We start from the raw sequence: 72,089 nt of genomic DNA, 5'->3' as shown, positions 1-72,089 counted from the left end.
TTTTCAGTGTAGTATTCAGTGAATATCATTGAAACATTTGTTCAATCCTTTTCCCTCAATTTCTGTGCCTCTTCTCACTCTCCCAATGAGGGACAAACCAACCAACAAGACAAAAAGAAAAGAAAAACAGCAGCAAAGAAACTTTTTTTCAGTTTCCTGGAACTCATTTTGATAAATTTTATTATTTATGATCAGATGCACATAGCTATTGAGACTTTGTGACCTTCTCCTAAGAATATTATCCATTTGTCTCACTCTGTGAGTGTGTGTGTGTGTGTGTGTGTGTGCGTGTGAATGCTTAGTTGCCTATACAATTTATCCTGTCTCAATTTTAACTATCCAGTGAGTTTATTTGTAGATATATAGGCACATTCTAGTTACCATAAATGACGGAAACCATGCAATCTTTCTTTGGGTCTGGCTCATATTGCTAAATATAACTTTTTCCACATCTTTCCATTTCATTACAAATGGCACAATAAGCACATATACTAATGACAATTCAATGACCCTAAAATCTAATTTGGTTATTTAAATTATTATGTATTTTTAATGTTTTTGGTAAAGCTATGAAAATTTCTGTGAAAATTTTATGAGAATACCATCCATCTAAATAGTCAATTCAAACCTGATTTTGATGTTTTCATGTATATATTTTACTTGAAAATAAGGGAAAACAACTTGGGTCCTGCTTGGATAAATCTGGAGAGGTCTGAAAATACCTTTTAGATAAGTCTTTACTATCCCTTTTGGAAGAGTATTAGTAGTTCCTTATTCAATGTAGATTTCTTAAGTAGCTGACATTTATTTTATTTCCTACCACCTGATCTTGGTGTCTTAAAAATCTGTTTTTCATTTGTTTTACATTTATTCATGTTCTAATGGCTTCCATAGATTTTTTGTAGTTAGAAATTTCTTAAGGAGTAAGGCTTAAATATCTTTATACCTATACTTTATTTCCAGTAAGAATTTTCTAAAGGAGTGAGGTTTTAAGATCTTTATTCCAATACATTAACTATAGGTGGTAATAATATTGGTTTTATGCTTAAAAGCTACTGTCTTTATGTATTATTTTATTTATATATTTTTTTTCAATGTCAGAGGTGAAAGCCAGGGCCCTAGGCATGTTTATATAAGCAGCTGACAGTTATTAGCTTTTAACCATTGCATTAAACTCTTATATTTCACTTCAATAGATTATGAAATACATTTAATTGTATTCATATTACATCTGTTTTGAAATCATTATAAAATAATATAGGAAAAATTCAGAGCAACTCTCACTTAACCACATCAATTCTAAAACACAGAATGTCTTAACTCTATCACAGAAATATGTTCAAAAGCAAGATTTTCTGTTGGAGTAATAAAACCTACTACAATGGCCAAGTTCTTTTGGTTGTAGCTGTAGTTGATCCACAAAGGGCTCATATTTGTTTAATTCTCATATTTACCAAATCATTATTGTAGTTATCCAATCAGATTACTCAGCACCATTTCACCCACACAAATTTGAAATGAGATTTTAACAAATCAGGTGTAAAGGCAATTGAGTTTGAAAGTAAAAGGTATGAACTTACCCACAACTATCTTCCATGCTACATATGCCATAAAACATAACTGACTCTGTCATTTTGACATAGAACATTTCTTTTCTCCCATCACCTTTGAATTAATTGGATTGTGTGAGAGATGTAAGGGATGGAGAAATGGAAGTTGAAATTCCCAGCGGGCCCCACGGCTGTTTCTATTACTGGCACATTTTGAAGTCAGGTAGATGTTAACCCAATAAGAGGAGCCCCACTGGCTTTCTGTCTCTTCCAGACAATAAATGGCATAATTGTGTCTGTGTCTCTCTTTTCAATTGTTCTTTTACAACACAGTCTGGGAACCAACTACAGATTCTAATTAACTTTCATTAGACTAATGAGAAAGATAAGTCCTGCAACATCAAGAGTAAGAAATTAATCCTAATTTTAAGTCACAGGGATATTGAGGACAAAGCAAATAAAGGCCAAAGGACAAATTGGTCCACTGCTTCCTATGTATTGAAAACAGGACTTATCAATCCACGACTAGTCCTTAGGAAGGAACATTCCTATTTCAACCAAGAACAGTTTGGACTTAAAACGGAGCAGCCCAAGTTTCAAAATGGCATTCAACCAGCTCTTACCCTTCTGTTTAATGTGTCTTTAGAGAGGGAAAGGGTGAAGGTAAAATAAATAGGGAAAACCTTTATTTAAGTTTATTTGAACTGTCCTCAAGAAAAAGTATTTCAATTTTTACCATTTGTTGAAGTATAGGACTTTTAGAAAGAGTAAGTATTTGTGGCATATTATTTAAGAGATGATGTAAATGCCATGTGACAAGAACTTTTGTTCTACTTTTGTCATGTAAGGAAATTTTTAATAAAAATATGCATTAGTGAAATGACTCATGAAAATCTATTTTCTCATAGTTAGGTATTCATATAAAGTTGTTACAATGAGTTCTTGACTTTTACACTAGTTCTAACATTCACTATTTTCTTGAGTGTTCACCTCCATAGTATTAAATTAAACTGTAGAGAAAAGGTAATCTTTAATGTTATTAAATTTTCTTACAACAGTCTTGTCATTAAAATCCTTATTGGATGGAAAATTAGGTGTAAAGATTTTTGTATGTATAATCCTTGTGTCCGTATTAAGTAATTAGGTTAACAAATAAATTAGATGTCATAAAATAATAAAATATAGAGAAATTCAACTAAGATGTAAAGATTCAAAAGACAAAAAAACCCCACTAAAATGAAAGCTAAATGTCAAGTTTAGGACTTCCTGAAAGCTGTTGTAGAAAGGCAAACAGATTATTATTAAATAAGATGGAACACATTCCTTTTTTTAAAAAAAAGCAATACATTCTTTTTAAATATTTTTATTTTATTGTCGGGATAATGTATAGAGGGATTAGAGTTACATTCGCCAGGTAGTAGGTGAATTACTTGTCATACATTGATAACCCTTCTCATGTTTTTGTCCACATTTCCCTTCCCTAGCCCACTTCCAATCATGTTGTTTTTCCTCTTTCCCTTCCCTATTTAAATAAACAAATAAATACATAAACAATATACCAGGCAACAAATTCTGATACAGTAACAACATGATATTAATCATAAGGGCAAATAAAAAGATAGAAGAGGAGTAACATAGTACATGCAATACTTTCAAGAATTAAATTCTTTAAAGTGGAACTCATTGTGGAACACAAAATCATTCTACTAGATTCCTAAAGCATTCACTGCTGACACTTAAATTGCTCATCTAGAATGTGTGTGTGTGTGTGTGTGTGTGTGTGTGTGTGTGTGTGTGTGTGTGTGTTTGTTTGTATATGTGTTTGGCAAAATGGTGGCTTACGCATTTTTTCCTACTCAAAACTGCTAGCCTTTTGAATTCCACCTCAACATTTTTCCTCTCTCCACACTGGAGACTGCTGTAATATATAAGTACTCTCTCCAACATGTCTTCAAGAATATTACCTGAAATGACGTTTCAGGTAATGATCCAGTATGATATGCTCCAGTATATCAGATTCTTTACTACACAAGAGCAATAACATTCAAATAACCTCTGAAACTTCAGCTGTGCATCTTTCTGGTACTTATAAGCATCTGACAGAACGGTTTCCCTGAAGGCTGAATGACAATAGCCTTAAGAAAGTATCTGGTAGTCACAGAGGAAGTTGATTTGCCTATGCCATGGGTGTTCAGGAATACTGGAACTGAGATACAGCTTTCTCAGGTCCTCCCCTCATCTGTCTTATCTTTCAAAGAACAAAAGTACTTGAACACATCTTTGTTCCATTCCAGTGGAGATAGTGAAATCGGGAGTCATTGTCATTTGAAGTCACTGCAGTCAACATCTCTACTTTTCAGTTATGGAACACTAAAATTCTTTTTTTAATCCCATGGGGGCTGTATTTCAAATTAAGAATACAACTGAGGAGTACATTTTTTGACCAATATATTCATAATTTATTTAGTTAATTCACCATCACAGCTAAACAGAGTTCATTTTTCCACCCAAACTTATTGTGCTGTCTATGCTGAAATAATTCAAAAATTATAGGAAAAGTTATTGTATAGCTAATAAGATAGTCTCCCAATTTCTGTGTGTTTTATTTATCTTGCTAGCTTTGCCATTTGCCACACAGGAAGCTCTGCATTTTATGTGATCCCATTTGCCCTGTCTTTCTTTGTTTTTTTGTGTTTCTGGATCTTTATTAAGAAAGTTTCACCATCTGTCAAGGAGTCCTAGTGTTTCTCCTATTCCTTCCCGTAAAGTTTTCAGACTATCTGCTTTTACCTCAAGGTCTTTGAACCATTTGGAATTGATTCTGGTTCAGGGAGATATTTAAGGATTCAACTTTAGTTTTCTGCAGGTGCTTATTCAATTCTACCAGCCCCACTTGTTGAAGAGGCTCTCTTTCTTCCATCCTTTGTTTTTGGCTCCCTTATTGACAATAAGTTCTGCAGGTTCATTTCTTGGTCTTCAGTTCCATTCTCTTGGACGTCAAGCCTGTTCATGTGCCTGTCCCAAGCTGTTTTTATTACTATAGCTATGTTATAGTCTAAAGTTTGGTATTGGTATTATTCCAACCTGGTTCTTTTTGCTAAAGATTGGTTTTGCTATTTGGGGTATTTTATTATTACATAGGAATTTTGGGATTGCTTCCTCTATTTCCTTAAAGAATTATGTTGGGATATTGATGTGTTTAACATTGAATTCGTAGATCGCTCTTGGTAGTATTACCATTTTCCTCATATTAATCCTCCTAATCCAGGAGCATGGGAGACTTTTTAACTTCCCTAATTCTGCTTTAATTTCTTTTCTCAGGTCTTAAAGAGGCCATACAACAGGCAAGGGCCTCAAATCTAAACTATACTTAGAACTCAAAAATTAAATCCCCCAAATCAAATCCTCAAAGAAACAATCACCCCATTATAATGTGGGCTAATGACTTAAAGAGAGACTTCTCTGGAGAAATAAGAATGGCCAATGGACACATGAAAAAATGCTCCACAACTCTGGCCACAGAAAAAATACAAATCCAACAACATTGAGATTCTACCTCACCCCAGTTAGACTGGCCTTTATCAAGAAATTTAGTAAGAATAGATGCTGGCTTGGATGGGGGCAAAAGGAAACACTACTATACTGTTAGTAATAGTATAAGCTTTTTCAATCACTCTGGAAAGTAATATGGTGGATCCTCAAAAAACTAAACATACACCTCCCCTGTGACCCAGCTATCCTACTTTTGGGCATGTAACCAAATAATTATAAACAAGGCCAAACTAAAGTTATCAGCACAACCATGTTTGTTGCAGCATTGTTTATCATAGCGAAGATATGAAACCAACCCAGATGCATCTCATTAGATGAATGGATCAAAAAGATGTGGTATTTATACTCATGGAATTCTATGATTCCATCAGAAAGAATGACATTGCCACATTTGTAAAGAATTGGGAAGACTTTGAAAAAATCATATTAAGTGAAGTAAGACAGGACCAAAGAAACATAGGCTCCATGGTTTCCCTCATTTGTAATAGTATATGGCTAGGACACTTCTAGTAGAGGATCACAGTAGCTCAATAGCTATGTACATATGATCATATAAAATGATGGTAAATGAAATAAAGTCTAAATTATGGAGACAAGAGGGTTTTTATATGATTGTTGCTTTTAATGTATTATGTGAAGTTATTTCTTTTTTAGTTCTTTTTTTCCCATATGTTTTTTCCCCTGTGGTCACTGTTATTTTATTTGGGGACCCTGTGCATTACATATAAATTTGTATGAATAAGGAAAAGGGAGGGGAACAACAAAATGATGAACGGACAAACTGCAAAACAATGCAATAGAGATACTCACAAGACAGTATATTGGAGATAAACTTTACAACTTGGAGAAGTATTGAAGGAGTGGGGAAGTAGGAGAAAAGTAAAGGAGGGAGTAAAAATGTTAGACAAAATACATACTTACTATGTTGTGTAACATCTCTGTACATCATCTTGACAATAAAATTAAATTTAGAAAAATAAGCTGTCATAATCTGTTCATGACAAGACTTGAGGATTTTCCATGGGGTCTGCACAAACTTTCTTCCCCAAATATTTGCTATTAAATTTCTCCTTCCGTTAATATGTACAATGTACTCACTTTATTTAAATTTATAGGTTTATGATTTGTACCTCATTATGAATTGTTTTATGTATCAATTTATTTTTGCCTTATTTATTTTTATACAATGAAATGTTTTAAATGAGAATACAATAGTGGCTGATATCATCTTTATAAAAGAAGGAGGAGGAGGAGGAGAAGAAGGCGACAGAGATGATTGTAGGTGGGGGAGAAAATAAGGGCAATGCCAAATGTCACCCTGGTAAATTGTAATGTTCAGAAAAGCTAGGGTTTGAACTAAGGGCCTCACATTCACTCCACTTGCTTGCTTGGCTGGCTCTCTACCACTGGAGTTGTGCTTTCAGGTCAGCTTTTTGCTAGTTGGTTTTTTTTTAAGATAAACTCAGATTCTTTTTCTGCATAGGTGTATTTAAAATATAATAACACAAGTGGTACTTTGTTTGGTATTGACTTAGTGTTTCTAAAAATGTTACTATTTAAGCTCCCCATACTGCCCAATATAATTCTAGCTTGTAGACCCCTTGTAGCATGGATATGTATACATTTATATGGATATTTTATCTACACTAGTGGGAGAAACTACCCAACCTTTGTTTCTCTGGGTCTGGATAACTTCACTTAACATGTTTTTGGTAAGGATTCCAATTTCCATACAAATATTAAAATATGATTCTTTCTATTGGATGAATGAAATTCCATTGTGTATATACATACCACATTCTCTCAATCTATTTCTTTATTGAGGGGCATTTGGGCTGATTCCATATTTTGGCTATGGGGAACAGTGCTGTAATGGATATGGCAGTTTTACTATAGCCTTCTTGTGTTCTGTTGGATAAATGCCCTGGAGTGACATTGCTGGATTATAGAGTAGTTCCATGCTTAATTTCTTGAGAAACCACCATAGTGTTTTCCAGACTGATTGAATACACTTACATTCCCATCAATGGTGTATTAAAGCTCCCTTTTGCCTACATCTTTGCCAGAGTTTTCTTTCTTTCTCTTTCTTTCTTTCTTCTTTCCTTTCTTTCTTTCTTTCTTTCTTTCTTCCTTTCTTTCTTCCTTCCTTCCTTCCTTCCTTCCTTCCTTCCTTCCTTCTTTCCTTCCTTCCTTCCTTCCTTCCTTCCTTTCTTTCTGTCCTTTCTTTTTCTCTTTCTCTCTTTCTTTCTTTCTCTTTTTTTTTTGTGAGACATGGGGCTTGAACTCAGACTGGGCATTGTCCCTGAGCTCTTCAACTCAAGGCTACCTCCCTACCCTTGAGCCAAGTCCCAACTTCCTGTTTTCTAGAGGTTAATTGGGGATAAGAGTATCAGGTCCTTTTGCGCACCAGCTGGCTTTGAACGTTGATCCTCAGATCTCAACCTCCTGAGTAGCAAGGAGTACAGGTGTGAGCCACCACACACTGCTTCAGAATTTCAGATTTTCTTATTGTTTGTTTTTAAAGCCCAGTAAAATAAGCACCAGGAAAAGGTTCTTACAGGGTGGGTGAAGAGAGGGGTACACAATTTAGGGAAAAATAAAGGAGAATGCAGCCAAAAATTCATTTTCCACAAAATTAACAAAAGTAAGAGAAGGGATAGGTTGAAGGGGGATGAATCTGTTGAAGGGGGAGACACAAAACAAAATGCATTGTATTTATAAACTGCTTTGTGCAACTAGCTGCAGGTAAAAAATATTGCAAAGCTAAAATTTAGTGAATTGGCAGCTGATCAGATTTTAAAGATATTATAGAGTAATGCAACAAGACAAGCTTCTAAAAAATTATTCCTATCCTTTGTGATTGTCCCCAAAGTATTTGCATTTCATCTAGCACACAAATATTAAATATAAAGTTATTATTAAAATAACAAATAAAATATAAAGATCCAGAGTGAAGTTAATTAAAAACATGAATGATGCATCAGTGCCTGCCATAGGTGGTATTCTTAATCATGAAGTTTTTAACTGAACAAACTTTTTAAGTGATTTTTTTGTTGCTGTGATTGCTAATGCATTTTGTTGCATTTCCAGAAAATTTGAAGTCATTTGTGTTGTTTTGTGGACTTGTTACACTTCTAATCATGCAATAAAAGGATCCAAAACATTCTATTTTGTTGTATAAAGTATGATTTTAAATTCTGTAAGGACTCTATTAAAAATAAGCACTGAGATACAAAACTTAACTGTCAAAGCAGCACTATTTTCATTTAGTAAAACTGGAGTGGTAACCTATGCTTCAAAAATGCAAAATATTCATCACATAATAGGCCTATTTTGAAATAAAATGGAAACTTTTGTCCATTTATTATATACTTTAGATTTAGAAAATTGGTATCTTTCAGTTAAAAATCATACTTATTTTGGGCAGATGATTAAGTAAAGGTTATCTCAATTATAAGGCATTTCTTTTCCACCCCCAATGTCATCTTCAAGATAAAAAATTAATTCTCACAGAACTAGCCTTGTATCATGGAAATAGCAATACATTTGAGTAACAGAGGATTAGCTTCTGGCCGTTGTGTTCCAGTTACTTGCTGATTTTGGTTCCTATAAGTGCATTAAGCCTGGACTGAAACATTTCCAGAGGTGACTATACAAGATTCTCCATGTTTATGGAAATACTAAACAGGGATGTTGTAGGTAAGGATCTTTCACATTTTACTTTTCTAAAGTACACTAACTTCTTCACATGTCAAATTGGACAACATCTCCTCTGAGCATCCTACCCAGACAGACACCCTCTTTGCCATTTAACACACCCTTCCCTGTCACAGCATTGACTATACGTACTATTGCTGAATCCCATGCTTCTTCCATAAGACCATAGTATGTAGAGAATAATATATGTTATTCATCTTTCTAATAAAATAATTTGTGTGAGCATAAAGGATAATGACTAGATGAGGTTCAATTGAAGATAAATTTGTCTTCTACCAATGGATCTATCTAGGATCATAAATAGATAATAGATCTATTATAGATAGATAGAGACAGACAGACAGATCTGTCTCTTGTGTAAGCTTACTATGAAGATTAGAACCAGTGATATTTGATGAGTTAAAGCATTTTTTTTAACTTCATTATCACATAAAGTTTCTCTGAGCATGCACAGCTTCATTAAATAGCTAAGGATTAGCATTAAACTAAAACCAAAGTATCATGGATTTGGACCACCATTTGTAGATTCTAAATGCCCACCTTGTGCAGACACAATTTAAAGTTTCTTGCATCAATTCATTTCAGCAATTCATCTTCCTTGGGCATGGTCCTTGCTAATGTTAATAAGGCATGCGACTGTCTCAGATTTCCACAACACAAGGAGACCTGACAGGAAACTACAGGGAAACTGTTGGCTGCCTTGTGCTTCCTGAGATTTGAGTCAAACAAGGCAGACGTGTCACTGGGTTCTTTGGAGGTGAAACGAAGCAATATACGAACGCTGTGTACAGGAGGCGCCAGGTCCTGACAGGCTAAGGTGTGACCTGCTGAATCCTAACCAGCCCAGACATCTTTAGAACAAGGGAGCTGGGTGATGGCTTCGAGGCTGTAGGGAAGGAGGTATGTGTAAAACCCACAGAGAGTAGAAAAAGAAAGGGCAAGTGAGATTACTGGTCATCTGGTGCCTTAGATCCCATGCAAAGCAAACGCCAAGCACAACAGCAAACACAACCTTTGAGCATTATTTCTCACAGAGTATTTACCAAGCGCTGTGAGGCTTGATCTCTCCCAGATTTAGTTCAGTATGCATTTGTTAAGGTTGTGTTTCTGACATTCTTTTCTTTCCTCTTTGATTATTGTTGTCATTATTTCTACCTCAGACAAATCCCTTTAATACCTCACACTTGCTTTGAGACTACAACTGGCTCTAAGGAAAAGAGAGAAATAAGGCTAAGGAGAGAAGAGATAATTCCAAAGTGCATTCACAAAAGAAGCCTTTTCAATAAAAAATGTAACTGGGCATTGATACCATTAGATATATTATTATGCATGTCAGGCTATTAAATACAACATATAATTACTTAAATGTACTATTAAATATCATATATATGTAATTATAACTCTTATTTTATACTTTAAAGCACTACTCTTTAGAAAGGAATAAGTAATTCACTTGACATATGTCATTTTATAAGTCTTAGTCACATTTTCTTAAAATGATAAACTATGAGTAGTAGCATAAAAATGCAAGCATGCAAACATATCAAAACATTTGAATTCATTCTTGTGTTTAGATATAATAAGGGTATCTACAAACAGGGGCAAATGTACTAGGTGAAAGTTTGTATCTGCTGTACTGTGGTATGTTCTTTACTCTTTTTTTTTAAATTGCTAGTAATAGAGCTTGAACTCAGGGTCTGAGCACTATTCTTGGACTTTTCTCAAGGCTAGAAGCTCTACCCTTGAGCCACAGCACCACTTCCAGCATTTTTCTATGTATGTGGTACCAAGGAATCAAACCCCAGTCTTTGTGCATGCTAGACAAGCACTCTACCACTAGGCCAAACTCCTGGCCTTTTCTTTACTCTTTATCTCAGTTTTTTTGTTGTTGTTGTTGTTTGTTTAGAAGAGTTTTGTTCCAATTGCAATGGATTCTGAACTTTGCTCTTCCTTAAATAATCATGCCGTAGCTAATGTTTGGGGCAAAACAGTTTCTAAACAAAAATCTGGGAAATTCAAGGAGAATTATATCAAGGTCATCTGCATATGACACTGTAGGAACTAGATTATTAAAATACTACTAATAATTGTGTGTGGGGGGAAGAGAGACAGAGTGTGAGAGTGTGTGTCTGAGTGTGTATGTGTCTATATGTGTAATGGGGCTTGAACTCAGGGCCTCAAATAATAGAGCTATTGTTTGATCCATATTTTCAGCTTTCTGCTAGTTAATTGGAGATGACAGTCTCCCAAATGTGTCTGCCTGGGCTGGCTTTGAACTCTGATCCTCAGATCTCTGCTTATGGAGCAGCCAGGATTGCACACATGCAACAGATGTTATTTTTCTTATGTGGAAACTAGTCATAAAAATATATAAATACCCTGAAAGGAAGATATTGAAAACAACTGAGCTTTATTTTAGAGAACACTATCTGATGGATGGCAAAGTTGAGCTTTTAAAGTACCAAAGTTTTGTGGTCTCTCTTTGTCTGCACACTCACTATGGAGCTATGATGTTAGTATTGATTAAGCCTCTTGTTTCATCATTATCATCCATGGTCCCTAGTCTAGAGCTCACACTTGATGTTGTATATTCTATGGCTTTGAACAAAGAAATAATAACTTTCATCCACTAGTATATTATAATACATAACCTCTTCTCTACTATAAAATCTTTTCTCCTCTGACTGTTCTGAGACCACTGTCTCCATCATTTGGCCTTTCCTGGAATTTCACATTGTTGGAGTCATTCTGCAAATGACTAGCTTCTTTGACTGAGCAGTATGCATTTAAGCTAGTCATAGTTTTTATTTAATGGCTTAATAGCATTTCCTTTTAGAACTGAATTATATGCTATTATCTGAATTTCTATTCATCTACAAAATTCATCTATTAAAGGACATCTTGGTTTCTTTCAAGTGTGGACAATTAGGAATGAGTCAGCTGTAAATGTTCAAGGATGGGTTTTTGTGGGGGCATGTTTTCAACTCTTTGGGGGTAGACAGCTTTGAGTATACTTTGGAGCAAATGGTAAGAGTATATTTAGTTGGTTTTTTTTTGATATTGAGATTCCTTTTATTGGAAAGCAACATAAAATAGTTGTGGAAATTAGAAGATAATATTTTTACATTATTGTTTTTGTTATATTTTTAGGCTTTGTATCAGAATGTACCTCTTATGACCACTGGATTTCTACATTATTGAATATCAGTGCTTAAGAGGAGCTGCAAATCCTACTAATCTAAGAAATATGATAACTCCCTTGCTTAAAATGTTAAGCCCCCGTTGTGGCTGTGCTTACTTATGTACTATGTGGAATCAGATGCAGCTCTCTTCCACTCAGCCCACAGTTCTTTCTGGACCTCTTCTGGTAGTTCATAGAAAACTTGAGGATCAACTTCAGATGGAAAAGTGACTCTTTCTGAAGCAGAATCTTGCTTTCCTTTTTCTTTAAGTCCTTCTTGATGAGAAACTGTTGCTGCTTGCTTATGGCTTGTCTGTACTTCGATTTTTAGAGAAGAGTTGCTCACTCTGCAAATTTGGAAATGAATGGAAAACAGATGCAGTAGTGTTTATATTAGAAAAATGAAATCCTTGAGATTCTTTAGGTTCTTGACTCGATTGTCTATATAGTATGAGTAATTGTTTTGGCTAGATGAGTAACAGGAATTACTGTTACTTGAGCTTGATGTTCCTGGTTCACAAGGATATGTAGAGGATACTTGCTTGCTACTGGATAAATTATCTCTAGAAGATAATGGAATAGCTTTCATTTGTTTTGCAGAAAGGAAAGATAAAACTCCTCTGGAAGCAGATCGAGGACAACTCAAACTTCCTTTCTCTTGAAACTTTTCTCTAGCTTTTCCAGAAAGGATTTCTTCTTGAATATCTGCAGGAAGCTGTTTGAAGACTTCTTAGTCAATCTCCTCTGGAAGTGAAGAGAGTGGGAATTCACTCACATCTTTTTCTTTAGAAACATTTGTAGTGTCCAGTGGCAATTCCCCAGTTCTTATACTTTCAATTCTTCCGCTTGGTAGAAAATTCGAGCTTGTTTCTTTATCTTTGAAAAAACCTCTAGGTGTGTGTCTTTCATTTTAAAGCTGCGTTTGCCAGAGTGTGAAGTTGTTGATAATGAAGATGTTAGATAGTAATCAATAAGCCCTTTCTTAGTAGTATTTTGGGCTTTTAGGTTGCAAAAGCACACACTTAAAAGAGTAAGGTGAAATGGCATCTTCACATACACCATATTTCGAAAAAGTTTCATAAGTATATCAATCATTGGAGTCATCACATCATAATTTCCTGTCCCCAACTTCTGAACGACATGGGATGGAATAGGACACTGACGACTCTTACAACTGCAGTGCTTCTCTGATGAATACTGACAGATTACTAATCATATTGTATGGGGCCTCCTTCCATCTTGGCATACCCTGTTCAAAAGGCTAGCAAGAAGTTCTTCCATCTTTTTTTTTAGTTTCTACTTCTGATGAACATTTTTTAAATGAATCTTCTTCACTAAAAGACTGAGGTGGTCCTGAGGGCATGACAGGAGAGCTATCCTCCCCAAAACTGAGCTTCTGAATACCCTGAGCAACGGAAATTCCCAATTCCTTTTCTAATATTTTGGATGAAAAGGTTTGGAGCTCACGCACAGTACTGATTCCAAGAACCTCAAGACGTTTTGCAGTTTGTTTGTTTGTTTGTTTGTTTGTTTTGCCAGTCCTGGGCTTGAGCTTAGGGCCTGAGCACTGTCCTTGGACTTTCTCAAGGCTAGAGCTCTACCACTTGAGCCTCAGCACCACTTCCGGCCTTTTTCTATGTATGTGGTGCCGAGGAATCGAACCCAGGTCTTCATGCATGCTAGGCAAGCACTTTAACCACTAGGCCAAACTCCCGGCCCCCACGTTTTGCAGTTTTATAGCCAATACCAGGCATTTCCTTTATGTGGTTCAAACTATGAATGAGATCTTGACAACTTTCAGGTAGTAGGACTGTTGATTTGGTTTAAAGACACCAGAAACTAATTTTGCCAATAGTTTATTAGAAGCTACTCCTACACAGTCAGTGAGCCCCAGCTGATTATGCATGGCTTCCCGCATCTCTTCTGCCAACTGAGATCCAACAAGTAGTCTCAGATGCATGATATCATGGAGGTTCACAGGTTGATTATTGTATACATGACCAGACACTGTCACTGCAGAAAGTTCATTACTTAGAAGACGCTGAAGTCTCTTCTCAATCATTTCTGTTAGATCCACAAAATTCTCATCAAATCCAAGTCTCTCAACAATGGGACTAAATTCTTCCAACAATTCTGTAACTTTGTATGACATTTCTCTTTACCGGGTTAAGTCTTCTCCATTGACTAATATCAGCTGGGGGCACTTCTCTTTTTCATCCCTGACATTCATAAGTTTCTTAACTCCAAGTTCCCTAGCTTCATAGTTGCAAGTAACCACCACGTATTTCTGTTGAACTCCTAAAGGTTTCCCCTTCAATTCTGGATGTGAGATCATTTCTACTTGTGCATAAAAGCAATCCAGATCCACGTGTACTATGATCCTGGACGAGGAACTTCGTGTTGGCAGCAACTGATCGTGAACTACTTCTCATTTACACTCAGGGAGGCCGCCCAGTTCCCCTGGTGCAGACTCGGCCACCGCGGGAGAGGAGCCCACCACCTCCACGTAGGCCAGCTCCATGGCCGCCTCTTCTGCTTCCTCGTCACGGCCAGTATATTTACTTTTTTAAGAAATTAAAACATTCTATTTTGAAATATCTCTACTATTTTTCTGGAGTATTGGATTCCACTCATTGTTCTCTAATTCATTGCTGTTTTATTTTTTTTAATTATTTAAGGACATTAAAATGTCAAATATTTTTCCCTTTACTTTGCTAAGATGTCTGTTCTGGTCTTTTTGTCAAGATTGTCTTGCTGCATTTTATGAAGTTTTCGTATATTTGGAAAAATGTATTTTAAAAATTTCACCTTTTAGCATTGGTATGTTCGATTGTTGCAACACCATTTGTATAACAGATTCTATTACATTTTGCAGCTGTTATCTCAGCTAGGCAGAAGGCCAAGGCATGAGAACTATGTTTTGGAGCTAGCCCAGACCAAAGAAAAGAGATTCTTTATTCCCAAGTATCTAGCAAACAGCTGGAATTTCAATTTAAATCTTAGTGACATTTCCTTTTAGAAATAGATATGCCTAAATACCTATTTCTTTCCTAAGAAATTTCTATTGCTTTTCTAAATTCTTTTTCAAACAATTGCAGTCAAGTGCAGTGCTCTATACCTGTAATCTTAGCAAATCAGGATGCAGATATTGCTAGAAGATGGTTTGACACAGACTGGGTAACAAATTACCCACATGTCAATCAATAAGTCTTGAATCCCATGGCACATGCATGCCATCTCAGCTACACAGAAAGATTGTATTGGAAAACTGAAGTTCAGGGTGGCTCAAGGAAGCTGCATTTGAAAACTAACAAAAGCATCAAAGGACTGAAAGTGTGGCTGAAATGACAGACCAACTTCGTAGTAAGTGCAAGATCCTGAGTTCAAACTCCAGTATAAATAAAAATAAATTTTATTTTAAAAGAAAAGCAATTTCTTTCATGACAGTCAACACAAATAAAATTCCTCCCTCCTTTCTTTCACTCTCTATCTCTCTCTACCACCCATTCTCTTTCCTTTCTTCTATCTTCATCTACCTTCTTCCTTTTACTCTTCTCTTCCATCATTCCTTCCTCTTTCCCTTTCCCTTATCATGTGATGGCATTGAGATGCAGGCATTATTTGTATTTTTCCATGCAATTCTGTCTGGATCAGAAACTATGAGTGAAATGTATATGGAAAGAGATTTCTTGTGGTTGAGTGTGGGTAGTGATGAGAACAGCTGGGTTGCAGACTGAAGGAAATGGCAAGGTAGCTATAAATGGAATTCCTTAGCAAAAAATAAACCTTAGAATTTCTTATGTTAAAAGAGTACAGTTTAATTGAATATCTTCTTTCCTTACAGATATAAAATGCTCAGTCTTAAAACAATCGTCTTTCTTTCTGAAAGTTTGAAATTTGGATCTAGGTAAATCAAATGAAAATGTCTAAGATATTGTTGTGTTGCCAAGCAACACTGCTAATCTAAGAACTGAAAAATCAAGTGACATAAAAATGTTAGCCATAAGAAATGTGTCCAAAAAGCAAGTGAGTCAGCATCAGTTATTTCAAGAGGGCTGAAGGGATAAAGCTTCCTGTGAGGATATTTTTTTTTCCAGATTCTTCCTTTCTTTTACAATGCAAGATTTTATACCTGCACTCACTGGTCCCCAAGTCAAATACAGTGTAGGAGATAAGATGTATCCTGTTTCATTCTATGAAGGCACACATAATGAAATGAGAACTTCAGCTCAGCATGTAGACCAGGGGTGGATACCCTTATTCACAGTGCAGTAGTCCATGGCCAGAGCCAACAAACAGGGAAGCTGATGTCACATGTGGATCTTCCTATCAGACAGAACAGCAAGAAGATGAAGAGAAAATGTGCCTGTGCTCTTGTTCCTGGAAAAGTTCTATTAATTTTTCTTCTTTCTTTTTCAAATAGTTTCTCCTGGAGTGAAAAATCTGTTGTAATTATTTCTGGTTTGCCTACAAAGAACAACTTTGAAACAGACATTTTAGAAGATAGGAATTTTTTTCATTCTCTAGTTTTTAAGATATCCAGAGAGAACCTGGGAAATTGACAATGGACAATTGTATTTCTAACATTGGTTCATGCACACATATAAAAATATTGTACATGAAAGGATATATTGGGAACGCATATGTCTTTTCAATGAATATGTTGGCTTGGCAAGTGTTATTAGGAGTTAAATAAAGTAAAGATCTCTTGTCTACCACAAAAATGAAGTTAAATGAGATCTTACAGTCTTTTAGAAGGTAGGGTGATCTTATTACGGTACTGTATTACTCTTGTTAGAAAGTCCGTCATTACTTTCTATATGTAAACTATATTCACTGGGTTAGTTATAAATATTTTGTTGGAGAAATTTGATTAACCTGTGAATACTAGCTATTGTTTTATAAAATTATAAAAGTAGAAACAAATATTCTGATGATTTCTTATTAGGGTCATTAGGAAATATTTTAATTGTATTTTATTGATGGGGTAATGTATAGAGGGTTACAGTTATATTCACCAGGTAGTGGGTATATTACTTCTTGAATGTTGATCCCCCTTCTCATGTTTTGTCCCCTTTTCCCTCCTCCCACACCCTCCCATTAGGGAATATTTGATATAACTTTTTGTACTGTGGAGACAAAAATATTTCAGTAGATACTCTATGAATTTGTTTATGTTACTAAGAGATGAAACTTATTTAATACTGAACTGATGACTAAACATGAAAAGGCTAAGGTTTTCAGTTTATTTAGGAGACATGTTTTCTTGTACAAATTGTATTTTCTCTCAAATAAATAATTTTCTTTTTTGTAGTAGAATTCTGTAATAGTTTGCAGTGGTCTAAAAGTACTATCTATTGATTTCAGTAAATATACATTCAGTAGAAGTACTCAGAAAAAGAAAATTTCTTTTTTTATATCATTCAGAGGTAAATGTTTACCTTCTTTTCTGATATAACTTTAAAAATGTAAGTAGAAATGTCCTTCATTTTCATAATAATTTTGCTCCTATAGTTATTACAGATTCTAGCAAACTATAAAGTATTATATATGAAAAATTGTGTATAAATACTTTATACAAAAATTTGATGTATTTTAATACTACATATATTAAACATAAGTAATATACTAACGTTCATATTTAAGTAAAGGAAGTGGTGATTTAATTCATCCTATAGTTTCAATAATTTAATAACAGGTATGGGGTAATTCAGTAATGCACAAGCAATGAATTGTGAATCTGGTGTCCATTATGCAGTTTGTCCCATTAGGCATAAACTGAAAGAGAACTGAAAGGATATTTCTTAGCCATGTAGCAGTTGGTGAAATAGTAGTACTTAATTATAGTTGATAAGATTAGGCATTCATTTTTCTTTGGAAAACAAATTCTTGTTCTGGATAAATTCCAGGTCTTACCTTAATAAAATTTGGTTTCACTCATCCCTATTTTCTCTGAAATATGGAATTATTATTCTTTAAAAACCTCAGTAGCACAGTAATTTTTAATGTAATGTTTCAAAATATAATAATCTTTGGAAATCAATTAGTCACTCCTGGTTGGGTAGTTTGTTTTGGTAATGGCAGCAATATTACAATGCTAAACGAATGACAACAGATGCTGGAGGGGATGTGGCCAGGAGGGATCACTACTACACTGTTGGTGGGAGTGCAAACTCGTTCAACCACTATGGAAAGCAGTGTGGCAGTGCCTCAAAAGGCTAAACATAGAACTCCCCTATGACCCAGCAATTCCACTACTTGGCATTTACCCAATCACCCAGAAACAAGGACATACTAAACCCACTAGCACAACAATGTTCATTGCAGCACTATTCACCATAGCAAAGATATGGAACCAACCTAGATGTCCCTCAGTTGATGAGTGGATCAACAAGTTGTTGTATTTGTACGCAATGGAATTCTATACTGCTGTCAGAAAGAATGACATCACCCCATTTGTTAGGAAATGGAAAGACTTAGAAAAAATCGTATTAAGTGAAGTAAGCCAGACTCAAAGGAACTTAGGCTCAATGGTTTCCCTCATTCGTCATAATCAGTAGAAACCTTGGGCTCTACTAGCAGAGATTTGCAATAGAGCAAAATCTTGATACATAAGGCCATATAATGTGAAGCTAATTGAAAGGACCTCCAGGATATTGAAACAAAAGCCATATAACGAATGATTGTTGTCCTTAATGTACTATGTTGTCTCTCATCTCCTTTGCTGTCCCTTGGTTATCTCATATTGGTATAGTATCTCACTTTGTTATCTGATATATTGAATTTATTTGTATTTGGATATTTGAAATTTGATAGGGAAGGGGGGAAAACCAAGACTGGTGGGGATGTGATGGGGGGAGGGAAATGGGTACCAAGACATGTGAAAGGGTATCAATGTATGTGAATTAATGCACCTTCTATCTGGCAAATATCATGTAACCCTTTTACTAATTACAATAAAAAAATTTAAAAAAAATTAAAAAATAAAAAATCAATATTGGCTATGCTTTATTCTGTAAATCCTTTGCAATTTGGTCTTACTTAAATATTCAATGTTATCTAAGGAGAAATGATAATCTCTTGGACTTATGTGTTCTGACAAATGTATTCCCTAATGCATTTGGTACTATTCTCTGTTGCCTATTCTTATTTGGGTTGCTTAACAATGTACTTTTGGACCTGGATAGAGAAGTATATAAAGAAATCATGCCTATACTTAGCCTGTGATGAAATGCATATGCCATTACAGTGTTTAATCATTTACAAATGTTCAGTGAGACCTGTGTTTATACAATGGTTTTAAACACATATCTTGGAACAAACTGAGAGAACTCAGATTCTGCTTTTGTCATTCAGAAGGTGTGAAAGAACAGGGAAGTTAATAAGCCTACCTGTGATATAATTTCTTGTGTACAACATGTAATAATCCGAATATACTCTTGGAAGAATTAGTTAATAGAATTGTGAGGCTAATGTTATTGTCTTGTAGCATATTTAGTGCCTATCTATACAGTTAGGAGACTACAAAATGCTTTTGAAATAACTTTTAATGAAAGCTGAAAATATATAGGAGATAATAATGTCACATAAGACAATAATGAATACAAAAATACTAACATTCCAGTAGAAATCTTGGACTCTCCTAGCAGAGATTTACAACAGAACAAAACCTAAAAACATAAGGCCATATAGTATGACGCTAAATGAAAGGACTTCCAGGATATAGAAACAAAAGCCATATAATGAGTGATTGTTGTCCTTAATGTACTATGATATCTTTCATCACTTTTGCTGTCCCTTGATTATCTCATATTGTTACTGTATTTCACTTTGTTATCTGGTATATAGTATATATGCATTTTGGTTATTTGAAATAGGATAGGGAAGGGAGGAAAACAAGATGATGGGCAGGGTTGGGGGGAGGGAAATGGGGACCGAGACATGAGAAAGGTATCAATGTTTGTGAAGTAATGCATCATCTGGTGAATATAATATAACCCTTCTGTCAATTACAATGAAAAAAACATATGGAAAAATATTGTAAGTATCTAAAATAATACTAATATTCATCTAATACATACATATGTATATTATATATATTATGAATGTGTATATGGAATATGTATATTATATATCATATGTGATATATATATATATATGTTGTATCAAAGTCCAAACCTCCCTCTTTTTGTAGCCAAGCCTTACCAATCCCCTCTTTTTTTCTTGTTGGCTGTGGAGCTTGACCATGGGCCTGAGCACTGTCTCCAATCTCTTCAACTCAAGGCTATTGCTCTACCACTTGAGCCATTACACCACTTCCACTTTTTCTCTGTATCTGATACTGAGGAATGGAAGCCAGGGCGTCATGCATGCTTGGCAAGCATTCTACCACTGGGCCACATTCCAGCCCCCCTCTTGCCTCCTTTTATGAACAAGAACTAACTTTCTCTTCTTCTGTATGAAATCAATGCAATAAATATTCCACTCATTTACTATCCATTCACCAAAATCTTCCCAAAATGTAGACACATTGTATTCAATAGATGAAAAATCAAAGAGCAGTGGCCAGTTGCCTTCAATTCTCTACCCAAGGGAATGTGAGCAGCCAGACTGTCCTTCATTGTCTGTAACCAGAGTGCCTGCCAATCTGTTGATATGGAGCTTTGTGAACACTGGTTGTTTGCTTGTTCTTTTCTTCTTTGGATTTTATCTTATCTTCCCTGTATCTTGTTTATTTATTGATGTACTTCATTTTACTTAAGAGTTAAAGTCATTCACAACCCACTTCTAATACTCAAGAGCTCTAAGGAAGAGAAGAATCTTAATAACTGAAAACAAAGAGGAAAATTCTCTTAAACATTCACAAGCTAAACATTAATGTCTCATAACTACAACCCTAGCTACTCAGATGGGGAAACTCCAAAGAATCAATTTTACAAGCTGGCTGGTGAAGGATGCTTAGCTGAATTTCATGTCCAGAAAATAGGTACCAAGCCATGAGAGTGCAGTAAAGCAGCATGGGGAAAAGCTGAATTTTCAAGAACTGAAGTTGGGATATCACCCATGAAAGCTCCTGCAACAAGAAAGGTAACCAGAGAAATGTGGAACAGCTGCCCCAAGAAACTGGGAGCCCCCTGCATTTCTGAAAAAATGGTTTTCAGCTCACGTAAACATCTAGCTAACTGCTCAGCTCAGGTAGTTTAAACTTTTGGGTTATTATTCCTTATATCTTTACCACAGTGTCTGCCACAGGAAGTGTCTGGATTCATGTGTTAGGCACACTAGTATTTTATAGCATCCTCAGGGCTGGATATCAAACCCCCAATTCCAATAATGACACCAGCTGGGTAAAGGTATCAGCAGAACCCATAGTTAATGAAACTAATGAGTGAACACTACCAGAACCACGCTATTTTTTTTTGCTCTTTTTCTCTACTCATCTTCCTGTGTTTCTGCCAGTAATGGCTGTCCTTACCACAAGGGCATTTACGTTATTGTCTTTCTCATGAAAATATCCCTGCTAATGTCACTTTCATTCAGACTGCAGGATTAAATGGCTATACCCAGACAATAGGACACGCTACCATATCCTCAAATGTGGAGCACTGCCACATGCAATGTAAGTAGAACTCAGATAGTGAAATAATTGTTCCATCCTCTTGTCAGTCCATTTAATTTTCCCCCTGACAACTTTTGAAAACCGAGGCAGACTTATACTACAGTCCTGAGAGGGGAAGCACAGAAGCCGTGGGACCAAGGGTGACTCAATTCAGCAGTGATACTCACTAGACACTGTGTTGAAAATAAACTATACAATTTGAGGGGAGGGACTTTGGCAGGAGAAGGAAAACACTGGGAGAAGACAAGGGAAAAGGAGATACTGTTCATAAAGAAATGTACTTATTACCTGCCATATGAAACTGTAACCCCTCTGTAAATCACCTTTTCAATAATTTTTTATTTTATTTTATTTTTTATTATCGGGTTAATATATAGAGGTTACAGTTATATTTGCCAGGTCGTAGGTACACTACTTCTCACACACTGATACTCCTTCTCATGGATTTTTGTCCCCATTTCCTAGGCAATTTCTCATTATTCAATTGTGGTTCCCATGGACATCTTTTTTCATATATTTTTATTGTAATTAATAGAAGGGTTACATTATATTCACTAGATAGAAGGTGCATTACTTCACATACATTGATTCCCATTCTCATGTCTTGGTCCCCATTTCCCTCCCCCACCTCCGCCACTCATTTTGTTTTCCTCCCTTCCCTATCCGACTTCAAATAACTCAATATGCATATATACAATATATCAGATAACCAGGTGAAATACTGTAACAATATGAGATAACCAAGGGACAGCAAAAGAGATGAGAGATAACATAGTACATTGGGGCAGCAATCATTCGTTATCCCATGGACATCTTTATACAGAGATTACCAATTTACCCTTTGACCACTCTTGAAATAATTCTATTTATTGGGCAGAGAGAGCATTTTTCAGACCCAGTTCAAAACCTAATCTTTAGGAAATTTATGTGGGCCTTTTTAAAGCAAAATTTGAGAGACATATAATTGTATTCTTATTCAGAGCTTTCTTGCATGATCATCACACCAAAAATGATATGTCATTCATGATGACACTGGAACACAATGTAACTGACCATGTTATAGTTTTATTATTGCTAGGGTTACCAGAGCTAATGGGGATACACTGATCAAGATTTAGTAGTAGGTATAGGATTAGGCTATCTTGGTTTTTTAAATGATCATATCCTGTCATGTAGTTTATCATCCTTACATGAAGAGAAAGTATTTTCAATCTGACTTGTCCAGGAGGATCCTATCTTGCGTCCTGTATTTCCCACATTACATATTCAGTATGAACATGGTTTATACTTGCTTTCATTTTTTAAAATTTGCTCAAATGTAGAACTACAGCCTAGGAACCAGGCTGTGTGACCAGTCTGGGAAGGAATGTCTGAATTTTCCCTCCTAGGTACCCAACATCTTATTGGATACTTTTTTTTTCTGCTGTCTTGACTCTGCCACTACTAATTCCCTTGCTTCTCAAGTAGATTCTAACTTTAGAGAATGTATGTGTCAGTTTGTAACAAAACTTCTGTTGACTTGAGATACATTATAACAAGTGGTAAAATGACTGGGAACTAATGAAAAACAAAACATCTTCATGGTGCATTCTCTGATTGCCTCTACCAGTTAGCCCAACTAAATGATCTATGCAGGCATATTTAGTAGTTGGTTCTTAAAGAACTGCTAAACAAACACCATGAACTTAATTCTAAACATGGTCCCTTGGAATCAAGCTCCACCTATTATGGCTCATTTGCTAGGGGAATAATTATTCTTCAGAATAGTTTTATTCTTCAGAAAAATGCACATATTTCCCTGACTGAATAGATAACATGTTTTTCCCTCCCACAACAGATGGCCATTAAAAAATGAAAATAGAAGAGATTGAGTGGCATGAGGATTATGACTGGGTGTGGACGCTATGATTTGGTGGTACATGCATAGGAACACTGCTGTCAGTGGAAAACTACTTGACTGCTCTTTGCTAGCTTACATCTGCTTCACTGGGTTTAACTCAAAGTAACCAAAACAACAGGATTTTTGTGCACTTGAAATTACACAGTGATCCCGTCAAAAGACAAAATGTGTGCTATGCATCTCATTCCTGTTATGTTCAGTTATGTTGGTATCTACCTTGTGGGAACCAGTTTTTGTCCTGTAAAACAAAACAACCCCAAGATAACACACATACTCTCTCTCTTATCAGAAAGGAGGGTTTTTGTTGCTCACAGGGGTTTGTACCAGGGTCTCTCCTTAGCATCTCTTACCTTATTTATATGATGAAAATAAGTCTATTAGTTGGTTTCTGGATGAAACCAGCCTAACTTAGCCCTAACATTAGCTCTTTTGCCTAATTTTAATGAAAGCCCCCAAAGCACTGATCAATCTATTCCTAATGCTAAACTTAACTGTAAATCTAAACTTAATTCTGAAAGCTAAACCAAATCCTAAAACCTAACTTTAAACCTGCCCTAACAGTAACATGTCCTCTAGTACTTAATTTTAACATTAACTCCACACATAAAGACACAATAACCGTAAACCAGATTCTAATACTAACCTTGATCTCAACTAACCTTAACCCTATCTTTAATATCGAAATTCCTTAAACTTGCAAGGGCTGGCTTCTCTCCCCACCTCCTTTTGTTCTGTATTGCTAATGATAACCCTAAGACTAATTCTAATTTAACCCTAATTGTAATCCTAGGTTAGATTTGTTATTTTAACTAGGGTTGGGTTTAAGATTAAGTCTAGGGTTAAAGTTAGTGGTAGGGTTAGGGGTAGTATTAGGAAAAGGTTAATCAGTAGTATTGGATTAGTATTAGAGTAAGGCATTAGAGTTTGAGATGTGTTCAGATAAGTGCTATAGTTAAATTTAGAGTTTACATTCTGTTTAGAAATAGGTTCAGAATCAGAAATGGGGTCAGGTTTGGGAGTATCATGAAGAATTGGGATCATCAAGACATTAGGAGCAGAAGAGTAGATGTGTGATGTAGAAAAGCCAGCTCATCAGAAAAGTCCCTGAAACTACATTACATATCCAAGTTGCTATCAATGTTGTTTTTTAGAATAATATATATATATATATAGGAATTATATATATATAAGGTATATGTATAAGGTATAGAAGAAATTATACTGTAGGTCATGTAAGGCTAAGTCAGGTAAAGTTTCTCTCTGTGACTTTTTCTCTCTCTGGCCCTCCTCCTCTTGATTTTTGCATTTGTACTCGAGTCACAATGTTGTGAGAAGCCCAGATCACATGGAGAGACCACAAGTAAGTGTACCACTTGAGATCTGCAGCTCAAATTTAACACCAACCTATAAGTATGAGAAAGAAGACTTAAGATGGTTCTCATTGCCCAAGCTCTGGAATCTTCCAGCCGGAATCTCAAACACTCTAGAATGGCAGCTAGCTGTTCTCTTTGTAACTTCATCAACTTTTTGACAAACAAAAATAAGACAGATAACAAACTGCTGTTGTTATTCAAATCAACTGGGAAAAATGGAGCAATTTATTATGCAACTTGCAACTCAGACTTAAAACAGAATTTCTGCTTGCAAGTAGGAGATTCTAAGGGCAAGCCTTTGCTGGACAGAGTAGAAGACAGGAAGTGTTCCAGTGGGCTGATGAATAAATGGGAATTCAGACTGAAGTAGCAGTGGATTTATGTAATTTAATTATTGTGAATAATAAGAGGGTTTATTATCATTTTCTTAAATAGAGAATTAAAAATAAGGTACATCATCTTTTCTAATAAGTTGAATTATGTTGATATGTTGAAATAAAAAAGGAAATATTAATTCTGTTAAATGTATATCTGTGTTTGTGTGAGGTCCTGTGTGTTATGTATTTAAAAGGTCTCTTGAGAAGATGGAGAAATAGAAAGTATAACAACTACTGGCAGAAGTGACTTCTCACTAGTGAGGTCAAATTGCACTGGGTATATTTGTAGATAGGTAAACTGAGTATTCCCTGAAAGTTCTGTTTTCTAAGAAATTTTTGTAAGTGTATTTGCTTGCAAGAAGAGTTATAGAACACAATAAAATTGGTAACTGCTTAGAGAAAAGGGATAGGAAGCTTGTAACGGACATGTTAAAAAGATTAAAAACCTCGAATTTATAAAGTCTTTATTTTTCTTGAATCTCTGTTTTTCTGAGTGCTCTTCTCAAAGGAATTATAGGTCTGATGTTATCTCGTTCAAGTAATCACACAGAGGCTAATACTCTCACACCTTTGTCATAGTTTATTTAATTTATTTAATTAAGCTCTAAAATATTCTTTCAAAAACTCTTAAGATGGTAGTTGAAATTTAAACTTGTTTGAAATTCAATATAGCCTTTCCTAACTTAGCAGTTTACATTCATTCAGTAGTGAAGAGTATTCTTTTTCTGTTCAGGCTTGAGTTATTATAGCCTTAGGAGATCCTCAAATAAGATTAAACCAATTCTTCCAGAAAAAGGCACTGAATGATCTTTTAGATCTATTATTTATAAACCTGTGTGACTTGTGTTTCACGGATGGCAGAAGAATTTTGATGAGTCATTTGGCTTTCTACCCTATTTGCCAAGGTAAGCTTATGAAACTCCTCTTATCACTGAAACATCTCATGTTAATACAAAACCTCAATCTGTACACAGGATTACAATGTCTTCTTAACATGGACTCAATTTACAGTTTACTTCTAATCATAAATCCTATTATGTGTCACACCCGGCATCAACAACAGCAACCTCTAATTGATACTAATGAATTCATTCTTTTTCTAAAACCCATTTTCTTTCCTTACTTGTTAATATATTTGTAATCAGAGGCAAAAAAATCCCCTCAAATGACTTTTTTAAAGATTATGTATTTGGGAGATACTGTTGAAGACTGTTTGTAAATTTTCAAATTCTTCTCTGTGATGACAGTGAACACAGGCCAACAAATGCCAAACATTTTTTAATAAGTAAGGAATTTTATTTATGTAATCTCATAGCTTAATAACTTAATGTGACTTTGCAACTGGGACAGACCAGAAAAGGAATAAACAACAATGTTCTTTCTTGAAATTCTTTTACATATTCAGCCAAACTCACCAGCCAAGTAGCAGAGGACCAACAACAGAATAAATACAGACAGGCTTCATGAGGATAATTTCAACAGGCAAACCATCATCACTACTCATTTTATGAGGAAGTCAAGCTATTTCTGAATACCAAGGGATACTTTAAACTACTACAAGACATTGCCAAGCACTGGCATGGCTCTACAGCTAGGTCTTGGAATTCCCAGTTGAATGTACTTTTAGAGACAGACTAAACATTCGTAGAGAAAAGCAAAACAAAGAATCTGCTTTACTCAAGTCTTAATATCCAAAAATGAAATGTACTACAACATCCTCCCACCCAGCATACCCTCCCCCCCCCAAAAAAAACCCAGAAAACATGAGAAACCACCATCTTTTTATGCCTGATAGCTTTGGCTCTGCTCCACTGTTTTCTATTGCTCAAATTATTATTATATTATTTAATTATAATTGTCTATAATTCCACAGAACAATTGTGAGTCATGAGGCAGGATATCAGGTGAGGGACTGTTTTGGATGTTATCTTATTATGGTTTCATCTCTAAATTTCCCTAATTATTGGTGAGCATTGAGCATCGTTTCATATGTTTAGAGAACATTTATATATTTTACATGGGTGTGTCTATTCAACCATTCTGCTTATTTTTAATTGGTTTATTTAATTTTCACTATTTATTTGTAGGATTTCATGTTTGTTGATTTAAGGTTACATGCTCATTCTTTTCTATGGATTTTATCTTTTCTATGGATTTTAAGTTTGATATTGTACATTTTTTGTCTTTGTTTTTTTTTTTCTTTGTACTCTAGGCTTTCAGGATCATAGGAAAAAAACAATTGCCAGATCCAATCTCACAATTATCTACAATGAACTCAATAGTTTCATCTGTTTCATTTATGTTCATAGACTGTATTGGATTAATTTTTGTATATATTACGAAGTATGGGTCAACTGGGTTCACTTGCATGTAGGTATTTAGTTTTCTCAGAACAATTTGCTGCAAATACTGTTCTTTCCCAGTTTTGGTCTTGTCATCCTTGTGTAAAATCGTCTGGCTAAATATGTTGGAGAATATTTGGGGCTTATTTTGACTATTTTACTAATTCATATTTCTACTTTAAATCAATATTACAGTGATTTTCTCATTGATGTTTCTACTACATTTTGAAAACAGGAAGTGTTAAATCTACAGACATGTTCTTTTTCAAGACTTTTGTGTCTACTTGTGTCCTTGGAAATCAAATTTCACTGTAAATGTTTCCTTTTCTTCAAGTGTGAGCAATGGAACATTTCAGATCGGTTGTTGTTAATAATTAAATCACTTTGGATAATGTGGATTTGTTTTAATATTGTTAATATTAAATCTTATGATTCATTACCATGGACTGTCTTTGTTTTACAAGCATGAGCTCAATTTGGATCATGTTGAAATTAATTTTGAAACATTATATAGTTTTCAGCACACAAATCTTTCATTTTACTGAAAAGATTTACTCTTAAGTACCTCATTTCATTCTTTTGAATGCTATTGTAAATTAAGTTATATTTATATATTTTTGAGACTGTTCTTTTTAGTATATATTAACAAAAATGACTTTGCGTGTTGTTTTCAAAATTGCTTCTATTTTCATTAGCTTGTTCTCTTCATTCAGCATGGATCCTCCAAGTTAGCAAAGAGATAAATACTTGATTAATTTTGACAAGTATATGTATACACAGAAAGTACTATGGATGAACTTGGGTAGAGTTTTTATGATAACCCTTAGCATAAAATGGGCACAATGTGAATAAACTATTTGGCCTGAGTACTCTCTTTTTTTCTTTGTTCTTTTTATTTTGCCAGTCCTGGGGCTTGAACTTAAGGCCTGGGCACTGTCCTTGAGCTTTCTCAAGACTAGCTATCTACCACTTGAGCCACAGAACCACTTTTTGTTTTGTTTTCTTTTCTTTCCATGTGGTACCAAGGAATGGAACCAATGGCTTCATACATGTTAGACAAGTACTCTATCACTAGGTCATGCTCTGGGCCCTGCATATTCACTTTCTTTTCTTTTTTCTTATTTCCTTTTTTTGTTGCTGTTGGTGGTGGTCATGATGTTTGAACTTTGGGCCTGGTTGCACTATCTCTGAGCTCTTCAGCTCAAGGCTATCACTGTGCACTTGGCCCTGGGCGTTGTCCCATCACTTTCGGCTTAGTATAGATTATTTCTTGCATTTATATTCTTACGTAATTATAAGCATGTGGAATGCTGTAAACCCTAGATTTAGTTGAAAATGTATTCTGTTTGCCAAGTAGTAAGCCCATCTGTATTCAAATCTGGGAAATGTGAGGGACAAAAATGTATGTTGTCATCTTCTGTATGGTTCAGAATTTTCTTCTAAATCCATTTCTGGTTTCTTGGAAGACATGTTTTCCATAATGATATTTTCCAAAAGGTTTTTGAAAGAAGTTTAGATATTCACTTGTATAAAAGTAAGAAATTTGGAATCTGAGTAGAGCAAATTGTTTGTGGGAAAAGCAGAAGCATGATAGGAAAAAATGAAAGTAGAAGAACAGAAAGAGAATAAATGTCAGGTTGGTTAGTATAAGAAAATCCAACCATGGAGTCTTTCCAGTCCCTGGCAAAGAACTATTGCTCTCCCTTGTGGCAAGAGTGGTAAGCTGACATCCAGTCAAAGAAGGGCATTTCACCCTAGAATCACTTTAAGATGTTTGGATTACAATAACACAGTGCCATTCAGTGTGGGAAGTAAATACCATCTGTGGACCAGTCATCTGAGGATGACTCCCTCTCAGGTATGAGCCCATCTCACCAAGAAAAAGGGTAAATTGTGGTACATACTCACAAAATCTGAGTGGGATCAAATTTGCCTAATTTCTCAGTGAACACTTAAGAAAAACAAGTTTGTAAGGCAACAATTTTGGAAGAGAGAATATCATAAAGTAACCTAATTCTGTTCTTCATTAGTCTGAAAGATTATAGAAAAGAACCAGGAGACAATCAATTATAAGGCTGTATGTTCTATGTAATCCTGAATATCTGCAATGGGGAGCATATTCTAATGAAAGGGAATTCTAAAGAAAGGGAATCTTGAACTGGGAACTAAAAATTTGCTTCAGGTAAATGTGGAATTAACCAAAAAAACCTCAAATGGTAGGAAGTTAAAGAGTATTCTCCTTACTTCTATGTTTGTAGACTAAAGGCAAGAATGAGTAGTTCAGTCAGGCGCAGTGGCTTACAGCAGTAATTCTAGCTACTCAGGAGGCTGTTATCTCAGGATCGCAGTTCAAGGCCAGCCCGGACACTAAAGACCATGAGACATTTATCTCGAATTAATCACTAGAAAAGGGGAAATGGGGCTGTGTCTCCAGGGGTAGAGCAACAGCCTTGAACTGAAGAAATCAGGGACAATGCCCAGGCCCAAATTTCAAGCCCCATTACCAAGAAAAAAAAAAAGAGTAGTTCGGTCCTAAATATAAAATCTTCAGTTAGTGTGGTGTTTATCATATTTATTTAATAAATAAATGATTGTTTAATATATTAAAGTATGAAAATGGCATACACAAAAGAATTCCACAAAATTTAATCTGGAAAAGTGTAGGCAATAACTTTCCTTATATTTCGATGTTAAAGAAGAACAAAAAAAGAATAAACTTTTTCTATCAGTTAGTCATGGGGCTTGAACTCTGGGCCTGGGTACTGCCCTTGAGCTCTTCAGCTCAAAACTAGTTCTCACTTGAGCCATCACCACTCCCAGCTTTCTGGTGGTTGATTGGAGATGAATCTCATGGATTTCTGTGCCTGGGCTGTCTTTGAATGGTGATCCTCAGATCTCAGCCTCCTGAGTAGCTAGGATTACAGATGTGAGCCAACCGCACCTGGCTTGTATGAAATTTTTATGGCTTTCAATCCATCATCTCGTGTTCATTCTATATTCCTTATCTCATACACGCACATGTGCATGCACATGAACATACACATGCAGTGGTTACAAGATCCATAGAGGTAGAAAACTCTATTGCTTCTCTTCAGTGCTATATCCATAACACATAAACGAGATATTTGATAAATAATTTGAGGAATGTGAAAAAAGTCACTAATATAAAACAATTTATAAGGAAAAGCAGGAGTCTTGAAGCAAGAACAAATTTAAATTTTCAGGATTATAGAACTTCACCTTGGATTATGGAAAACAAAGAAAAAGAGGAACATTTGATGTCTTGAAGAATGAACCAGCTACACACCTTACCTCATTGAACATGCTGTAGATTTTAAAAGAGACTTCAAGTTTATGTGTATAGAAAGGTTATGCTAACTTTGATATAATGAGCTTTCTATTGGAAAGCATGCGTTGGCTATATGAGAGATTAAACTATTGGACCTAAAGAGTCTGAATGAAAAGACATTTAGGTATGTGATTAGAATTCAGAAGAAAAACTAGAGTTAAACATTTTGCTTTATGATAGAGATGAGAGCTGAGTTCCTGAGCTTAAGTAATATTTCTGTGGGATAAACTAAATGCATAGAGGAAGAAGGCAGAGAAACAATTTTTAGAGTTATTTAAGCCATCTTCAAAGTTGGCTAAAAATGCCTGTATAGTTCCTTTCTTCTGTTTCAAATCAGACTTTTTTTTGCCATTGTGATGCTTTTGTTCCTTATAAATTCTATATATTAACAAATGACACTTTCTATTTTTAATATTATCCTTAGATTTTGATCATGTCTATGTCTGACTTTGATGCTCCATTTATTTTATAGAATGTTTTCAACAGAAAAAAAAACAACTGAATAACATGCAAGTGTTTTTATGGTTTGTTGAGAAGATAACTTTAAAGTAAATAATGTCCTAGAAACATTTCTTAGCCAATGTCATCCACAGGAAAATAAATTCTTTGGGGCCAGGAGCATGGCCTATTGTTAGAGTGCTTTTCTAGCATGCACAAAGCCCTGGTTTCAATTCCCCAGAACCACATACACAGAAAAATTCAGAAATGGTGCCCTGGCTCAAGCGGTAGAGGACTAGCCTTGAAAAAAAACAAAGCACAGTGCCCATGCTCTGAGTTCAAGCCCTAGGACTGGGAAAAAATTATATGTATTGATTTTCTGTTTCATGTATGGTTTCCAGAAGTTTTCACTTACTGTTGATCCTATTTCCTTTACTGAATAGTTTTAATTTGATATCATTTCATTTGTGTATTTTTGCTTTTGTGACTGCACTGTGAGATCCTACTTGAAATGTAAGGAGCTAAACCAAAAAAAAAAAAAAGAGAGAGAGAGAGAGTACATTATAAACAACAACAGCTAAGAAAAACCTCTTTTTGAATTATTTTTAAAACATTATTGTCAGGGTGAAATATAGCCATTTTTATTACTTTTGTCAGTCATTGGACTTGAACTCTGGGCCTGGGCACTATCCCTGAGCTCTTTGGCTACTGCCCTATCACTGGAGCCACAGTGCCACTTCCTGTTTTCTAGTGGTTAATTGGAAGTAAGAGTCTGATAGTTTTTTCTGCCTGGGCTGGCTTTGAACTGTAATCCTCGGATCTTTTCTTCTTGAGTAGCTAGGATTGCAGGTGTGAGCCACAACGCCTGTCAAAATTTTTATTCTTTAAATACTTGTATAAGGGGTTAACTAACATTGAATCTGCTTCTCAGTACAATGTATCTTGATTGATACCATTCCATTTCTCATCTCTCCTATCTCTCTCAACCCCACAGACCCACTCATTTTTCATAATGTAATAGGCTATCCATTGGATTATGAGTTTCAAACATTATCTTATTCTGGTAAAGTATTTGCATGCTGTGTACTAGAGACATATATGCATGTATGTACAAATATACACTGTTCAAAGATACAATTATAACCAATCCTCTTCTATGGCTCTCAATCTGTGATTTTGTGATTCTAGAATGAGACAGGACTCCAGAGCACAAAGAGTTCAGAATGATCAACCCCACTGCTTAAGCAAGTCATGTTTACAGCTATGAAGAAGGATGGAAACTCTGAAAATGGAATTGAGTTTCAGAGTTTGCCTGATTGGATATGGAATATATTCAATCCAGCTCTTGTCTATCTTATCTGAATCTGATTTTAGAAATTGGTCATCATGATTGAGACTCAGCTATTCAACACAAGAATATACAAGAGTCTGTTTACATCTTGAGTTAGGTTAGAGTTCACTATGTCAAAAGAAGCCTTTTGGTTAAACTTATGTGCAAGCAACTATTAAGCCAAATTTAACCCACACATGCTAAAAGTATCTTATTAATAATGGCATATACTACGTATAATATCTTGAGATTACTTTTCCCTTCTATTTCATTTTTTTAAGAATTGATCATGGTCTACTAATAAGCTTAACCCACACCTTTGAAAATAGTGGAGTAAATAAAATGATCACATATGATTGTCTCTAAGTCCTCACTTCTTAGTGGACTAGATGTATCTCAGGACTTTGTATTGAACTGTAAAATAATAGCTCAGAAATGTGCACTTACTGATTATTGTTTTAAGTTTTAATGTACTTGGTAGTATCAACACTTGAAAATAAATATTGCAGTAGCTGGGCATGATACCATACATCTGTTATACCAGCACCAAGGTGGCTGGGGCTAGTGGATTGTGAGCTTGAAGTCAGCTTGGCCTACATCCATACCAAGACTTGATTTGAAAAGGAAAAAATAACCTAAACCATAGAGAATTTTGAAAATTCTCAGGCTTCTTTTAAAGCTATTGTTGCTAATTTTAGCTCTTGCTATATTTTTATACTCTACTTTGCTAATCTGCTAGATTTTAAAGTAATTAGGGAAGTGGAGTATTATGCAGAAGTTGACACCTGTGTGCCACATTTTCAGGAGCTGAAGTTCTAAGGCATGGGAGACTTATACTATGTTTGCATAATAGTCTTTAGAAAGTGGTTAGGGTAAGTTGAAATACTGGAGAATAAAAATAGCACTTTTATCCAAGGATAGAATTCAAGGATTCAAACTTTCCTAGCTTACTTGCTCATCTGACACTCTATCATTTGATCCATACCTCCATTGTGGTATTTAAAGATAGTGCTTCTTGGGTTGATGTCATGTATAGATTCTCCAGATCTCAGCTTCCTGTGTAGCTGGGATTACAGGCATGAGCCCTTAGTGCCTGGCTATATTTAGGCCTTCATATATGCAAAAAAATGTGAAAATAGTACATATGAATGTATGTAATACCACAGTGAAACCGCTTGGAGGAAACAACTGACAGAAAACAAAACACAAACAAGGACAGCAATGTGAAACAAGCACTAACTGGGATCAGGATGCTTAATGGGAGGAAAGAGGGTGAATGGAGGCAATGCATGAAAGTGAATAGGATCAAAATGCTCTACATACTGGTGTGAAAATAGAATGAAGGTTGTTAAGTGAAAGGGACTTCACCAATTCCTCCCCTCCTTATCCCCCTTGGCCTGCCAGGAAACTCCCTCCCTTTCCTTTGTTGTCAGAGCAGTGCCAGAAGCCCACCAAGATGATAGGCCCCTTCAAACAGCAAAGGTGTCAGTGGTTGCCCCAGCCATCAATCAACCATGTTGAATTCCATTGGCCACCTGTGTATGGCCAGCCCAACCCCATGGCTGGGATCTGTAAAGGTAGCCTGTAAGATTAGGCAGGGTCGCTCTCTCACTCACATCCTAGAGGTGACCCTGACCGGTCAGTATAATTCTCGATGCTAGGTGTGGAATAAAACTCTGTTTAACTTCCACTTTTGTGTCAGACTCATTCCTTTGATCGCGGACCTTAATATTGGGGAACTAGACCCTAACATTAAGACTGGTTGGGTAAAACGGAATGAGGGGTGAAGAACTGGATAGAAGGGTGAGTTTGATCAGAGTTCATTCGATATGTATATGGGCAAATCAAAATGAAATCCCTTGTACAACTAATTGATGCTAGGAAAAATATCAAAGAGCTGGGTGTGGTGGCTCATGCCTGTAATCCTCGCTACTCAGGAGGCTGAGATCTGAGGAACAAGGCTCAAAGCCAGCCGAGGCACAAAAGAACTGGAGACTCATTTCCAATTAACCTCTAGAAAAGGCTGATGGGGGTTGGCTCACAGGTAGGGGGGTAGCCTTGAGCTGAAGAGCTCAGGGACAGGACCCAGACCCAAGGGTAGGGTGGTAGTCTTAAGCTTAAGAGCTCGGGACAGCACCTAGGCCAATTTCAAGACCCCGTGACCCACCAAAAAAATCAAAGTAATTCTTACAGATAACAAAACAAGAGCCAACAACCACACTTTAAAGTTTAAAAAAATGCTTAAGTTGCTAACACAATATATGCAAAATATACTTTGATAAGTTTTTCATGAAATCAAATCATGGAATTGCAACCATACATAAAATATAGTGAACATGGACATTCTGTGTGAAGTTCTACAGGATTATACCATGTTTATCTTGTTATCATATTTTGTGCCAAAGCAGAAGCTAGAATAAATCCTCAATGACATTTGTGGAAATATTAATCTTTATGAAGAACACTTTATAAAAAATTACAATTGGTTGTTATATTGTGAATGGAAACTGAGAAAAGAAGGGTCATAATTTAGTGCTCGAATTTTTTAATTTAAGGTGTTTCCCTTTTACTGAAAGTTTACCCCTATTTACTTGAAAACATTCATAAGCTATAGAAAATCACAGGTGGAATGAATTTCATTTTTTTAAAAAGCACAAGTCTTCTAATAGATTGAGCAAATTTTCACACACACACACACACACACACAACACACACACATCATGCAATATAGAAATGGATTCCTTTGTTTCCTAAGTAAGAAAAATAAAACAGCATGCCTTTTATAAAGTGTACTTGATTACTACGGGCAAATTGAAGTCCAAGTAGTTTTATTATGAAACAGAATAGAGTCTCTGGTAATTAACTAAGGTAATAAGAAATCATTTTCTGGGAATAGGTAAGTCCCTCTTAAAAGAGAGGAAGTAAATAACAGTCTGAATTTGTTTCCAGTTCTCTAATCAATTGACTTCATTCTCAAGTCAGATCCAGAACTTAAAATTGTCTCTACAAGAAGAGTGTCTTTTACATTCATTTAACTTCAGAAAATTTCAAATGTTCCAACATTTATTATTTATTACTCTTTTAACCAAAGAGTAATTAAAAGGAAAGTTTTCTGATTATCTATCTCTAAAATGCTTGGAAGTAGTACAGAAGGATAGATAGATAGATCAATAGATAGAGAGATGATAGGTACAAAATGATTAAACTAATAGATGTATATAATTGTATTCTATATATATATTTCAACTATGCACTGATTTACAAAGATATTTATGAAAAAGATAAAATATTTACTTCGATTTGTATAATTTTGAATGATACTATGTTGTTATGGACTGAAAAAGATTTCAAATGTACAAAGCATTATCGTAGTATTACCTGAGACTAGCATTCACTTGTAAATACACCAGATAATAGCATTAAGTATATTCATATTATGTTCAAAGGGTTCCCATAAGCATATTCTCATCTTTTTCATCCTTACATTATTTACTGAGTAAATCAGAAAGAATATGCAGGAGAAATTATTTTAAAAGCCCATAAATATTGGCTTTATTTTCCTTTTAACTTGACATCTGCAGCATATTGTTTTATTCATAAGGTAAATGAATATGTATTGAACTCACCTAGGTTTTATTTTTGTTTGTTCTACCTTAACTTTTAATGTGTCCACTGCATACTTTTTTGCAATTAGTAATGTAAATTTACCAGAATCAAATATTATGTAGGACTTGAAGTAAAATTCTTGTCTCTTGAAGAAATTAAAACTAAAGCTGTGTACACAATTATTAGGAATATCACAACTTAAGGCCAGTCTGTGGAAAATGACAGCGAGACTCCATCTTAATCAACTGACATGTTAGGGTCCATCTGTGATGACAGAGGGGTGGAAAGTATAAAATAAAGACATAATACAGACAAGTTCTGTCCAAAACATGAGATCCTATTGAAAAATTTACAAAAAGCAGAAAAGATTGTCTAAGTGGCTTAAGTAGACTAGCTCCAGCTTAGTAAATGCAAGTTCCTGAATTCAAATACCCATATACTTCCCCTGAAAATTATAATGAGCAAATGGTTAAATTCTTCTTGAAGGAACATCAATCATGTGATTTCTACAACAGAATGCTAGCTTCTTTAGAAATAAGTCAGGTACTATTAAATTAAATTCATATGTCATTACTTCCCAATGTAAAATAGAAGAACTATTTTCCTTTCAAAATGAATTTTTTTTTTGGCCAGTGTTGGGACTTGAACTCAGGACCAGAGCCCTTTCTTTGGGTTTCCTCAAGTCAAGGGGTCTACCACTTGAGCCACAGCACCTCTTCTGGCTTTGTTTATGTATGTGGTACTGAAGAACTGAACCTGAATTTTCCTGCAGGTTAGTCAAGCATTCTACCACTAGCCTAAACTCCCGGTCAATGCAGCACTTTCTATTTTTAAAAGAAGGATGTTTTGTGGTGGAATAAAACTATTTTATTTCTGCATATGTATTATCTATATTGAATGGCTACTTGTTTTTCCTTACACTTTTCAATACTATATTGGTGATAGCAACATTATTAATATTAATAAAATGATATTAGTAATATCAACAATAAGTACAATTTCAAGAAGGAGGAGAACGATAAGGAGAACAACCACACCTAGATGTAAGTAAAATACCACATCAGCCCTTGACAAATATTTCTCTAGTCATTTGAAGAACCTACCAATAAAAAATAAAATACATAGGCATAGAAACAGGAGGTGACTTGCCCTTAGTCACTTAGCTAGGATTATTCTCTATTTCATTTTCTAATGCTAATATTAGTTGGCATTAATAAGTTCACATTTCCTGTTGACATCTACATATCTGTCTCATAGGCATGACTGAACATGCTTGCCAGTCTTGTTTGCAATTTCCTCACTGTGCATAGATTCATGGACCGGGACTACAGTTTCCTGCCTTTTGCTGGACTTAGCATGTCAGAGTCCACCTTTTTCTGTAGGAGATCCATTTCCTGGGAAAGTCTGCATCTCATTAATTTTGTATCGATTGGTTAACTAATATTAACTAGTGTTAATATTAAGGGTTGTATCACTGACTATCAAAACATAAGTATGATAATGAGTATATTAAGAAATGGGTACAGTAAGTATAGAAATGAGTACATTGGTAAGAATTCATTTCTATGTGCATACTTAAACAATATTGTTATTAATGTGAGAGGTACAGCTTACACACAAGAGTACATACTGAGGAAGTATGAAGTCCAGAATTCAAAGCCCAGTACAAGAGAAACAAACAAATAAAAAGCATATTGGCTAGTAAATTTGCTACCCTGCTTTACTCCAAAAGCAGTTTTTCCCTGTCCTACTCCTCTACCTCCTCCTCTAGAACTTTTTGCTCACAATTAGAATTCATACCTCTCAGCTCCCTTGGAATTTCTGTGATGATTGATGAAGCCTCTCTGTCTGCTTCTGCTTCCAGTTTTTAAAATACCCCATCTGGCTCCAGACTCCACCCCTTTTCCCTTGTGGATAATTTGGTACTTACTTTATAGACAGGATAGGTGAGCTCTTGTTTTTCAGGACATACTCAGGTTGTCAAAATCATTTTTCTGCCTTTAGATTCCATATCCTTCACAGTGACAGCTAATATTTCTGAGCTTTAGTTCAACCCTCCACCATGTTTTACTGTAATTCAAGTTAAGAGGATTTGTTGATCATCAGAGGTGCAAGGAATTTCATTGTTTTAAATTTTCTTTTTCTGTAAAAAAGTTTCTTAAGCTGGATTTTTTCTTAATCATTTTGAAAAGCTTTAAAAGGATATCCATTTCTCCAGAGAAATATTTGGTCCACGTGGAAATTACCATTAATAGCTCTGTGGGAAATCATGTGTCTATGACTAGGTTTGAGAGCCACGACAAAAACTTTCAACCAATTGGTGCTTGCTTTCTTCCTTCCTTTCCTGTCTCTCTGTCTCTGTCTCTGTCTCTGTCTCTCTGTCTCTGTCTCTCTCTTTCTCTCCTTTCTTCCTTGTCTTTTATTGGAGAAATAATGATTCTCCATTGACAGTGTAGATTTAGTGCCCCTGTCCTCAGCCAGAGTTAAGCCTACAGCAGCAGGAATTGAAGAGCATCTAAATGTGCCTTCACAGCTTTCCAAGAAAGTGACTGAGAAAGTTGGCTGTACAATTGAGCATGATACACTGCCAAAGGGAAATTGAGCAAAACAATTAGAAGGACTGAAACACTGCCTAAGGTTTATACAATTCCTTGGGTTCTCTGAGGAACTATTAACTATTGAGGAGATTGGTGAAATAAATGGTTTCTTATTACCCATGTGCTACCCTTTGTCTTCTGCCATGTTTTCTTCCTAACTTTGTTTACCAGGGAGGAGCTGTCTTTCAAAAGCATAGTTTGACATGATCATTTTTCATAGAAGGAGACTGAGACCAGGAGACACTTCCATTTTTATTTACTATCAGTACTTTGTATTTGAACTCAGGGCCCCACGGTTGATTCGAGCCCCTTTTTATAGTTCAATTAATTTTTAGAGTGTTACACTTTTAAACTAATGCTAGCCTTAGACTACATTCCCTTGAATCTCTGCCTCTTGAGTAGCTAGGATTGCAGGTGTATACCACTATGATGAGTCTGAGACATTTCCATGGCTAAATCGAGGAAGTGAGTCATAGAAACATAGTCATCTTTCTCTATAACACAACTCTAACATACATTTGATTATGCAATTCCATTCAAACTCACTTGATTTAATTTGGTATGGCTTCATTTTCAGCATCCTAGGTTTGTTAGACAGTAAAGTATAGAACCCAGTATTACCAGACATATGTTAAAGAGAATAGCCATTTACAGACTTTTGAAAACACACTAAACCATTAGTCAGAATTTCTAACACACAAATGGATTATCAGCATAGATTAAAAAGACATTTCATTAGTTTTGTAAATTAAAATTGAAATGCATTTAAATGAAATTTCCAGAACTTTTCCTCTCCCCTCTATCTAAATAGTGAATGACCTTCTCCAGAAAAAGTTGGTATAATTGATCATTTGGTTTCCTGAATAGATGATGGTCTCCAGTGATATTTACAGAAACACTAAAATATCTTTAAAGAATCAACTTTTTTGACCAAACATCTTTTATCAGGGTGTCTCATAAAATAGTGCAATCTACATCTACTACATTCTTTAATGGAATTAGCACCTGACATGTTTCCTAAGGACAGAGTGGTTCTTTGTTATTTAGGAAACTTTCTACATATCTTACTAAAGTTCAAAAGCATCACTTTTCCCTCCACTCTGATATTGGCATTTGCCAACATAAATTCTTCAGCAGATGACTGCACCATTCATTCCATCAGACGCATACCATTGGATAGAATGGCATTTGCCACTTCTGCTGAGAAAGGGAGTGGACTGTTGCTCTCACAGTTTACACCAAAGTTCTATGTTGGTCTGTGCTTATTTCTTGACAGCATAACTCAGGTTAGTTCTAATTTAGGAAATCTACTTGGTGATCTACTGGCTGGAACACCAGGAAAATAAGGTCTGATTAGTAACTGCTTGAGTCTAGATTATTTCTAAAATCTAATCCTACTGTCTTTGTTCTTCATACATAGGAGCACTTCCTTTAGTGTCAGTTCTAACAATTTCCATTATTCCATCTTGTGAATACCCAAAGGCTTGAAGAAAGAAGCAAACTATGCTTCCACAAGGCCTGGAGAAGTGGAAATTATGACCCATGCATCAGATATAACTCTTGAACTTTTACTTCCTAACCTCATCCAATAATCTCAACACATATTCATATTCTTAGCTTTCAAAACCTGAACTATTTAATCTTACTTAACATCAGGTTTTTCTGATACTAGACAATTGCAGCCCCTTGATAAGTTTTGTTTTATTCATCTTGATGATTTTTCCTTTAGTTGACAAGCATGAAGTTTTACGAGTGCTTGAATATCTTCTGTGTATTTCTAACTTATTAACTGTGGCACAGTCTGTGGAATAAGTACTAAAGCAATGTGTTTAACATCATGCTGTTCATAAGGGTTTAATACAACATTGAAATCCACACCAAGCTCAGTACAAAGCTTATATAATTTTAAGATTAAATAGTTTAACTAAAGGAAATTTTGGCAACCTCTCAAAATACAAACTTGTTTCTCTAGTCACAGTAGGATATAGATTTTAACATGCTGTTTTTATTCCTGATCTCCCTTAATATAAGGTAATAAAGATTGGAAGCATTAATCAAGGAAATTTGGCCATACATGTAAGTACAAATGAGATATGGTTTAAAATCATAACAGTGAAAAATGATTCCACGTAGATTATAAAAATTCTAAATGAGAAAGCCCAACTTTCAAATATTTAGAACAACTTATATGTAGAAGTGTAAAAAATAGTTCGTATGGTATAAAAAATGTGGTCCTTGAGAAAATGACTAATCTAATTGCAACACTGAAATTTTAAATTCTTCTCCATAATAGATACCATGAAAGACATTTGTCATACATGTATCAAAGAGAAACAAGATGCAACCAAATTTTAAAATAATTTATTTAAGTCAGTAATGAAAAATATTCTTATCACCACTTTCAGTAAATGAAAAACTTTATGAATAGGCAGAAATGTCAATAGCTAACAAACAAATCTCTACTGAACTCCATAATTATTAGCAACTGCTAATTGTGGTTTGTCCTCTCTGAAACTCATATTGAAATTTAATCCAAATTACCCATTAAAAGGTAGAGTCAGGCAGGACCTTTACAAGGTAATTAGAACTCTGCCATGAACTGGATTAACCTATACTTTCAATTATTGGATTAGTGGGTTACATGAGAAAGAATCAGCCAAGTTTGGCTAATATATCATATACCCCATTTTTCCCTATGCAATGTCCTACTGTCAATACATTTGAGGGCAAAGCCCTAATTACCCTATAAAGATCTGTCTTCTTCTACAACTTAATAGGTAATTTGGGATTCTGCCAGCAAGAAGGCTATCATCAGATACAACCATACCACCTTGGGCAAAATTCTTCAGCCAAATAAAATTTCTTTTACTTATCACTTGGTTTGTGTCATTGCATTATTAGCATTAGAAAACTGGCCAACTGCCAGGGAGAACAATCACCTACAAAGGAAAACCAATCAGAATAATCACAGCTTTCTCAGCAGAGGCCATGCAAGCAATAAAAGCTTGGAAGGATGTATGTCATCCCCTAAAGACAAATAACTACCAACCAAGAATACTGTACCCAGATAAGCTCTGATTCATAACTGAGGGAGGAATAAAAACCTTCCATTCCAAGGACAAGTTGCAACATTGCTTAGTGACCACACCAGCATTACAGAAAATTCCCAAAGATATTCTACGCACTGAATACTAACATGAACGTGGTACTGAGAGAAATGGCACCTAAAAATCATTCCAAGAACTGACAAGCCACAGGCACTAATGAGATATTAAAAAATGCCAGGAACTAGCAAATATTTTTCAATCGTATATAAATGGACTTAACTCTCCAAATAAATGGTGTAGGTTCTCCAGTTGGATCAAAAAGCAAGATCCATCATTCTACTATCTTCAAGACACACATCTTGCCCCCCCAAACACACATATTTTGAAAGAAGATGGAATGGAATTTATCAAGCTAACAGCCCCCATAAACTGGCTGCAGTTGCCATCCTCATATCAGATAAAATAGACTTTAAACTAAAATTACTGAAAAGAAACAAAGAAGGTTATTACATACTAATACAGGGTTCTCTCCTCCAGGAGGATAAAACCATCCTAAATATCTACACACATAATGCTGGAGCACTGAACTTCATCAAGAAATTTTACTTTCACTGAAACCATACATAGCTTCAAACACAGTGATTGTTGGTGAATTTAACACACCACTCTCACCTATGGCCAGATCAACCAGGCAAAAACTCAACAGAGAAACCTCAGAATTGAACAATTGCATAGACCAACTAGAACTAACAGACATCTGCAGATTATTTCACCCAGCAACATCACAATATATGTTTTTCTCAGCAGCACATGGAACATTTTCCAAAATAGACCACATTTTAGGGCATAAAGCTAACTTGTACAGATTAAGAAACACTGAAATTATTCCCTGCATTCTTTCAGAGCACAAGGGCATCAAAGTAGAACTGAACACCAATCTCCATCAACAAAAAAAAAACTTGTAACTCAATGGGTCATCGAGGAGATCAGAATAGAAATTCAAGCATTTATGAAATTTAACAAAAAGGAGCACACAAAATATCAGCTCCTATGGGACACAGCAAAGGCAGTATTCAGAGGAAATTTTAGAGCTCTGAGTGCCTAGATTAACAAATTGAAAAAATCACAAACCAAAAACTTAATGGCACATCTTAAACTCTTGGAGAAAGAGCAACAAAACAACCCTAATCTCAGTAGAAGCAAGAAAATTATTAAAATCAAAGCAGAATTAAATGAATCGGAGTCCAAAAAAAACCTATAGGACGAATCAACAAAACAAGGAGTTGGTTTTTCAAGAAAATTGAAAAACCCTTACCAAATCCTACCAAAAAAAGGGAGCACACCCAAATAAACAAAATCACGGATGAGAATGGAAATATCACAACAGAAAATACCAAGATACAGAGCATCATAAGGGAATATTTTTCAAACCTTTATGCCAAGAAATTTGAGAATCAATAAGAGATGGATTAATTTCTAGCCAATATTAACATGCCGAAACTGAACCAAGAAGACATAATCCAACTAAACAGACTGAAATAGAAATGGCAATAAAAGACCTGCTATCCAAGAAAAGCCCAAGGCCTGATGGATTCACAGCTGGATTCTATAAGGCCTTCAAAGCAGAGCTCACACCAATACTCCTCACGCTTTTCAATGAAATTGAAAATGAAGGCTCTTTGCCAAACTCATTCTTTGAAGCCACCATAGCCCTCATCCCATAACTAGACAGAGACTCATCAAAGAAAGACAACTATAGACCCATTTCTTTGATGAATATTGATGAAAAACTTCACAACAAAATACTGGCCAATCATCTTCAGCAACTCATCAAAAAATTATACACTATGATCAAACAGGATTCATCACAAGGATGCAAAGCTGGTTCAACACTTACAAATCAATATAATTCAACACATCTACATGAGCAAGGACAAAAATCACATGATTGTCTCAATAGATGCAGAAAAGGCATTTGACAAGATCCAACACCCCTTTATGCTAAAAGCTCTGGAGAAACTAGGAATCCATGGAACATTCCTCAGTATAATAAAGGCTGTGTACCACAAATCCACAGCTAGCATTATACTTAATGGCAAAAGCTAAAGCTATTTCCTCTAAAATCAAAAATGAGAAAAGGATGCTCACCCTCTCCACTCTTCTTCAACATAGTATTAGAATTCCTAGCCAATGCAATAAGGCAAGAAACAAGCATAAAGGGGATCCAAATAGGGAAAGTGGAAGTGAAACTTTCCCTCTTTGCAGATGACATGATTCTGTATTTAGTGAACCATATAGACTCCACTCCCAAGTTGCTTGAGCTGATTCAAAATTTTGGCAATGTATCAGAGTATAAAATTAACTCTCAAAAATCAACAGCCTTCCTATATGCCAACAACAAGAGGATTGAGGCAGCAATCAGGAAAGCAACTCCATTGCAATAACCTCAAAGAAAATAAAGTACCTAGGAATTACTTTAACTAAGAATGTAAAGGACCTTTTTGATGAAAACTTTAAAACCCTGAAAAAGGAAGTTAAAGCAGAACTGTGGAAATGTAAAAACCTCCCATGCTCCTGGATTAGAAGAATTAATATCATGAAAATAACAGTCTTGCCAAGGGCTATCTACAAAAAAAGCAATACCCATCAATATCCCAATGTTGTTCTTTAAAGAAATAGAAGAGGCAATCCAAAATTTCATATGGAATAATAAAAGACCCTGTATAGCAAAAACAATTCTTAGCAGTCATTCTTTAAAGAAATAGAAGAGGCAATCCAAAATTTCATATGGAATAATAAAAGACCCTGTACAGCAAAAACAATTCTTAGCAGACAGAACAGTGCAGGAGGAATTTCAATACCAACTTTAGACTCTACTACAGAGCTATAGTGACCAAAACAGCTTTGTACTGGCACAAGAACAGGCCTGAAGACCAATGGAATAGAACTGAGGACCCAGATATTAACCCACAGACCTATGGCCAACTAATCTTTGATAAGGGAGTAAAAAAAGTAGAATGGAAGAAACACAACCTCTTCAACAAGTTGTGCTGGCCGGACTGGTTAAGCAGGTGGATCCTTCTATGTCACCCTGCACCAGGATTAACTCCAAATGGATCAAGGACCTTGAGGTAATAGCAGATACACTGAAAACTTTACAAGTAGGCATATGAGATACACTAGGTCTCCTTGGCAAAGGCCAAACATTCTTAATAAAGATCCATATACACAACAAATTAAAAGAAAGTTTGGTCAAATGGGGCTGCATTAAACTGCAGAGCTTCTGTATGGCAAAGGACATAGCAAATTAAATAGCCCACAGAGTGGGAGAAGATCTTCAATATCCATACAACAAGGGCCTCATATCTAAAATATATCAACAGCTCAAAAAATTGAATCACTCCAAAACTAATCTCCAAAGTAACAACTATCCCATTAAAAGATGGGCCAAAGACTTAAAGAGAGACTTCTCTAAAGAAGAAATAAGAATGGGCAATAGACACATGAAAAAATCCAAATCAAAACAACTCTGAGATTCTACCTCACTCCAATTAGAATGGCCATTATCAACAAATCTAAAAACAGATGCTGGTGGGGATGTGGCCAGGAGGAATCACTACTACACTGTTGGTGGGAGTGTAAAGTAGATCAACCACTATGGAAAACAGTATGGCAGTTCCTCAAAAGACTAAACATAGAACTCCCCTATGACCCAGCAATTCCACTACTTGGCACTTACCTAGTCTTCCAGAAATAAGGACATACTAAAGCCACTATCACAGTGATGTTCACGGCAGCACTATTTACCATAGCAAAGATATGGAATCAACCCAGATGCCCCTCAGTAGATGAGTGGATCAACAAGATGTGGTATTCATACAAAATGGAATTCTGTGCTGCCATCAGGAAGAATGACATCACCCCATTTCTAAGGAAATGGAAAGACTTGGGAAAATATTAAGTGAAGTAAGCGAGACCCAAAGGAACATAGGCTCACTGGTTTCCCTCATTTTTAATAATTAGTATAAACCTTGGACTCTTCTAGCAGAGGATTACAATAGCTCAAAACCTAGATATCAAAGGCCATATAAGATGAGGCTAAATGAAAGGACCTCCAGGATATGGAAACAAGAGCCATATAATGTGTGATAGCTTTTCTTAATGTACTATATTATTTTTCATCTCTTTTGTTGTCCCTTGGTTATTCTCATATTTTACAGTATCTTACCTAGTTATCTGGTATTTTGTATGTACGTTTATTTGTTTATTTGGAATAGGAAAGGGAATCTGAGAAAACAAGATGAGGGAAGGGGATGGAGAGAGGGAAATGGGGACAAAAACATGAGAAGGGGTATCAATGTGTGTGAAGTAATGCACCTTCTATCTGGTGAATATAACTGTAACCCTTCTATTAATTAAAATAAAAGAAACACACACACATACACACAAACATGAAAAAAAGACATACTGGCCAAGTGGGTGATATACATGTTAAATGATCATAAAATACTATTGTATGATCAATTGACTGGGAAAACATAAATAATGATGAATATTTGGAGAAAGGACAACTTGAATTGATATGTAACTGAGATCCATATGAAATCATGTGGAAATCTTTTGAAAACCTTAAAATTATACTTCTAATTTAGTTATTCCATCAGACAAACTTTCTCCATACATAAAGTAATGCATTCAATCAATCACTGAATCATTTTTTCATAATGAACAGTTGGAAGTAACTTAATGCTCACAAATATAATGCTAACTGTATGTAATTATGTCATAGTCAAATAATAGAATCTTTTACAGTAGTATCACATAAATCAACATTGACCTACCTGTGAGACAATTAACCAAAGTATAAATTATAGATGTTAATGTGGAATGAGATACTATCTAAATATTTAAATGCATATAAATAAATGTACATATGAGTTGGATACAAGCAATTGTAGTCATTGTATAAACACTTGCATAGAAATATAAATACAGGGCCGGGAGTTTGGCCTAGTGGTTAAAGTGCTTGCCTAGCATGCATGAAGACCCGGGTTCGATTCCTTGGTACCACATACATAGAAAAAAGCCGGAAGTGGTGCTGAGGCTCAAGTGGTAGAGCTCTAGCCTTGAGAAAGTCCAAGGACATTGCTCAGGCCCTGAGCTCAAGCCCAGGACTGGCAAAAAAAAAAAGAAATATAAATACAAAATGAAGTATTCTATGTAGAAAGAACTTAAAATAGGGCCATGCGCTGGTGGCTCATACTTGTAATCCTAGCTACTCAGGAGGCAAAAATCTGATTATCATGTTTCAAAGCCAGCTTGCACACTAAAATCCATGAGACTCATCTTAAATTATCCATCAGAAAATTGGAAGTGGTGCTGTTGCTTAAGGGGTAGGGTTGTAGCCATGAGCTGAAGAGCTTGGGGACAATACCCAGGCCCAGAGTTCAAGTCCCATGACCAACAACATCAACAACAACAAAATGAATTTTAAAAAGGCAAAGTATCTTTATCTTCCTCACACAAATAAATGAAATGTCTATTTAAATTTTTCTTGGTAATATTTCCTTTTGGTAAACATATCATGATTAGGTGAATGTTGTTCAACAATCTTTGTACAGCTCTACCAATGTCCCTCTTCGCACAATTGGCCCGTCTTCTACAATGCCTTCATTCCTGGATTTCTCTGTGCCACCTTGGCCTCTTCTACACTACTCCCTAACTTTCCGTAATAGTGATTCTCTCTGGGTTTCAATGTTCCTCTTGCTTTTCTGTGAGCCAGCTGATCAGCATCTATTTAGCAATGCTGTGGTTTGTGGAAAATCTGAGAGTACAAAAATCCAGTAGATTGGGAAAGAGTTTAATGTATTTTGTTGGCAAAAACAGGTTATCTAATGTCTCAGCTGTGTGAACTATGTGTTTAATTAAACAGTTTTTATATACACTCATTCCCATTCAATGTATCTATTGGTCATCTGCTTCACAGGACCTTTGTGGGTAATAGGTAAGTACTGTCTGAAAATAATTTCTAATGTTAAAAGTTTATAGGCAGCTATGTTATCTTTTGAGTTAACTATATTTTTATTCTTTGTTTTTTTAAAGATTGGGAATGGAACCAAGTATACGAAACTGTAGAAACAATAGCAAACTCTGGTTTTGTGATAAATAAAACATGCTGACATTTTCCCTGGGCTAATAGGAAAGATGATTATGAAATCTACCAGTCCATAAAAGCAAAATTGTTTGACTTTTATTCATCTATTTGTTCTTTATGTTTTATTGTTGTTGGAATGAAGACAGACAGAGGGATGACAGTGACTTGGGTCAGATAATGACCACAATTCTTTTTGAATCATACTGCCCCTTCCCTTTCTCTCTCCCAGTTTGTCCTTCCCTTCCTCACTCATAGGATGCACAGTAAGTTAAACATTATTATAAATTAGTATGCATTAGCACAGAGTTTTCATTCTGCTCCCAGATCTGAACTGCGAACATATTTTCTGGGAACCATTTTTTTAAAACATAATGTATTTACATATATGCATACAAAATGCAACTGCAATGCTGCATGAGCTCTAACAAGCTGAGTTGCATTGGCACGCCAAAGGCTACCTTTTCTTCTTTTTTTTTTTTTTACTGCCCTGCCTACTTTTATCTCTGTATGCGTCAAGAATTCCATGATTTTGAACTGTAAAAGGGACGAAAACAGCATAGGTTCTTTTGTTCTACCCTGTATTTACAAGATTTATCAATATTTTTGAAAGATTTAAAAAATATTTTATGTAGATAAAATTCATTTTCAGCACTACAGAATGTTCTTTAGCTAAACATGCCTCAATGATTTCTGGATTTATTCTGCTGATGAAAGTCCTTTCCATGTTTTCCATTTGGAATAGATTATAAAAAGTACTACTATCTGTCTTCCTGTGCATATTGTTTGGTGAATGCACATACACATTTCTGTTGACATCAACGTAGAACTAAAATTGCTAAGGATAACATACATTGCTAGCAATGCAGATCTTCTAGCTAGATTTTCAACAGGGTTGCAACAATTTATATTGTCACCAGTGTAAAATAAAAGTATTTATTAGCTGTTCCTTATCTTTAACATTTGGTATTTTCAGTCAATTTTCATATCCAACCATTTGATGAAAAGTAGGACCTTGTTTAAAGAGAGAGAGAGAGATCAGAATCTGCAGAAGATGGCGGCGGTTCAGTGAGTCTTTTTGAGTTCTTGCCAAGATACCAGTTCTGGCAGCATATGGGAAACTTCTTAACCAAAAATCAATTCTAAGTAAGCTTTAGCGCCACAGAGATTTCAGAGAGGAGAAAGACAGAAAACAGTTTCAAGAAGGCAGCATGGAGCGGCCCCAGCCGCGGAGGGCTACAGAGACAAAGGTTCTCTTCTAAATCTGAGCAGACAGCTCTTTACGGTGGTGCAAACCCGCTTGCTGCAGACAGAGCCACACAGAGCCTGCGCGAGCCCAGAGCCGTCATCCGGCCGTGCATGGACCTGCCAGCTTCACGGAACCGGAGACTCCAGCAATTTGTGAGTACCTCCGAGGAGAAGTTTCCACTTCTGCTCCAGAATGGCATTGGGAGGGAGCCCCTCCCCCTCCAGCTGAGAGCAGCGCCATCTTGACTGCTGGCAAAGACACAGCCATACCAAATCCAACCAGAGAGGTGGTGCAGGCAGCACCAACATTCTAAAGGGCAAAGGATTTCCCAGAGATCCCTTAGCCGAAAATCCGGCCCAGTGCTGCTGAAGTCCTTCCCCTGCGCCAGCCTGGTAAACAAAGCCGCCCATGTCTCTTTCAGTTTCGTTTTCCCAGTCAAGCAATCTGATCTAAAAAAAACCGCAAAACCAAATCACAAGAGAAAAAACTTTTCGGAAGTGTTTGGATCCCTAATTTAGTGGAGACACAAGTTTCCTATCCTGCCCAACTCCCCCCGCCCCCCCAAAAAAAGCTGAAGAATACCTTTTTGTTTTTCTCTTTCTTCCTTTTTTTTAATTCTTCTTTGTATTTTTGTTGTTCTGCCCCTTTTCATTTGCATTTTAGGTGTTCTTATTTTTTCTTTGACATTTTACATATACAGTTTTTTTTTAATGTTATGATTCCTTCCCTTTTTTTCTCTTTCTTTTCCCACATTGCTTCTGTCACTGTGGTCGTTCCTAGAAACATAGTGACAGTTCTGGGTACAGTCTGGATAGAAATGGTATCTATATTAATACAGTCACCGGCTTTTTGAATCTCCTGGTTCTCAATCCTAGTATTTCTTGGGTAAGAACTCACAATATTGCGGAATCTCCCCCCACCTTTTTTGTTGTTGTTTTGTTATTTTTGTTTTGTTTTGTTTCTTTTTTCTTTTTTAAACTTTTTATCATTGAAATCTCCTATTTATACCTCCCTCTTTTCTCCATATTTTCTTCTTGTTACTCTTCCTATTTTCATGAGTTTTATCTAATTTTTTCTAAACTTTGTACTCAAATATTCTGTCACCTTACGCTATAAATTTTCTTCATTACTATAATAATCTTACACTCCTGCATTATTCTTTTCTTACCTTCCCTATTGTCTTTCATACTATTTTTCTATCTCTGGTCCTTTGTTCATCCTTCAACTCTTACAATGCATGGATCAACATTTGATGGTGTTGAGCAATACTGTTTATCTAGGTGTTCAATTATACTCTAGGTCCAGAGGAACTTAAATACAATAGAGACTGGATTGAGGGGTTTAATGTTTTGGTCATAAATCGGTAATCAGTGTTGATATTAGATTTGTTTGTAAGTGCACAAAAAGAAAAAGAGAGTGATATACCAATCTAAAATGGTGAACATCTATTGTCAGCCAGCTAAAGAGGTCTAGGTTGGTTATATCTGAAAAATTATAATCTTGTTTAGTATTAATCTTGCTCCCATTTTCAAATGGGCACAACAAGAAACTCAAGAAAAATGTCAAATCAAGGAATAGCGTCTCCCACCCAATATAAACAGGCAATGGAGCAGTCAGTGGCAAATCTAGAGGAGAGTCCTCTAAGTGCTATACAAATGCAATTGATAAACATGATTAATGAAAAGTGTGAAAATATAAAGAAAGAGATAAGGGAGGAAGCCATAGCTAAACAAGAGGAAACCATAAACAAGATGATATGTGAAAAATGGGAAGCCATAAAGGAGGCCATAATAAATGTTTTTCAAAGAAAAATGGACGAATTCATAGAATCCACAAACAAAAAGGTGACTGAACTCCAACAAATGTCCAAAGAGAGTAAAGCTGCTGAGCTAACCACTCAAATGGAAATCAAGGAGTTAAAGAAATCCATACATGATCTAAAACAAGAGATGCAAGGCATCAAAAATAAGCAATTAGAAACAAAGGAGATGAAGAATAAAGTACAAAGCTTTGATATCAGGTTAGACAATGCAGAAGAGAGAATTTCCAGGGTTGAAGACAATTTAGTTGTTATAGAGAAAGAACAGAAAATGAGTCAATCCAAATCTAGGACATATGAGAGAACGCTTCAAGAGGTCCAAGATACAATTAGGAAGCCTAATTTAAGGCTAATTGGTATTGAGGAGGGTCTAGAGAAAGAGGTCAATGGTATTGGAAATATACTTCTAGGAATCATCTCAGAATACTTCCCAAATATCCAGAAGGGCAGGCCCATCCAGATACAAGAAGCTTTTAGAACCCCAAACAGACGTGATCAGAAAAGGGCAACCCACTGCCACATTATAATCCAAACAGGATCAATAGAGACCAAGGAAAGGATCCTAAAATCAGCCAGGAAGAAGAGAAGAATCACCTACAAAGAAAAAAATCAGAATAACCCCAGATTTCTCAGCAGAGACCATGCAAGCAAGAAGAGATTGGAAAGATATATGTCATGCCCTAAAGACAAATAACTACCAACCAAGAATACTTTACCCAGCTAAGCTCTCATTCATAACTGAAGGAATAATAAAAACATTCCATTCCAGGGTAAAGCTTCAACATTAGGTAGCAACCAAACCAACATTACAGAAAATTCTCAAAGATGTTCTACACATTGAAAACCAACACAAATGTAATACACAGAAACAAATGGCACTTAAAATCATACCATCTAAGTACCACAGGACCTAATGAAAGCTTTTAAAAAATGGCAGGAACTAATAAATATTTCTCAATCCTAACTCTCAATATCAATGGACCTAACTCTCCAATTAAATGGCATAGACTATCTAGTTGGATCAAAAAGCAAGATCCATCATTCTGCTGTCTTCAAGAGACATGTCTTACCCCAATAAACAAACATTTTTTGAAAGTGAGAGGTTGGAATAAACTCTATCAAGCTAATGGCCCCCATTAACAGGCTGCATTTGCCATCCTCATATCAGATAAAGTAGACTTCAAACTAAAATGAGCGATAAAACACAAAGAAGGTTACTACATACTAATAAAGGGGTCTTTCCTCCAGGAGGACATAACCATTCTAAATATCTACATACTTGATCCCGGAGCACCGAACTTCATCAAGTAAACTTACTTTCACTAAAACCACACTTAGATCGAAACATAGTGATTGTTGGTGACTTTAACATACCACTCTCACCTATGGACAGATCAACCAGGCAAAAACTCAACAGAGAAAAGTTAGAATTGAACAACTGTATAGACCAAATAGATTTAACAGACATTTGCAGATTATTTCACACAGCAACAAAACAATATACGTTTTTTTCAGCTACACATTGAAAATTTTCCAAAATAGACCATATTTTAGGGCATAAAATAAACCTGGGCAGATTCAGAAACACTGAAATTATTCCCTGCACTCTCTCAGACCACAAGGGCATCAAATTGAAACTGAACACCCATCTCTACTGACAAAAACCCTGTAACTCATGGAGATTGAGCAACACGTTGTTGAATCACCAATGTGGCATCGAGGAGATCAAAATAGAAAACCAACAAGTTATGGTATTTAACAAAAAGGAGCACACAAAATACCAGCTAGTTTGGGAAAATACTCAGAGGAAAATTTATAGCTCTGGGTGTCTACAATAACGAATAGGAAAAATCGCAAACCAACCATTTAATGTGTCACCTTAAGCTCCTGGATGAAGAGCAACAAACCAACCCTAATCCCAGTAGAAGAAAGCAAATTATTAAAATCAAAGCAGAATTAAATGGAGTCCAAAAAAACTTTAGAAAGAATCAACAAAACAAGGAGTTAGTTCTTTGAAAAAATTAACAAAATCTTACCAAAAAAAGCAGGGAACATACCAAAATAAACAAAATCACATATGAGAATCGTAATATCAGGACAGAAATTACCAAGATCCAAGGCATCATGAGGGAATACTTTTCAAACCTTTTAGACCATGAAATTTGAGAATCTAGAAGAAATGGATGAATTTCTAGCCAATATTAACATACCCACACTGAACCAAGAAGACCTAATACAACTAAACAGGCCTATTCCAAACACTGAAAAAGAAATGGCAATAAGAGACCTTCCACCTAAGAAAAGCCCAGGGCCAGATGGATTCAAGCTGAATCCTATAAGGTCTTCAAAGCAGAGCTCACACCAGTACACCAATACTCCTCAAGCTCTTCAACGAAATTGAAAATGAAGGCACTTTGCCAAACTCATTCTACAAAACCGATATATCCCTCATTCCCAAACCAGACAGGAAGACAACTATAGACTCATTTCTTTGATGAATATTGATGCAAAACTTCACAACAAAATACTGGCCAACCGTCTATAACAATTCATGAAAAAAATTATACACTATTATCAAACAGGATTCATCACAAGGAGGCAAAGTTGGTTCACCATATGCAAATCAATTAATATAATTCAACACATCAACATGAGCGAGGACAAAAATCACATGATTGTCTCAATAGATGCAGAAATGGCATTTGGCAAGATCCAACACCCCTTTATGCTAAAAGCTCTGGAGAAACTTGGAATCCATGGAACATTTCTCAGTATAATAAAGGCTGTGGATCACAAACCCACAGCTAGTATTATACTTAATGGGGAAAAGCTAAAGGCATCCCCTCTAAAATCAGCAACGAGACAAGGATGCCCACTCTTTCCACTCCTCTTTAACATAGTATTAGAATTCCTAGCCAGAGCAATAAGTCAAGAAGCAAGCATAAAGCTGTCCAAATAGGGAAAGAGGAAATGAAACTTTCCCTCTTTGCAGATTTCATAATTCTGTATTTAAAGAAACCTATAGACTCCACTCCCAAGCTCCTTGAGCTGATTCAAAACTTTGGCAAGGTAGCAGGGTATAAAATTAACCCTCAAACTAATCTCCAAATAAAAACCATCCTGTTAAAAGATGGGCCAAAGACTTAAAGAGAGTCTTCTCTGAAGAAAAAACAAAAATGGCCCATAGACACATGGGCCAACATGTGCTCAACATCTCTGGTCATAAAAGAAATGCAAATCAAAACAACTCTAAGATTCCACCTCACTCCAGTTAGAATGGCCAGGATCAAGAAAACTAACAACAGGATGCTGGAGGGGATGTGGCCAGGAGGGATCACTACTACACTGTTGGTGGGAGTGCAAACTCATTCAAACACTATGGAAAGCAGTATGGCAGTTCCTCAAAAGACTATACATAGAGCTCCCAGCAATTCCACTACTTGGCATTTACCCAATCATCCAGAAACAAGGACATACTAAATCCACAAGCACATTGATGTTCATTGCAGCACTATTTACCATAGCAAAGATATGGAACCAACTTAGATGTCCCTCAGTTGATGAATGGATCAATAAGATGTGGTATTTGTACACAATGGAATTCTATGCTGCTGTCAGAAAGAACGATATCGCCCCATTTGTTAAGAAATGGAAAGACTTAGAAAAAATCCTATTAAGTAAATAAGCCAGAATCAAAGGAACTTAGGCTCAATGGTTTCCCTCATTTGTCATAATCAGTAGAAACCTTGAGCTCTCATAGCAGAGATTTGCAATAGAGCAAAACCTTGATACACAAGGCCATACAGTATGACACTAAATGAAAGGATCTCTAGGATATAGAAACATAAGCCATATAATGAATGATTGTTGTCCTTAAGGTACTATGTTATCTCTCATCTCTTTTGCTGTCCCTTGGTTATCTCATATTGTTACAGTATCTCACTTTGTTACCTGATATTTCGGATATATTTGTATTTGGTTATTTGAAATTGGATAGGGAATGGGGGAAAACAAGATGAGGGGTAAATTCGCTGGGGAGGAAAATGGGTACCAAGACATGTGAAAGGGTATCAATGTATGTGAATTAATGCACCTTCTACCTGGCAAATATCATGCAACCCTTCTATTAATTACAATAAAAATATGAAAAAAATTAATCCTCAAAAATCTGCCTTCCTCTATGCCAACAGTGAGAGGAATGAGGCAATAATTAGGAAGCAACTCCTTTTGCAACAGCCTGAAAGAAAATAAAGTACCTAAGAATTACCTTAACTAAGAATGTAAAGGACCTTTTTGATGAAATCTTTAAAACCCTGAAAAGGGAAATTAAAGCAGAACTGAGGAAATGGAAAAACCTCCCATGCTTCTGGATTGGGAGAATTAACATCGTGAAAATTACTATCTTGCCAAGGGCTATCTACAAATTCAACACAATACCCGTCAAAATCCCAATGTCATTCTTTAAAGAAATAGAAGAGGCAATCCAAAATTTTATATGGAATAATGAAATACCCTGAATAGCAAAAACACTTGTTAGCAGAAAGAACGGCATAGGAGGAATTTCAATACCAAACTTTAGACTATTAAAGAGCTATAATAATCAAAAAAGCTTGGTACTGGCACAAGATTAGGCCTGAAGTCCAATGGAATAGAACTGAGGACCTAGATATTAAACCACAGACCTATGGCTACCTAATCTTTGATAAGGGTGCCAAAAAATAGAATGGAAGAAAGACAGCCTCTTCAACAAATGTTGCTGGCAGAACTGGTTAAGCACCTGCAGAAAACTAAAGTTGGACCCTTCTTTTTCACCCTGCACTAGAATTAACTTCAAATGGATCAAAGACCTTGAGGTAAAAGCTGACACACTGAAAACATTACAAGAAGGAATAGGAGATACACTAGGCATCCTGGGCACAGGTTGAAACTTTCTTTAGAAGGCCCAAGAAACACAACAAATCAGACAAAGGTTGGATAAATGGGGCTGTATTAAATTGCAGGGCATCTCTATGGCATAGGACATAGCTAGTAAATTAAACAGGAAGCCTACAGAATGGGAGAAGATCTTCACTAACCATACAGTGGACAAAGGCCTCATATCTAAAATATATCAACAGCTCAAAAAATTGAATCACTCCAAAACTAATCTCCAAATTAACAACCATCCCATTAAAAGATGGGCCAAAGTCTTAAAGAGAGTCCTCTCTCAGGAAGAAATAAAAATGACCTATAGACAAATGAAGAAATGCTCGATATCTATGGTCATAAAAGAAATGCAACTCTAAGATTCCACCTCACTCCAGTTAGAATGGCCAGGATCAAGAAAACTAATAACAACAGATGATGGAGGGATTGTGGCCAGGAGGGATCACTACTACACTGTTGGTGGGAGTGCAAACTCATTCAACCACTATGGAAAGCAGTATGGCAGTTCCTCAAAAGACTGAACATAGAGCTCCCCTATGACCCAGCAATTCCACTACTTGGCATTTACCCAATCATCCAGAAACAAGGACATACTAAATCCACCAGCACAATGATGTTCATTGCAGCACTATTTACCATGCAGCACTTACCCAGATGTCCCTCAGTTAATGAGTGGATCAACAAGATGTGATATTCATACACAGTGTAATTCTATGCTGCTGTCAGAAAAAAATGGCATTGCCCCATTGTAAGGAAATTGAAAAGACTTAGAATAAATCATAGTAAGTGAAGCAAGCAAGAGTGAAAGGCACATAGGCCCAATAGTCTCCCTCATTTGTCATAATCAGTAGAAACCTTGGGCTCTACTAGCAGAGATTTACAATAAAACAAAGTCTAGACACATAAGGCCAAATAGTATGACACTAAATGTAAGGACATCCAGGATAAAGAAACAAAAGCCGTACAATGAGTGACTGTTGCCCTTAATGTACTATGTTATCTCTCATCTCTTTTGCCATCCCTTGGTTTTCTCATATTTTTACAATATTTCACCTTATTTTCTGATATGTTTTATATGTGCTTAATTAGTTATTTGAAATTGGATAGGGAAGGGGTGAAATCAAGATAAGCGGTGAGAGGGTGGGATGAAAATGGGGACCCTGTCATGAGAAAGGATATCAATGTTTGTCAAGTTATGCATCTTCTATCTGGTGAGTATAATGTACTCCTTCTATTAATCACAATAAAAGAGAGAGAGAGAGATCATCAGAAACATCTCTCATCTGTTATTACCTTAAATGAACTTGATTTTGGCAATGTTAATTTCTTCTCTGTTAATGAAATGCATCTGGGACAGATTGAGTACACCCACTGCAGGCCTTCAATAGAGAATAATTCCCCACTCTTTTCCTTCCTCTTCTGCAGAATAGATGATCTTAGTTTACAGTCGCCATGGAGTCCCAACAGAAAACTGGCTAAGAATTATTTTCTTATTTCTTTGGTAGAGATACTTTGCAATTTTCTCTCATTAATTCAAACAAACCCTACTTTCAAAAAATATTTCAATTACTACCCTTTTTTTAAAATTTGGTTAAGGGTATTCTAGCAGAGGTAGTTTGTGCCATGATTCTTTCATAGTTTTCAAATTTCCATTTTGTATTGCAGTGGCAGGGACAGAAAAACAAGATGTTTTCTCTGTTCATTCACATTTCTAGAATTCCTTCCTGGTCAAAAGTGCAAGTTTGTTGACATAGGATTCTTTTTTCTTTTTAGCCTTTGACCAGAAAATCATAACCATTTCCCACTGCTTAGTGTTTTATTTTGGTATCTACTGTCTTTTCCAACATTCTCTTTATTATTAAATTGTGTTTTATGGGTAAGTTTTCATATTTTTTTCTAGGATTGTTATTATATTTGAAAGGCATTCATGGGTAATACAGAGTTTAATTTTAATTGGGAAATTGTTGTGGTAGTCTCATTGAAAATATTTGAATATTTTATCAGTTGCATAGACAAAGAAGTAAGGAATCCTATGAATTCCACAAGTTAGTTTTACTAGAATCATCCTTCAATGACAGTGAAATAGAACATTTTCTGAACTTAATCTATAGACACAGTTGAATTTCTCTCTTTATTTTGTCTATGTTGTTATTGGTCATACAAATGCACTTTCTAGAATAGCCCAATATATCTAGCATTTATAAAAATAGTGTCTGAGATTCTTGCTACCCTTCTTCTTTCCAAATTCATACAGATTTCCTCTAGGATTTTCTTTCAACATTTTCTTATAAAGAAGGAAGGTACCAAACCAGATTGCTTCTTTGTGGTTAATCATATGGGAATCAATATGAATTATTAAATTCACCAGGTTTTCTCACAGAGTTATAAATAAAATCATGGATACATTGAATCTAACGTATCTGCAACTATATTGGGTGCTTGACCACATATGAAGATATAGTAGGCCATCTGGCAGTCATCCAGCATTTATAATTTCATGACTTCTTAAAATTCATGTGTCCATATTGTATTAGTTGAGGTTTTCCAGAAAAACAGAGCCAAGTGGATGTATACATAGAAATGAGAAGGGACATATTAGTTTGTCTTTTATCTCAAAGGTTGGCTAATCCCAGAATACCTGTTTGCAGGATGGGGAACTGAGAAAAGAAAAGCTATTCTATCCAAGAAGCTGGAAACCTGAGAACAAGAGGTGTCAGTGATGCACAAAGCTCATTGTTAGTCTGCTTGCTGTCTGATGCCCATGGGTGATGACAGCAGAAATACAGTAAGTATAAGAACTAAACAAATCAAACAAAATACAACAAATTTAACAAGAGCTTTGCATGTAGTGGCACATATTTGCAATCTCATGACCTGGGAGAATGAGGCAGGAGGAATGTGAATTACAGGGCACTTTAAATTGCATAGAAAGCTCTAGGCCAGCCTGAGTTACAGAGCAAAGCCATGTCTCAAAACAAACAAACAAACAAACAAACAGAAAAATCTGTTCTCCCTAAAAAAAAAAAAGCAAAAAAAAAAAAAATAAGCACATGTGGCCTCAAACTTCCTCTTTTCCTTCTCCTTCTTTTTGGTTACTTCTGTATCCTGCACTATTACATGGGTCTATTACAAATTCAGGGTAGGTACTTCCCCTAGAATCCACTGACCCAAATGCATGCCAATATTTTCTGAAAGCACATTCATAAATACAGAAGTACTGTGGCAATTTTCTACCTGTTTCTCAACTGAGCCAAAATAAAATGAAAGGTTTATCACCACACATTGTAGGTATTGGAATTATGTGTTATTTTATATAGTTCTATAGAAAAGATAGTGAAGTTATCATTTTTCAAAATACTTCTTTCATTGTTTATGGGAATATAAACTCATTCAACCACTATGGAAAGCAGTATGGCAATTTCTCAAAAGACTAAACATACAACTCCCCTGTGACCCAGCAATCCCACTCCTAGGCATTTACCCAAATGTCCAGAAATAAGGACATACTAGAGCCACTAGCAAAACGATGTTCACGATGTTCATTGCAGCACTCTTTACTGTAGCAAAGATGTGGACCAACCCAGATGCCCCTCAGGTGATGATAGGATACTATACAACATATTTAGTATTACACATTAATTATTCTGTTAAATATAATATAAAGATAATAGTATATATTAATATATTAATTTTAATATACATTGATGTCAATCACATTCTTCTCACCATCATCTTCTTTCTTCCTTCCCTTCAAGATCTTTTACAAATAGTCTTCCTTTTATATTCATCTCATATTATAATCATTTATTATGTCTGGTGCCATGAGCAAAAACAAATTACATTTATTTTTCTGACTTGGCTTATGTTGCTTGATGTGATGATCTCCAGTTCTATCACTGTGTGTATGTGTGCATGTGTGTGCCAGTCCTAAACTCAAAGACTGGGCATTGTCATGTTGTTGTGTTAGGAGAAAAAAAAATGGTGCTCTCTCTTACTATCATGAATATGTGATGTAAAATAATTTGTACGGATCTATCAAACACAGGCCCTGAGTTCAATAGGATATAATTCAATGTAAGAGAGTTACTGATATGACATCAGGTGCAAGTTTGATATTACTTCATTAAAAATCAAATCTTAAGTGCTGCCATAAAAGGAAGAGTAGTTCAATGAACTCTAAAATGAAAGGTTGTATGTGAGTAAGAATGTATGTAAACATCACATTGTTTGAGCGATGTAAATTTGATATAGTCATATTTTCCTCTCGGTGGAAAAATTAGGACGTCATCATAGACAATTATAATGTTATTCGAAGTAACTCTTTAAGGACAATCCAATCATAATATTGCCTGGCATAATTGTATGCTTTTTTCACTTGAAGGACATGCAAACTGAACTCAGTGAAGTGTTTTTCCAACTGACTTGTTTATTCATAACTAGTTTCTGAGAAATGATTGCTCTGAAATTTGTCTTTAAGCTTTAAAGTCACATTCAGAAAAATTTAATGTCTTTCAAATTGTTCTCTTTGAGTTTATATGTAGAAAACTTCTTTTCTATATTTTGAGAAATATTTGGGACTCAAACAGAGTTATTTCTGATCATGTAAAACTCAAGGTGCTAAGCTTCACTTTTGGATCACTTACTATTTATTTCTTCATTTCCTCTATGTAGGTTTAATTGGCTAACATTTTGATGTATTGTGTAGATATAGTAAAAAATATCACTGAAAGACCATAGACAAAACTCTTGTTTTCGTGAACTTATATTTTATGAAGTAAAGAAGGAAGGTAAGTCTGTAGACAAATAGAAAATACACCTTGCAGATGAAAAAATAATGTCAAAATTTGATATTATTAAGTGGTGTGCATTAGAACACACCACAAATAAAAGTGTGTGTGTGTGTGTGTGTGTGTGTGTGTGTGTGTGTTTAAAAGAGGTTGATTTTACATAGCACAAACTGTCTATTTAACAGTTTATGCCAACTTAATAATAGAGGTAAATTTAAAAAAAGAAATTGGGAATTTCTAGATGAAGTTGGAATTGATTACATAATTATAGGAATTTTAAATACATAGTTGATATTCAAATCTTTTGACCTGGATAAAGAAAGGTACTTATACAATAATTCCAGTGGAGAAGCACTTAGGAAAATAATGATGAAAGAAGACAGAAGGGACTTATTTCTAGCATAATACAGTCATTAGTTATGGCACATGCTAGTATTAGTGAGATAATAATTGAAAAACAGCATTGATTTTTTTGGTGTATAGAGACAATTAATCATTTAAAAAAGATAATTGTTTGGGGAAAACTTTTTCAGTGAAAAATTAAATACTGTCTTACAGCCCTTCTGATGATCAGATTCAAATCCTGTTCACTATGCTTGAGCTTTTCCATAACCCTTTATAAATAGTGGGTGAATGACAGATGAATTCTGGATGGTTAAATGGTGATTTAATTGATGTTCTCTGTCTGGTTTAGTTAATTGAAAGAGAGAGAGAGGGAGAAGGAGAGAGGGAGGTAGATCTGTTTTATCTCTATTCATTGATCATTTCAACATTTCTTTACAGCATATAAATTTGTTCTCTGACTCTTTCTTTGAGCCAGTTACAATGCATGTTAATTCTCAGTAAAATAAAACTCCTTAATCAATTTTAATATGTATGGGAGAGCCATAATTTTAGTCTTTGTAAATAGTATTTTAACATCAGCCTTGGTTTAATGATGTGAATAAAAAATTAGCTCAGCTTTATTTTATAGAAAATGGGACCAGCATCAAGAAAGCTAATATTATATTCTGATAAAATGTCTTTTGGTAAAGTACAATGAACAAATCTCAGTATATTTTCACAAAGGTTATTCTTGTTATTTTCTTGACATTTGGTAGGAAAATCAGAAAATCCAGAAGCCTGGTTAAAAAAGAAATAACAGTAGAGCAGGAGTGAGTAGGAGATGAGTTAACACATCTTAAGCCTCTAGGCAAAACAAAAAAAAATTCCTGGAGTAGAACTAGGATAAGAATTCATCATATGATGTTGGGCTTCATCAAAAGGCAAAATCTCCATGGGAAAACTGCCTTTATTTTAGAATGGAGGTGTGTGTGTGTGTGTGTGTGTGTGTGTGTGTGTGTGCAAAATATCTCTATCCTGCATCTAGCTCTAGAAAAAACAGAATGAAAGATGAAATATAATCCTCAGCAAATTTCCACCCACAAGCTGGCACACATCTTGTTTGTTTGAAGAACTGAATTAAAGTGGTGGAAAGAACCTGGTGAGCCAAAGATAGTTGTGATTCAAGATGGGGCGTGTCTGCCACCTCCTTATTACCCTATGGTAAAATATTTCAAAGGATGACTTTATCTCATTGGGCAACTGGTTATGAGGGTGCCCTTTCAATCCCCTTATGAAAACTCCAAGATTTTTTTCTATGTATACTTGTCTGCCCAAGGTGGTTAAAATTGGCAGATTCCACTATGCTCTGATATCTCACAAAAATATTTCCTTATATATTCATTTTATGAGAAATAAATTTTAAATGTAAGATAAATATTAATCAAGAACCTCAGATGACTACCATAGTGTGTGTGTGTGTGTGTGTGTGTGTGTGTGTGTGTGTGTGTGTGTGTGTAATGTTGGGACTTAAACTCAAGTCCTTACATTTTCCCTTAAGATTGGTGCTCTTTACTTGAGCCATAACTCTACTTCTGGCTTTTTGCTAGATAATTGGAGGTAAGAGTATTGGAGCTTTGTCTGCTAAGTTGGCTTTGAATCTCTATCCTCAAAACTCAGTTTCTTGAGTAGCCAAGAATTTCAAGCATGAGCTACCAGCTCCTGGCTCTACCTGTTATTTTTAAGAAACTTTGTTTTTTCACCTCAAGTCCCTTAAGTCATCTAAATTTGTTTAGATGCTCCTTCAGTTAGATCCATCTAACAACAGTAGCAACAAAAAATAACAAGTGATTTAAAGGACATCCTTTTGGTCTTTTGCCCATCTACTTACCTACTACTGAGATTCCTTGTCTACATACTGAGATCCAGACATCATAGTCTGAGAGCCTTTGGTTTAAGCAAGTACCCCAGTAAGTAGTACATTGCAGAAGCAATGAATCAGGGCCTACACTACTACAGATCAAGCATACCTGTTCTCTGAGGCAAAACTGTTCTGACTTGGCAAAGGAGTCATCAGTGAGTGGCCTCTGCTGGACATCTGAAATCTTCCTCATCATGTTGCACCTGTCTACATTCTTTGTACCACAAGGCAGTTTGTCTGACTTAATCTAATCCCTCAAGGAATAACAATTCTATCCTATAGTCCACACTTCACACCAAATCAAAAAAGCACGAGTCTCCCTCCTTGAAGAGGATATGAGCAGAAAGCCATTCATTAAGGCCAAATACAAATTAATATCTCAATCAATTAGGCCAATACTCAGATTGTGCCGTGGTACTCTCTTTTCTCCACCCTAAATACCTGACAAAGTCAAACTATGTCATTAACATTCTTTCAATTTGTGGGAAAGGGAAGGTGAGCCTTAGATCTCTACTAGTAGATAAACAGTTATAATCTTACATTCATTAAATGTTATTCCTGTAATCTGAAAACTGGAGGAGGCAGGGAAGTTAAATTACAAAAGTCATAACTACTGACTAAAAATCCATATTGTTTGATATATTGAGATATTTTTATTCTCTAGCAGCCATCTCAGCCTGTTATACTGTCGGCATTCTTTAGGATGTTAATGGAATAAAATCATGTCTTAACTCTCATGGGCACATTGAAATGGAAAGATAAAGACATACCCAAGAGCCCCAAGACTGGTGCAAAAAGAAGATAGTGTCAAGAGTGGACAGATGACTTTTATATATATTTTTATCAATAATAGGTATGTATGTATGTATGTATGTATATATATATACACACATTCAGATAGAAAATAGATAGATAGATAGATGGACAGACAGACAGACAGATTTATCTATCTTGCGGTACCAGGTGACAAAAAGATAGTACAGATTAACGAATATGTGCATTGGAGAACTTGACTCAGGCCAGGAACAGAACAGTTCTGTTCTTTCAAGTCTTTAGTTTGGATGATGTATATAATTATGCACTACGTGGTTAGAGAAATGAAAAGGCCTTCCATCACTGAGTTCTAAATTAAAATATGCTAAATTCAAATGGTATTGTTATTACTCTTTTGATAAAATGGCTAGGGGAAAGTAAGCACCTTAGTTACACATTTTTTTTCTTTCAGAAACAATGTTTTTCTGTGTCATCATGACTGGCTTTAAACTCACTATGTAACTCAAGCTATCCTTTTAAACTGCATTATTATGTAGAACTGAGAATCTCTAAAAACTTTTATATTACTTATTATTAAATATCCATTGAAAATATCGATTGTGAACACTCAGGAGACATATTGAAGAAAAGGTTTCAGTTTGTGATGGATTATTTTGGTACAATAATGTTACTTTGCAGTCTTGTGTTCATAATGTAGATAAAAATATTATTTGTTATTAAGCCAGTATTACAACAAATGAATCAGTTGTCCCTCAGTTTCTAGCAATGAATGATTAGATTTTTTTAAATTTAATTCTTGCATGTGGACCAAGGCTAGAGCATGTAACTTTAGCACCACCTACTGAGAGAGAGTTTACAGTGCCTTGGGTGATTAGAAAATAAAAGCTCGTAATCTGATTCTGTATATCTTTAATCTTCCTAATTTTTCTTTTTTGGCCATCATTTTATTGTGGTGCTTAATTTTCCTTTTTCTTTCTATAATATAAACATTCTGGCTCTTTAATTATAATTCTCATCAACAATAATTTAAAACTTTGTTTTTATAATGTGTGAACAGTTGGTAGATAGAGGGAAAAAGTCCATCTTAGATCATATATCTTTGCTTCAAAATGGTAACCCATAGATTATACTGTTGAACTCAATCATTATTTTTTGTTAGGCATCAATATTTAATATCCCCGATACTGTAACTCCTTGAATTGTGACTATTCCACTAAGTAGCTGAGTAGTCATACAAGTTCTTTAAATCTGGTTTCTTGATGGAAAGAATAAAATAAATAGGATCACTGACACTTGATATATAATATTACAAACCCTTTGGAAAGTTAATTTCATATGGCATTATGTCCAATAAGTGTTTTCTCATATTATTCCCCTTCTGAAAATAAAGTATTTAATAGTCATCTCAATAGCTTTTTAGAACATAGCCTAGTTTTACTTTAGTATAACATGTTAGAAAGTAGATTGTATATAATAAAAATAAAAGCATAATAGTTAGAGACAGCCACTTGCCAAATCACTTTGTACTTATTATTTAACTTACTGAATAGAAGATTGGGAATACATGATTTTTCCCCCTCAAATTTCCATTACTAACTTTCTAGGTAAAATTTGGGCACTGTTCTCGAGAGCTTAGTTTTCTTTAAGAGTGGAGTGGCCTGTACTATTTCTCATTTCTTTCAACTCTATCTTCTTAGTATAATGCTGCCAGGATTCTAAATTAGGTTTGAAATGGTATCATCCAGCATGGATAATGCCTGCCTTCCTGTTTCTTTCAATTTTAAAATTTAATAGAGTAAGTATAGGAGAATTATAGATCATCAGAACTGTGTCAGGCGCAGCCAGCCAGCCCATGTGAACTCACAGTCAATTAAACAAGCAAGCACAAAATGGAATTACTCTGCCCCAAATTGTAACCATAAATGCAGCAATATGAAAAGTTTAGTTCAGAACAGGTAGAAGAGGTAGAAGTTCTGGATTTCATGTACTATAGCTGTCCCATTCTAGGAACAGGAGGAGGTAGGAAGAAAAAGACAGAGAGAGAGAGACACACATAGATATGCAGAGAAAGATTTCTTCCAATTCTCTTCTCTGCTATTTCTTCTGTAGCCTTGTGTTCCATTTAGAATGAGTAGTGACTTTTAAAAATTGTTCCTTCCTCAAGGTGGGGTGGAAATACTATGAATGTAGGAAGTGTCTTAGAATGAATTTAAGCTCAATTGAAAACATTTATATATGACACCCCTAAAGAAAAATTATCAAAGAAATATGATTTTGTATAATATTTTGGCAACTAGTAGTAAATTACTCATTAAAAAACTTTTATAACAATGAATATTCCATATGTTGTTACTGAGAAATGACTGAAATGGTTAATAATAAGCTGAACTAGGGCATGAACAGTATAAACCTTCTACGATAACTTTACCTCAGACCTTTGTCTATGTGACAAAATTATCATTTTATTTAGTTCAGTTAAAAAATGTAGCCACACAAAGTAAGAAGAATGGAGATAAATAAGTGCACAAAACCAAAGAAAGTCATTGTGTTGTGTGGTACACAAGGATGAAGTGTGACCATATTCTTACATTTCACTGACCCTTGCTGTAGAGACCTGCATGAGCCATTCTACTTGACTGTGGGAAGCATGTAATTCTCCTGAGTACATTGCAGTCTTAATCAGTGGGAAATTTCACATACAGTCATAGCCCAATAAACCAGTACATAGTACATATTAAGGCATTCAATAAATGTTTGCAAATGAGCAAAACAATCTATTTACTTAAAAATAATTTATAAGTTTAATAAAATTGTGCTTTTCTCAGCAGCCACTATGGGTCAGTATACAAAGTCAGAGAAGATATATTATCAACTTTGCAGAAAGGATGTTGCAAATTATTCAGCTCACCTCTCTTTGATGGTGAGCTATCTGCCATAATTAATTTGGAGAGTTTTCCCTTTTTAATGCAATCTAGTGTTATTTGCCCAAGGTCTTGATAACTCCAACAAGTGTTGGTCGACCTAGGCTAACTAAAACCATCAAAAGTTAAACTTTAGGAAGTTACTATAGTTTTAGGAATCACACTGGTTGTAGTTTGAGAGTGCAGGTAGTTAATTCTAAGTAATAAGAGTGTAATATAAGAATCTTTGGTGCCATTATTTCTTAGAAAATAATATTTTTATTTCTTTAGGTAAATAATGTGTAATTCATTTAGTAGTACTGGTTTACATTGACAGATTTTAAGGTACAATCACAATATTGAGAAAATAAAAATGTACAATGTATAAAAATAAATATATTACAATATTTGTTCAGAATTTGGCTGTGTATATCCATAGGCAGAAGAATGAAATTCAAGTCTCAGAATATTATCCCTTGCATTATTTTACTTTCAGAGATTTCATGAAATTTTTCATCCTTATGTGAACCATTGAATACTATAGTTTTATTGAGTTGTGGGTGATAAAATACAATGAGACTATCTATTTAATATAGAACTCATTTCAGTACCTTAGCAGAGTCTCTGGGAAAGTCTTACAAAAATCCATCATGGCATGAAGTGTCTGCCCTTACACAGATATTAGGTTTTCTTCAGCTCAGACATCTCAGCCTCGTTTCTTGTGAACAGCTGGTGGGTTCTTTGCTGTGCAGCAGAAATTTCATGATATGTAGTATGGATCTGACAAGAACTTTGCACCTTCTACTGAACAATGGTCACTATTCTGTTTCATCAATGTTTGTGAAATGGTCAAGTGATCAGCATTTTTGGACTTTATGAGATAAATATCCAAGCATTTGGAATTATTGGCTTGGATGTCACTGAATAAAGTTCATCTGTGGCTTGACCTCTAGCTTCTGTATTTGTCAGAATGCATTTTTCATCTCCCAACCTACTTAACTGTGTTAGGTGTTTATAAAACAGTTTAAAGTTATTTCTAAGTTTTCAAACAAATCCAAACAAGAGGGATACATATGTTTAGACACTTGTCTGGGATATAGAATCATATCTACTCAACTCATGGAGCCAGAGAATCTCCATGCTTACTTATGATCTGGTTATGTACTGTTACAGTATGGTTTTTATTTCCAGGGCAATTTTGTGGCAAAACATTCTCAGTTTGTTAAAAAATAGTCAATGTTCTCTAAAATTTTAATTTTCTATTTTATAGGTTGTAAAATGATTTTATTATACACTAAGACTTCTTTATACTTTCTATTGCCAAATGTGGTATTCTTGTTTTAAATAAATATACATCAATATATCATGCTTTTACAAATAATTCTGTGACTTTATTTTAAAGATATACTTGTTATTGAGATGATCCAAATAAGTGTCATTGTGACATGTCTGTCCTCTAAGCTATACCCATTTCAAATATTCAGGATTTAGACCTTCTCAACTCTTATGCTTAGGTAATTAAGTTTATAAATACTGACTTTGAGAACAAACTTGACCACTAACCTGGACTTAACCATGAACAACTTTAAAAGAAAGAAAGAAAATTAAAAAGTAAAAAGATACAAAACAAATTGAAACAGAATCCTAGTATTTGTTTTTCAAGACATTCATAGTAGCTATAACATACTTTATAAATACTTCACAAGTCAATAGTGGCCATCACAATTAAGGCATTTGTTTTTAACAAGCATTCAAGACTAAAGCTACCAATCCATCAATACTCTCTCATCTTTAGAATTTGAATGATAATTACCTGCTTCAAATAAAGGCTAATGAGGGATTTTAACTCTACATCCCACACAGAAAGCATACCAATGATTTTCTCAATGTCCTAATCAACTGTTCTATAGATATAAATCACAGCTTTGATGCCAGAAAAATATCTATATTAAAATATAATCCTACTTTGTCCCATGTTAATAATCATCCTTTCCAATGAGTACATTCTTGATTGTGAAGTCTTGAAAGTATGCTGCTTCAATTCATAGTTGTTTGATGACGTGAGAGCAATAAGTACACAGTAAAAGCAATACTACAGAGGTTTGACTTGTAATTTCTTATTTCCAGCTAGCTGATGAAGATTCTCATGTACCAGACAGCCAGATTATCAGGAGAAGGAAAAACAAAAGTAATACTCCACAGAATACTGTGTACCTAGGAGATGATGTCACATAAATTTGGTGTATTAAATATTCTGTAAGAACCATATTTTCTATCTACAATGAATTTATTGACCAACAAGTCAATGAGTATCTGTATTAACAATACTTACCCCTTCAAAGAAAAAAGGAAAGAAAAAATGTATTATTGATTTTCGTTCTTAACACAAATTGATTTTAAATTTGTGAAGGAAATACTTGCTATCTGTGTTAGGAGCCGAATGCAGGATCAGGCTGGCCCATGAATCTGCATCATTGGGCAAGATAACCACACAAAGAAATGAGCTGTCATGTATGAAGGCCATGCCTAACTCTGAGCTATATCGTCGGTATTGTGAATCACTTTCTGCTGAGACTTGATTACCATTGGGTACGAATGTGTTATTGCTTCATCACTCTCTACCAAGACCTATAGTGAGAGTAAACACGTGGACCTCCCTGCCCACCTTTGTGCTGATAGGCTCCTGCACCCTATATTAGCTGAATGGACTTCCTCAATAAACGGAGTTCCTGCCTTGACGGGTTTGATGCGACTGCTTGTCCTCCAGCGAGGGAGGGCTGGGTGTAGGTGTCAGTCCTTTTTCGGCTAGTCCTGGCCAGGGTGTGTTCTCTCTCTATCCCCCCTGCAGGTGGGGAGGGACCAAGGACTAAAAACCCTGACAATGTGAACATCGTTTACATTTTCGTTCTGCAGAGGTGAGACAAAAGTTGAACTTGAAGAGTAACACAGGAAGGTTAAGAAGATTGAGGCAATCATACTGGCCATAAGACTGGATTGGATCACACAAAAATTTGGCGATGTTCCAGAAAATTTTGTATTTAAGGAGCTTGGCGTTCTGATTTCCCCAATGCAATAGCAACAAGATTCTTTTGTTTTTCCTTGTTACTTTTTTTGTTGTTCCAGACTTACATTTTGGGTCTTTGTGACAAAATTGGTGTGGTGTGTGTGTGTGTGTGTGTGTGTGTGTGTGTGTGTGTGTGTGTGTGTGTGTGACAGAGAGAGAGAGAAAGAGAGAGAAAGAGAGAGAGAGAGAGAGAGAGAGAGAGAGAGAGAGAGAGAGAGAGAGGGGGGGGGGAGGGAGGAAGGGAGCCAGAGAAATCAAGAGAGCACTTGCACATGAATGCATGAACTCTGGGCCTGAGCAATGTCCCTGGGCTGTTTTTACTCAAGGCTAGAATTTACCATTTGAGCCACAGTTCTACTTCAGGCTTTTAGGTAGTTGTTTGGAAGTAAGAGTCTCACCAGTTTTCCTGTCTGGGCTGGCTTTGAAAGACAGTCCCCAGCCTCAGTCTCAGTAGGGGCTAGAATTAAAGGAATGAGACACTTGTAGCCAGTTTGGGGGCATGATTTTTATTTAAAAGAAGAATCCTGTAGCTTATTTTTTTTAATTTGAATGCTAATTGTCTATCATTCTTTCAGCACATAAATTCCCTGTTCTGTTTTATTTGGTTTGACCCTGTGCACAAGATGAAGTGGTAAAAATGGAAAGAAACTCTGTCCAGAGTTCTTAAAAACCAGACATTTATTTGGGAAATTTCCATAATACTTACCATGCTTACTAAATTTTTAAGAACTGATTGATTGTTTCTTGAGAGCCATTTAATCTCCTTGGTTTACTTTCATTTGATAAAAGCTCTTTGATGGCTGTGTTTGGTGTGGTAAATCTTCTTTCCAAAGTGACTAAGTCTCATTCTAAACAAGCTCTACTGGCATAGTCTTACCTTCTGCCCTGACATTAATTAATAATCAGGGCTGGGGAAAGGGTAAAATAGAAGCATTGTTTTAATTTCTGGTTAATGACTTGCTTTTTAATTTATGACAGAGAGCATAATGAATTGTGATATACTAAGAATCAGCAATAAAAGGAACCTACAGCAAAAGTACTGTTATCGTGCAGAAAATGCTAGATAAATCAACCATCACAAATGACTTCACAGTTTTATGAAAGGTACCAAGAACATTGCAGGAAAATAGATTATCCTAAGACATTCAGAGTGTGCTGCTTTTGTATTTTAATATTTTCAAATAGCTGACTGCTGGCCTCAGGGGAGAAAATCCTGTTGAAGAAATCCTTTATAAGATATCATACACAGTATTTGAAAGGCCTCATAGAAATATGTTTTAGATTTTTTAAGTGAGGCAAATATCAAAGATCATTTTATTAACTAAAATGTCTCTAAAGAAAATGATGTGCACTAAGTAAATGTGGAAGAACTTGGTAAGTGAGCAAATCTCTTTTTCAACATTATGAAGTTATCACTTAACATTTCACACTGGTGATTATCGTGAATCGTAAAGATCTTTTGTTTCTTTTCTTTTCTTTTTTTTTTTTTTGCCAGTTCTGGGGAACTCAGGGCCTGCTCACTGTCCTTGAGCTTTTTTTTCCCCTCAAGGCTAATGCTCTACCACTTGAGCCACACCACCATTTCCAGCTTTTCTATGTATATGGTACCGAGGAATTGAACCAGGGTCTCCGTGCATGCTAGACAAGCACTCTAACCATTAGTCAAAACTCCCAGCCCCGATCTTCTGTTTCTTATAGCACAGAAATTCAAAATTCAGGGCTCAAACTATGGTTGGGACATCTTGCTGAGTACTTCTGGGAGGCAAAATAGCAAAAGAAACAGACATTCCTGAAAGCTACTTTCTAAAGCCTCATCCCTCTCTATTACAGTAGTTTGTATGGCACAGTCACCACTTACAAAACTCATGCTACTTGCTTTTACAGTGGTGGTAAATGTGTCTTAGAGAGCCAAATAGTTGGACTTTGTCAGTATTGAGGTCTTTACATCATTAAAGTAGCTGAAGATTTTGCCTTTTCATTCATTATTTTTGTTGCTCTCTCCTTATTCCCTGACACTTGAGTATTCATAACAATCATAATAATAAACTATGTGCCAAATCATTGAATAATTTATTTGCCTCTTATAATAGCTTTTAGCGCCCCCCCCAAAGACATACATTCATTATTTTAAGTAATGATCCAAATGTTACAGTACTCTAATAGTAGCACTTTGAACTTTAGCTGCATAGACTGATAATA

At 35.4% G+C, this 72,089-nt stretch overlaps 1 pseudogene; it reads right to left on the bottom strand.

The window, feature by feature from the left end:
• Positions 1-12,124: 12,124 nt before the first annotated feature.
• On the bottom strand, positions 12,125-63,348 carry LOC150065050 (DNA polymerase iota-like; annotated as a pseudogene).
• Positions 63,349-72,089: the final 8,741 nt, after the last annotated feature.

The sequence above is a fragment of the Megascapheus bottae genome, chromosome 3 (assembly GCF_031878675.1).
Source record: "Megascapheus bottae isolate mThoBot1 chromosome 3, mThoBot2.hap1, whole genome shotgun sequence".
NCBI lineage: Eukaryota > Metazoa > Chordata > Mammalia > Rodentia > Geomyidae > Megascapheus > Megascapheus bottae.
Note: the sequence above shows the minus strand (reverse complement) of the source record. Positions and strands in the feature narration are given on the sequence as shown.